This window comes from Cibotium barometz, chromosome 23, assembly GCF_041138505.1.
Source record: "Cibotium barometz isolate CiBa-2024 chromosome 23, ASM4113850v1, whole genome shotgun sequence".
NCBI lineage: Eukaryota > Viridiplantae > Streptophyta > Polypodiopsida > Cyatheales > Cibotiaceae > Cibotium > Cibotium barometz.
The window spans coordinates 13,915,069-13,987,157 of NC_141068.1; the positions used below are offsets into that span (position 1 = coordinate 13,915,069).

A 72,089-nucleotide genomic window follows, 5' to 3' on the forward strand; every position below is an offset into this window, starting at 1 on the left:
GGGATTGATTACAGGAGAAGATGCTGGACATTTTGAGAGGCTGGGGAGGAATCTTACATTCTCTCCCACTTGAAAAACGCGAGATGCCCTCATCTCGCAAACTGGGGGTAATTTCGCAAGATGCACAAGTATGAGACTGAGAGAAATTTTTTTAATTAAGATTAGCCACCAATTAAAAAAAGTCTCAAGAGAGCAAGATTCAAGATAAGAACAAGATTTAAACTTTATTCATTCTCGGAACTTATACAGTAAAGATAGAAGAACTCTTTACACTTCCATAAGCCCGTCCATCATATGATCACAAAAGCAGTCCTCACAAGCTGCACAAGTATAAGGTAACTCATCTATGGGAATGATTCTGTGGGTTATTGCTGCACCTATCTCAGTGGTATGAGGTGTTCTAACAAAAGGACCTCTGAGAGGCAAGCCAAAAACGGGGTAAAGGCATATCTTCTCATGAGGAAGAAAACACGCCAGTAAGAAGACCCGCTCAGAAAACCCAGGATGCCTTGATCTCATGACGCAGTAGTATCGGGGACCCAAACCCAAAGCTTCAATAACCATGGCCAAGCGGACATTGTTACGAAAGTGCTGCTGACCCCAGGGTGTTACCCTAGTTATGTCTTGATAGGTCCGCCATTTTGTCTGCGCTACAGAAGTTCCCAAGTGAGGGAAAAGTGAGCGCTCATACTGCTCTATAAAATCTTTCTTCACAGACTCCCTTGCGTCTTGAAGGTGAGAAATCATCATGGATAAAACTAATTCTTGTTGCCAAGCCATGAAGGAGATTAAGAAAGAAAGAAGATCGATGGAAGTAAGATTACTGTGAACGACAAGTAAAAGTTGCGACTTATATAAAGGAAGGAGCTAGCGTAACTTAGAAGCCAACGGTAACTTGCCACTGAAGTTTTACCGTCTTTCCATGATTTGGGTTTGGCACATTTTTCTATAGAAGGCATTCAGAACTTTGAGATGAGGAGATAAAAGAAGTTCGTAAGCTAAATCACCTACTTTCTTTGGTCCACAATATCTGGGAGATAACTTCTTATACTTCCCAAGAGATAAAGAACTTCTTTTGGGCCGTACTCGAGACCAAAACCTTGATATCCAAAACATCGATTCTCACTTCTGAACTCGTTGTTCTGAATCCTTAAAACAGGTGGGACTCTTGAGAAGTATTCAGGAAAAAGGTTCTTCCTTTTTTAAACAGAATCTTTCTTTTATTTTAGAGAGAGAATAATTATAAGATCATAAAGGGAGATTCTTACTCCTGTATACCTCTAAGGCTGGGGGAGGAATCTTACATTCTACCCCACTTAAAAGGTGCAAGATGTCCTCATCTCGCAAGTAGAGGACAACTTTTTTGCTTAAGATCTAATTTATTCTGGGGTTCCTTATATTCCGGTCAACCCAATAGAATATGGGGATAAATATCCCTTATATAGAATTCATCATTAAATAACAATTCATTCAAATCATATCATTCATATCTTTAACACGATAATGGTCCATTAGACCAAAAATTTCCTTCTGAACATTCCTCCACGGAATTTAAGTTAAGCAAGTTCTCAATTTGTCATCCATTAACTTGATCTACCATCTCAAGTATTAACAGTAGCAATTTGACAACATAATCCACTAATCTCATAGTGATTTGCTGAATCATTTTCATCATTTATCATTACAGGGACTCGTCCCAATCATCCACATTGTGGTTTCGCTCAGCTTATTACATTTCAACCCATTTTCAAGGATCATCATTTTTCAATCAGAATCCAAATCAATTCATCAGTTCCCAAATAGAATTAAAAATCATATCAACCACATTCAAAATCATCATCTGGATAGCATTAACGCATATAATTTCAAGTCTTAGATTTACTCGTATATACTGTCGGTAAAGAGCTGCAGTTATACCCTCGGTATATACGGATAGTCATGATACTCGCAACTATAAGGTAAATACCATCATGTCTAGGTCTCAAGCAAGTCAGGGTTCCATACAATTGCGGTACTTTCAATTGAAGACCCAATTACTAATTTACGAATTTCAATTTGAATTAACAATTTGTATGAATTATATCAAACAATTACAACCTTTTTGTGCGTCTTGATAAACTTTTGACATAATTTGCTCCTCAGTTGATCTTATTGGAGATCTATGACTTAAGTCTGATAAATAGATTTTCCTTTATCCGATCGTCCGTTTAAAAAAAAAAACATTTGTATATTTATATACAAGTTGCAATAATTACATAGAGTGGCTCGGCTCCAAAATTCAAAATCTCTTCGAGAGACGCATAAGACGACGGTACTGGGCCATAGTCATGCCCTGTTACATAAGTTCTCTAACTGCGAAAGGAGTTATTATTTTCTCCTTAGGGATAAATCGACTAAGGAGTCTATAAATTCGACATGAAAGTCTGAAATTTTGAGGTGTCGAATGATATAGAATGACACCACGCACCATTTTCAGCTTTAACAGGATCATAGTCAATGAGAGATTCTGCCACAGCATTGTACGGCGGTTGCAATGGGCGTGGACATATTGCCCTGCAAACCACTTATGTTGTATTCTCTCCGCTGGGGTAGGAAAATATAAATCCGCGAAATGGCGTGCGAGTCTTGCTCGGCTTGTTTGAGTTGAAGCGGAAGAGATGAGATGCTCGAAGGCAAATGCAATCATATCTTGAGACTGGGTGAGGTCGGGAATACCAGATAAATGTGGAACTTCCATCTATAAACACAATTTCTTTGATTAAAATTTCTTCATTAAAGAAGCTTACGGGATGAAAATACATTATGAAAATGCTGTTTCTGAATTCTTATTGCCAATTTAAGATAAGAATTTAATTATCTTTATTAGCTTTCAAAAGCTGCTTTGATACCAACTGTGAGATCCCAATCTCCACCACGCAACAGATTCAGGGTACTAGCAGCGGAAGTAGCACATCGTGCGCAGGTAGGGGTCTCACACTCGGGGCCTTGCCCACGAATATCCGGACAAGAGACTAATCCGTCGGTTTGTCCAAAATCAAAACCGAAAAAACTCCCTTTACCCGGAAAGCACGGGCGATTCCACCAGATAACTTTGTACTCTAACGTAGTCAAGATCATTACCGATCACGCTGATCCGACTGCACCTATAAAGATACTTGGTCGGATCAAGGAAGAAACTTGCACTTGGATCATTGGGATCAACGCTTTTTTCCCCATCAAGAGGCACAGCCGTTGATTCCTATCCATAGAACAATTACTATCCGGGATTTACTTTATCTATCGTAATAACAGAAATTAAAATCTCGATTTACGGATCCATCAGTCCAGCCTAACCCCATCCGATCCCATGGGTTAGCCAACCGCCCAACCACTGTAGTGATGGGATCCAATTTGGAATTTGGTTAGGTTTTGTCCCGGGTACCAAGGAAAAGAGTTCCAAGGCCCCCTAGCCGGAAGTTCATGCAAACATAAAACTAGTCATACCACTTACACACCCAATATGAAATTGCCTTTTTCTTAGCATCAACTAGCTTTAAAACAATCCTTTAATAAAACCATTATGTCACTGATGACAAACCTCAAAGTCTCTGGTTGAATCCTTATTTCCAGTCATTCTTTCATCAGTATACTTATGGCATCATTCGCAACCAGAACGCTCACCACCTGTTCTCTCAGGGGCCTTTTCCATAGTTCCTAGCTCATAGTAACCGGCAATATATTCATATAATAGAATGGAATCTCCGTGGAAGATCAGCAAGATCAACCCACAGATCCATATAAAAGAGCCATGGACTCATCTGTTGAGGACCAGCAAGGTCAATCAACCAGATCCATGCCCGGTTTCAGAAAACAACTCTTACTCCTTGTTCCAATATCTTCCACGACGCACGTGTGGGTATCTTCGGCGACCCAGAGCCCGAGCACCGTATGGTCAGCACCCTCTAGGATCCTTCGCAGGTGACCTAGCGCTTCACTCATAGGCCGCTTCCTTGGTCCCTCATCCACCGTACCGGAAGCTCACCATTTAAATCGAGCCGAGGCTGGTCAAGACCTCGATCGACCTTGCTACGCGAGACGTCCTCCATTGACTCTCCGTCAGCAGTTGCAACTTTATCAGTTCAGTCTTCATGACCTTAATCCTCAAGACGGTCAAAATGCTTCTCCAGCATTCTTGACATAAAACAGTCATTTACAAACAGTCACAAATACAGTTTCTATAACAAACTCTTGTCTTTCCATATTATCCACTCTCGGACCACATTACTTATTCCACATTCCATTCAGTGTGTACTCGTTCTCATCTATTCACTCATATAGACTACATTATCTCACATACATCTTCATATTCATTATTCTACATACATATCCATGTTCGTACGTCCACATCATACATCCAATTTCACATTCATACATACGCATCTACATGCATACATCCACATCTACATTCATACATCCATACCTCCATTTCACATCCACACATCCACATTCATATTCATACATCCACATTCACATGCATACATCCATTTTCACATCCTCATTCATACATCCACATTCACATACATACATCCACATCCGTATCTACATCCATACCTTCACATCCACCTCTTCATTCACAATCACATCCATACATCCACATCTACATACATACATCCACATCTATATACATACATCCATACATCCACATCTACATACATACATCCATTTTCACATCCTCATTCATACATACACATCCACATACATACATACACATCCGTATCTACATCCATACATCCACATCCACATCAACATTCACATTCATACATATACATCTACATGTATACATCCACATCACATTCATACAACCATATTACATCCATTCTCGTCCTAACACATCCCATATACATCTTAACACATCCTAACTCATCTTAACACATTCTATCACATCTCATACACATCTTATCACATCTTTTTACATCTCATACACCTCTTATCACATCCTATCACTTTCCATACGCATCTTATCAAATCTTATCACATCTCATACACATCTTATCACATCTTTTTACATCCCATACACCTCTTATCACATCCTATCACTTTCCATACGCATCTTATCAATTCTTATCACATCTCATACACCTCTTATCACATCCTATCACTTTCCATATGCATCTTATCAATTCTTATCACATCTCATACACCTCTTATCACATCCTATCACTTTCCATACGCATCTTATCAATTCTTATCACATCTCATACACCTCTTATCATATCTTATCACATTTCATATCTTTTTTTTTTAAAAGAGAATTCTTATACTTGATATAAGATTTCTCTACACATTTATTTATACATAAATTCCATTTAAGGAGACTAACACGTTCGAAATTAAAATCAATCTTTTATGCATCTTCTTATGCATAAATTAAATTTGGTAGAAAATTACACTTTTAGAATAAAAGAATTTCTCTTATGCATCTAAGTTAAGCATAAAATCCATTTATGAGGAAAATCACACTTTTAGTATAAAAAGATTATCTTTTATGCATACCAATATGCATGAAATCCAATATGATAAAAGTAACACTCTTACAATAAAATAATCAACTTTTATGCATACCTCTATGCATGAAATTCAATTATGATAAAAGTCACACTTTTATAATAAAATAATCAACTTTTATGCATACCTCTATGCATGAAATCCAATATGATAAAAGTAACACTTTTGATATAAAAAATTTTCCTTTATGCATACTTCTATGCATGAAAATTAAAAATGATAAAAGTAACACTTTTGATATAAAAATTTTCCTTTATGCATACTTCTATGCATGAAAATTAAAAATGATAAAAGTAACACTTTTGATATAAGAAATTTTCCTTTATGCATACTTCTATGCATGAAAATTAAAAATGATAAAAGTAACACTTTTGATATAAAAAAATTTCTTTTGTGCATACTTCTATGCATGAAAATTAAAAATGATAAAAGTAACACTTTTGATATAAAAAATTTTCCTTTATGCATACTTCTATGCATGAAAATTAAAAATGATAAAAGTAACACTTTTGATATAAAAAATTTTCCTTTATGCATACTTCTATGCATGAAAATTAAAAATGATAAAAATAACACTTTTGATATAAAAATTTATCCATTATGCATACTTCTATGCATGAAATAAAAATGGTAAAAATAACTCTTTTGATATAAAAATTTATCCATTATGCATACTTCTATGCATGAAATAAAAATGGTAAAAATAACACTTTTGATATAAAAATTTATCCATTATGCATACTTCTATGCATGAAATAAAAATGGTAAAAATAACACTTTTGATATAAAAACTTATCCTTTATGCATGATATTAAAATTCAATTTCTCCATGATTGTAATGAAATTCTTTCAATTAGTCTAGGATGATAATTCCTAGAATATGGTAGGAAGTCCTCTTTTTATGATTTGAATGAGATTATTTTATGCATAATTTTTATAAAAATTTTGCCATAGCTCCGCTGCTATGGCTGATAAATCTCAATTTTTCTAAGGGATAATGCTTATCATTAAGGAAATAATTAAAATAATCTCTAATTAGATTATTAATCCATAATGGATTGAATCATTAATATACATAAACTAAAAGCATAGAGAAAAGCCATTAATTTGGCCTCAAGCATAGCTTAATCTTGGGTTAAGGAAAAGCTTTATGAAAAGCTTGATTTGGATTGAGAATGGGTCATGAGTATGACCATTTCTTGAGTGAGAGAGAGAATTTACATAAAAATCATTAGAATTTAAACATAAATGAAAATTAACTTCAATAGCATTACGTAACTCTTCACTACTATTCAAACTTCAATAGCATTTAAAAAAAACCATACCAATTAAACTTCTCAAGCTTGAGAGGGGTTGAGAAGAGAGAAACATTGAGAAATTATAGAAAGATCAATATTCACTAATTACCTTACAACTTGCTTGATTCTTTGTTCACGGTAGAGGCCCCCAACCAATCAATTGGTTAAGTATGTTGATGGAGCCACTAATGGGGATTGAAGAAAGAGGGAAGCTCCAAAAACTAGTGAATTATTAAATGAATTCACAGTTCTTGGCTTAGGTGGAGTAGAGTAACGATGCATAAACACTATCTATTTTTCAACAAGGGGGAGGCTTCTATTTATAGGAAAAATTGAGCTCCTAACCAAACAAACTGATTCTAGAATTTTCTAAATCAGTTTGGTCAATATTTGACCATTTTTAGGTCAGTTAAGCTAACTTTTTGGAACTAGACTTGAATGAGGAGAGAGGAGAGATGAAATATCTCAATTTTTATGAGTTTAAAACTCATTCAAGCATGTGAAATATGAACCTCCTTTAAAGAACTCCCCTTCCTTACATATGTGTCATAATGGAATCATTTTAATACTGCTCATAGTTTTTTTACTAATAAACCTTGTACATTTTCAACTCTTCATCTTATGTGAAATATGCACATCCTTTAAAGAATTCCCCTTCCTTACATATGTGTCATAATGGAATCATTTTAATATTGCTCATAGTTTTTTACTAATAAACCTTGTACATTTTCAACTCTTCATCTTATGTGAAATATGCACCTCCTTTAAAGAATTCCCCTTCCTTACATATGTGTCATAATGGCATCATTTTAATATTGCTCATAGTTTTTTACTAATAAACCTTGTACATTTTCAACTCTTCATCTTATGTGAGCATTTACTCATTTTTGGATACCCAAAATATCTCATATTTTTAATATTGCTCATAGTTTTTTTACTAATAAACCTTGTACATTTTCAACTCTTCACCTTATGTGAGCATTTACTCATTTTTGGGTATCTTCTTTTTACAAATTTGGATTTATCTCTTCCCTACACATGGATTGATGCTATTGGCCCATAGGAACCTTAATTGGACCATAGTCTAAAGATTTCTGAAAATCTAGACCCTTAGACTAAGGTTCTTTATACCTATTTCCAATTAATTCCAATTGCACATTGGAAAATTCTTTTTTGAATTTCTGTTTCAGGGGAACTCATCGGAATTATAAGAGATATTTTTCTATCCAAAAATATTCAAAATCTGAATATTCTCTCTCTAGAATAATTTTTCTCTCTCTAGGCTAAAATAGTTAGCAACAGGGTCTTTATATTTCTGAAGAGGGATTGATTACAGGGGAAGATGCTGGACATTTTGAGAGGCTGGGGAGGAATCTTACAATTACAAGGGGGTCATGCAACTTTTTAGAGACAATTACTTCACTCCTTTGAACACACAAAAGCTATGGCAAGAAATAGTTGCTCATAAGCAAAAGGATCTAGAGGACTACTTGAGTTATAAGCAAGAATTCTTACGTCTTTGGACTCTTTGGTTGCGTAGTCTTCCTAACCCTGGAGATGGTGCTGAATTCTTGAAGAAGGAGAGATTTATTGCAGGGATGTACCCATCACTAAAACTGCAAGTAGAGTCAGGAGAGCCCACAACATTTGATGCTGCTGAGACTAGGGCTACCAAGAAACTCCGAAAGATGAGGTGTATGCTTGGGGGGGGCTTTATCTTTGATGACTCAAAGCCTAGGGAAGAGGTACAGTCTTGCACTCGTAGAGAATTACTTGAGGTCACAGTCGAGGTGATAGAAAAGTTAAATGAGTCTTTAAATAACTTGTCTATCCACTTTGCACAAGCTGTGGAACAGAAGGGCCAAGCTAAAAGGGTTGAAGAACGAGAGCAACGACCTAGGCGACTCTTGCAATGTTGGAATTGCGGAGAGTCAGGGCATGGGATGTATAATTGTCCTTGGCCTCGTGGGGAGCCAGGGAAGCCTAACATGAATTATCCAGTGATGAATGCAGGTGAAGGCACTAGTCAACAACAACCGATGATTTTGCAGAGGCCCAATGCAACAAGACCACCTCTACGAGGAGTGGAAGGAATGCCACCCTTGCCAGACCCAAATGTACATGTGGTAGAGGTAACAAAGGCCAAGGAGGTAGACATTGAAGCAAATGGTGTCAAACGAGGGCGTGGAAAAGAGAAGGAAAAGGAGGGTGTGGCATCACAAAGTGACCATGGAAGTGAAGGAAAACAAGGAAGTCAAGAGGAGACGACGTCGTATAAACCTCCAAGATTTCCCCCTTGGACATGGTATGGCTCCATACAACCTTTTGGAAGATATGAGAGGTAAGGGTCCTGATATCTCGTGGCCTCAATTTCTAGCCTTATGTCCACAAGTTAGGAGGGAATTAACAAAGGCCGTGAGCACTAGGAGAAAAACAAAAGAGAATGTGCCTGTTGTAAAAATTTCACAAGCCGAGATGGATGAGGACATTACACCTATATTAGATTGCTACATCAAGGGACGGCTAGTTAAGAAGGGTTTAGTAGATGGGGGTGCACAAATTTGCATCATGACAGAGGACCTTATGCAAAAACTAGGCATGCATATTCATGAAACACCTGAAATTAAGGTGAAAATGGCAAACAATAGCAAAGCAAAGTGTCTTGGGATTTGTAAGAATGTTTCTGTGGAAGTTTTTGGCATTAAGAAGGTTGTTGATTTTTATGTTATGTCTACCAAGGGAAGTGGTTATCCATTTATCCTAGGTAGACCATGGCTAATGAGAATGCGAGCTTTGCAGGATTGGGAAAATGGAAAGTTAATTTGCAGGAATGAAAATCGTAAGAAGATTATCTTTGACATGAAGGAGCAACGACAAGAGGAGATAAATGAAGAATCTTCTCAAGGCGAAACAGAGGAGTATTGGACCGATGATGCCTCAGAGGAAGAAAGCAGCAGTAGCACTACGGACGAGGGGTCTTCCATTGAAGTCATGGGGGTAAGATTTAGAGCAAAAGACAAAGAGACACCCTGTCAAGGTTTGGAGGAGGTAGGCTCTCAAGAAGACCAAATTGTGCATGATGAAGAAATGTTTGATGCTATGCTCTCAAAAATGCTTACATCGGAGGAAGGAGAGGAGTTTAAATGTGTACTAAGGAAATTTCCTAGGTTTTTTGCTAAAGATTACACAGATGTGCATGGCGTAGAGGCCATTCAACACAAGATCGAGCTAAAGCCAGAAGCCAAACCTAAGGCACAAAAGCTACGAAGACTAGGAGTCATCAAGGAGCAAGCACTACTCAAAGAGGTGAGGAAGCTTCTAGCAGCGGGGTTCATATATCCTGTAGAAAATTCAGAGTGGGTCTCTCCCGTCGTGGTCACTCCCAAGAAGAACGGCAAATGGAGGGTGTGTGTGGACTATCGTCCACTCAATGAGGCGACAAAAAGGGACCACTTTCCTCTTCCATTTCAAGATGAGATCCTAAATGAGGTAGCAGGTCATGAGAAGTATACAATATGTGATGGCTACTCGGGTTACTTTCAAATTGGGATTGCATTGGAGGATCAATTGAAAACAACCTTCATCACTCCTTGGGGTTGTTATGCTTTCAGAGTCATGCCATTTGGTTTAACCAATGCTCAAGCGACATTTCAACGTTTCATGAACATGGTGTTTCAAGCATTCTTTGAGAAATCCATTAGAGTGTTCATAGATGATTTTTGCATCTATAGCTCTAAGTCATTGCATGTGCAGAGGGTGGAAGAAGGCTTGAAGAAACTCTACGACATGGGGGGCCAACTCAATCCCGACCAAATGTCATATTGGTGAGGATGAAGTAATCTTGTTGGGTCATAAGGTTTCTTCCAAAGGCATTGAGGTGGATCCTACAAAGGCAAAGGCTCTTATCGACCTACCATCTCCAAAGAGTCTCAAGGAGGCCATCTCATTCATTCAAAAGGTGAAGTACATGTCACGCTTCATTCACTTAGCCTCAGAGTTACTTCACCCCTTGTAAAAATTGACTCAACAAGTAGAGTTTGCATGGTCTGATGAGCTTGAGGAGTACTTTTGTAACATTAAAGTCATTTTGTCAGAGCTACCAACACTCATGCCTCCTTGTTGGGAGTACACTTTCTTTGTTAGCTCTAGTGTTGGAAAGGAAACAGTGGGTGCAGTTTTGTTACAGCAAGATCTCCACAGTACCAGGATGCGGCCCATCTACTTTGTTAGTAGGGTCATGAATGTCATGGAGAAAGGCTACACGGAAGCGGAACTCATGATGCTTGCTCTCATCTTTGCGGTGAGAAAATTTAGCTCCTACTTGTTACCAAAACCTTTTGTAATTCTCACTACAGAAAATTTGTTTCCTTGGGTGTCTTCTCAAATGACTATCAGTGCTAGAATCACAAAGTGGGTTATGGAATTGCAAGAATTCCAATACTCTTTCAAGGTAGAAGATAGTGTGCGTGCACAATTGGCAGGGATTCTCACTTATAGAGTGCATGAAAAGGAGATTAAGGTGCCTGAAGTAAAGACCCTACCATTGCCACCACCCAAAACTATACCTAATGCATTCACCTTGTTCTTTGATGGAGCTTTTAGAAAAGCCACAGGTAAAGCAGGGGGAGGGCTGGTGCTGCTCAACTCAAATGGAGAGGTGGTTATGAAGGAGAAGGTCAACTTGCCAAGTTCTACTAGCAACAATGAAGCAGAGTACGACATACTACTTCATGGCTTGAAGGTGTGCATCAATCAAAGGATACAGCGTCTCCTGGTAAAAGGGGATGCACTTCTTATTGTAAGGCAAATTTTAGGCATTTGGGCATGCAAGAATGAAAGATTAAGGCAAAAGGTTCATGCTATCCGTAGGCTGTTTAATCAATTTGAGGAGGTGCAATTGTGTCATATTCCTAGGAAACAAAATGAGGATGCTGATCTACTTGCACAACAAGCTGTTGCATGTGTTAAGAAGGAAATGCAAGTAGTAGTCTTGGCTGCAGCGGCTATTAAGCAACCATGGTACCAAGGAATGGAGGCACTCGCTCCCATAGTGAGCTACATCTTGGAAGGTGAATTCCCACAAGACTTCACAAAGGCACACAAGAGGAGGCTCATGAAGAGGGCAAGTTCTTTCTTGTTCTTAGAAGGTGCCCTCTACCAAAAAGGAAAAGATCAAGTGTGCAGAATAGTACCAACAACCAAGGAGATTCCAGCCATTTTAGAGGGTTTGCATGAAGAAGCATGTGGTGGCCATTTTGCTCAAGAACTAACTGTGAAAAAGATTTTGCTTGCTGGGTATGTTTGGCCAAGCTTACATGTGGATGTCCAACATTGGTGTAGGAGCTATCATAACTGCCAAGTCAATGGTAATAAGAGGTTGCTACATGGTCCACGCCAATTAGTCATTGCAAGTGGTCCATTTGAAAAATGAGGCATTGATGCTATGGGTCCACTACCTAGAACTAAAAATGGAAAATTGTACATCTTAGTGGCCATAGACTACATGACTAGGTGGGTGGAGGCTCAAAGTGTGGCAAGGGTGAATGGAAAGACTGTAAGCAGATTTGTTTATACTCATATAGGTTGCAGATTTGGCACACCCTTGGAGATTGTTTGTGACAATGGTCCAGGTTTTAGGAAAGGTTTGCTCACCAAAGTTTGTGAAGAGCTTCATATTTCACATTGTCATAGCACACCCTACTATCCCCAATCAAATGGGTTAGTAGAGAAGGCTAATGGTGTCATTGCAGGAATCATAAGGAAGATGGTGGAGAACAAACGAAGCTTTGGGATGAGTTCCTTGATGGAGCACTATGGGCATACCGGACTACCTACCGAGAAGCAACGGGGTTTACGCCCTTTCACTTGGTTTATGGTCAAGAAGCATTGCAGCCTATTGAGCTCAACATTCCAACAATGCAGCTACATGAAAAAGGTGGACTAGGAGATCAAGATGCATGGGTAAATCAACTTCTCACTTTAGTTGAGCTAGAGTGGAAAAGAGAAGCTGCATACGAGTGTTATAGAAGAAAAGCCATGCAAGCAGCAGAGAAGTTCAATGCAACTCTGAAAGACAAGGGCATCAAAGAAGGAGATCTTGTGCTAAGGTATGACAATCGACTTGATAATCGGTTTGATGCCAAGTTTGAAACTAGATGGCAGGGACTATACATTGTCAAGAAGGTTTTCAACTCTGGCTATTATCAGCTCATGGATTTGGATGGCAAAGAACATTCTAAGAGGGTTAATGGCTACAGACTCAAGCCATACTTGAGTCGCATTCTACCGACAGACTTACAAAAGCAACCACAAAAAGGAGATAAAAGGGCATGTAAGTTATATGGTTTGAGTAATGGATGTGGTGCAAAACACAAGGAACAGAAGAAAGATGGACAAGAGAACCACATTACACCACTTGCTTTAGAAGGCCTACATTATGATGGTACATGAATATACCATCATCTAGGGGGAGGGCTAAATGATAGCCATTTTTTCAGCTATCCACATTACCATAAGGAGCTACCTCGGCCAAGGAAAATCACATAAACTCTTTGTCATAAATACCTTTTCACTCTGTAAATAGGCGTGTGTGCATTAGGGACTTTACCCATATCTTCTATATATTTTTTTTATTATATAAAAAAATTCACTAGCTACTCATCAAAAATAAATAAAATTATTACGGCCCATTTTGTGTAAATATTTCATTTCATATAAGGGCCTAAATATGGGGGTCTCTATTTTCTCAAATATGTAAATACTTCATTAGGTGTGTGTATTACAAAACCTAAGTATATTTTATTTATTATTATTATTATTATTATTTCTTCATAATACTTTTGGACCATCATTGTACATATGCTTCAACTTCACCATACATAAGTAAATCCTATGCCCTCACATTTCTATCCACACCATGTAGAAAGCCTACTACCCAAATCACTTTTTCCCTTAGACTATTTCATCTTTTATTCTCTCATCTACCCTAAAATAATGAGGGTCTCCCTCCCTTTTGACTTCCATAGTTTAGTATTTTTGTATATATTTTTTACTATTAAATATTTTATATATTTTTTCATATATCAATTATTTTTGTATATTTTATTCACAATTAGATCTCTTTATTTATTTTCCTATCATAATAACCATATTGTCATGATATGTTGACTAGTTAAATACTAGTTTGTTTTTTCTTATTATGTAAATCCTTTATAAAATGGAAAAAATCTCCTCCATGCAAGTGTCCACATACACTTGAGTCTCTAAGGTCAGGGTATGATGTATTGGGGGCTCACTCTTGGAGCTATCAAGAAATTCCACCAATGGGGACCCACACAAAGATTTTAAAAATTCAGAAAATACATGATTCTGCTGAATTTTTTGCGCCCGCCTCCACTCCGAATTTGGACTGGTCATCAAAAGACAAAAGTTATCTCGAGAGCTCAGAAATATGCTCAATTTGTTTGAGAGTTTTTGGAGCTAATGGCGGTGAGATATAAATTTTTTATTGGACCCCAGTCTGCCCACTTTTTGGCAAGGAACACCTAGTCTCTTCTCACCTCCCTTACACAATCATCACCTACATACTTACTCATTCCCTTCTCACTCCATCAAACCTGCAAACTTCATGTCCTCTCTCACCCTCTCCACCTTTGCCCTCTCCTTCCATCTCCATTTGCTCTCATATCTACTCTACACCCATACCTCATCTCCATTTCTCTCCCTACTACTCCCATATTACTAAATTATTTTCCCAATCTCAAAAAATACATAAAAATTTAGCATGAATGTATCATATTAACCTCTGCAAATATGGGGTTTTTCATCTACAAAAACCCCCATGTTCTTCACCTCAATCAACTTTTGTGGCGTTAAATGCAAGAAGGAGACCGGCGGTTAACTTAAAGATCTACACATGGGAGAATCCAAGCTTCTTCGAGATTTCAACCACACAAAGGATCTTTCCAAATCTTTACTCCTCACACTCATTTTGTACATTGTATTACTAACCTTTTATAGTGATTACTAACTACTAACCACTAACATTTGTAAATAAGCACCCACTCTACTACTTTTGGAGTAGGCATTACTACAAGTTATTTGCTCAAACCTCTACATCACACTCTCCTCTCATCTTCAATAATTCTCTCACCTTGAGCCCACATCCATGAGACTCAAGGGATAAGAAGAGGCCCACTCTTATTTCAAAATAAAAAATCCATAATCTATGATTTTTCATAATAAGATTGATTAGGCTTAATCCTAATTGGGGCTTTTCAAACCTATAAATAGAGCCCCCTCCATTCCTTGTAAGAGGGAGATTACACACATTGTACACCACTCCTAACTCTAGTGTGTAAGGAGATAGTGAAGCTTGAAGCTTGAAGCTAGTTATGTCTTTGTGAGGGCTTGAGTGATGCCATACTCCCTATCATAATTGTATCTTGCCTTTGTGCATAAATAAGATTAGTAGGTTGGGTGCAATTGTGTACGAATCTTGGACTCCTACATCTCCAAAGTTGATTTAGCAAAGCGGTCCGATGTTTGATTTAAGGTAAATTCAATCCTTGTATTTTGTGGCGTGGTTTTATGCTTGGAGGCTTGAGGGCTTGTTTTTGATTCGTTGCTTTTCAATTCATGGTAAGAAGGTTGTATGGTGAGAGGGCTCCCGTAACCTTAAGACCAAGTGCATAGCGACAACAAAATCAAGCTTATATTGTCTCCCTAAGTTCTTGTCCAAGTTTGGTGTGCATCTATTTGTGTTATGCTAGTCTCCTCCACACATAATACCATATGTTATGAGTGTTTGTTGAGAGTGTGTGTGTCTTTTGATTGATGTATATGGTTAGCATGTATTGATTGGCTACAAGGAAAGATCTTTGGTGTCCTAGTTCACACACATAACTAGGTGGTGCCCCTTTTCTTGTTGGGTGTGTGGTTTTGGGGTTCTTATGTTTGTGTTGCGTTGTGCCCCAATCCCATTGAGCAACACGAGAGCCTTGAGGAGTGCTAAGAGGCCGCTCTTCTTGTTGCCCGCCCCGGACTGTCTCACTGCTTGCCTTGGGCGATGTGGACAATCACGAGCCCAATGGGGTTCTCTGCACTCATAACAGGGGCCCATTAGTTTGGCTTCTACTTTCCTTTGCTGCCATTGACCTGAGGGGCCTGGAGTCCTAGGTTGGTAGCTGCCTAGCCAAATCAAAGAATTTTGTTCCCCTGGTTGAGGCTCCAGTGCTTGGCTTGGATATGCGGGACTTTCAAAGAGATTTTTCTTGGATGAATATGATGCATATTCCTCCTCCACATAGCTTGGGTTTACCAAGTCTCTACACATATTTGAATTGTCGTAGTCAACAAACCTCACAGGAGCAGTCCCAAGAGCAGGAGGTTGAGCTCCAAGTAGAGGTCGTGCTTGTCTTGTGCCATTGGTGGCTTACGTTCAAAATTAGTATACTGTTGATGCATTTGTGGAGCCACTGCACCCCTTTGCTACTCACGCTCCTGTCTCATTCTTGCAATGCGAGTACATTCTTGTGTGGTGTGGGTAAAATTCCAAGCACAGGCCTAGCACCACTTCTTTATGGGTTGGTTTGTGACTAGAGGAGAAAAGGTACAAAGATCTTGTTACCCGCATTTCAGGAGGTGCATTTATGGGAGGCCAAGTTGGCTCCCCTACCCTCCGGTTGTCATAGTGAGAGAAACGTTGTTGTGGTGTGATCTGTGGTCTCACTTTTGGTGTAGGATAATATCTTGGTGCTAGAGTTGGGCTACTTGCAGTGGTCCACTTTGATGTTGACGGTCCCTCTCTAGTGAACTCTCGTAGGGGAGGAGCAATAGTTTCTCCAAGAAAGGCTGTCTCTCCTTGTTTAGCTGTATTAGTTGAGAACACTTCCATGAATAATGGTTGTGCTCTCCACGTGAGCTCACGAATCTCCTTCCAATCTAAGGTTCGATATTCATTGGCCCATTTATCAATGATTTGGTTCTTGTATCCTGCAAGCTTCTCGACTACCACCACAAGTGCTAGAGGAAGATCTAGCTCTGGCAATCTAGTGGTGGCATAATATCCTTCTAAAGAGTCCTTATAGACCTCTTGAAGTGGGTCATTCTGAAAGACCTTTGTCACTGGAATTTGTCGTACAAACTCCCATTGGTTCTCGGCCCCTGATCCATTTTGCTCTTGCCTTTCCTGTCCCTTTCCAAATTTAGATCTACAAAAAGTAAATCATCTATGGATGGCTTTGAGGACTGGGCATTGGATGGTCCAGGCATGTCTGGCTCAATGAGCCAATCATCTCTAGACTCCCTTGCTCTGGAAGGCTTTGATAAGTCTAAGAACTCACTTTTAGAGAGCTCCCCTAATTTGTCTACATTCTCTGGATGATAGGTGACTTTGTAGCGAACACCATCTCCACCCATGTACATATTACCGTGGTCATTGACTAGAGGTGCTCTATCAAGCTCTGAGAAAAAGTCTGCGATCTTAACAAGATATCGTTGTTGTGGATCCCTAAAGATCTCAGCTCCTTGAGCATTCGTGTAGACATATTGAAGTCTCACATTGAGTGGTAACCCCATGGTGTCGGCTTCAAATGGATTAAAAGATATTGTGGGTGTCCTATTTGGGGCTAAGGGATGACTATTTGACGGCCCTAGATTGTCCATAAACAATGAGCTAATTGTCCTGGAAAGGGTATTAGATTGGGATTCGGAAAAGGTTTCAGCAATATCTGCCAAATTTCCTACCGATTGGGTCCCACTTTCCTGCATAGGTACTCTTAGAAGGTGCCCTAGGCCCTATGGCAGTGTCTATATGACGTCCCGACCGCAAGTGCATAAGGTCAAATTTTAAGGGTTAAAAAAAAAATCCAAAAAAATTCAAGTTGGCTCAAACTTTGCCAGAACCCATTTTGAACCCCCTCGAACACATAGGCCAACAAAATAGCGTATTTTTCAGGATCAAAAATCGCCTAAAATTTACCAGTTTCCCATACTGAGCTCACTATGGGAAAATGGTTCCGGGACCGAAATTTCGACGATGGGTGTTTTCTAACTCCTCTCGAAAAGTTAGATAACCTCCCAAATTTTTGCCGGCAGAAAATGAAAAATTTTCCAGACTTTCTTTTTCACCCCCTTATCCGGTGCGGTGGCGGTCTTTATGGTGCGGTGTGTGGGTCTCTCCGTGCGGTGCACTGTTCACGCACAACCGCCTTCTTTATTATTATTATTATTATTTTCTTTTTTGAAGTGCGTGTGCAGTGAACTCAATGCATGTGCAGTTGTGAGATTTACAGCAAATTCAATACATGTGCAGGAAACTCAATGCATGTGCAGCTGTGAGATTTGCAACAAATTCGAAATGTTCAATCTTCATGTGTGTGTACAGATTTTAGTTTCTCTACAGTAATAGAGAACTAAAATGCACAAAATTAACGATGCAGAAAACTAAACTAAGCTAAGAATAGAAAATAAAATGAACATGTAGAAAATTGAAACTGTAAAAAATAACCTCAGACAGCAAAAATTATACTCAAACAGAATGACAGAAATGCAAAAATAGGCCTCTCTCTTTCGCACACAAATTGAAATTTGCAGGTTTAGTGCCTACCTCCAATCTTTCCCGTGTGTTGAATCCTTGTCTTGACCTCGAGGGAGAAGCGTAGCTAGCCAATCGCACTCAAATTGCAAGACAAATAAAGAGAATTTAACAACAGATTAGTCTTAAATAAATACCAAAATTAGTTCCAAAGCCTGCTTTCCTATCCAACAGTTTTGTAACCGATTGGAGCTTAACAAGGAGTGGTAGTGTGTGTATGGTTCTCAACTAATGTAGGCACTCGCTCCCCGACAGTGGCGCCATTGTAGAGCAGTTCTTTCTAATGTGCAATATAGTGCTCATAGAGTACTACCGATCAACAAATGTGTTAAGAAACACAATGTCAATTCCAGGACTTGACCCGATTAGTGCATGAAGGCTTATCCCATGAGGGAGAGCTCACATACACAAACCACCACTTGACGATTCAACCATTCAACACCTCAATCAATCTCTCAATCCCTTAAATCCACTACACTAATCAAGAGAACAAGCAATGCATAGCAATCTCTTAATCCCATTCAAACATTGATTAAATCTTAGCTTTTCCTAATGCCAGCAAACCCATAAGCGTGCATCTACTAATCCACAAGCTTAAGCAAGCATAGAATGTAACATTCACAAACCCACAAGCTTATAGAGAGAGTCTATCCATGAATAACTCATTGTCAATGAAGTGGGCAAGAGCTTGCATCAATGGAGACTACACACACACTCACTACAAGCATGCAACATACACAAGAGAAAGAAAGAAGCATTCAACTAATCATAAATTAATCTACTTCAATGATGCTTAAACAGATTAAGAGAATGAAGTGGAGCTATACTCATTAGAGCTTGATGCTCATTAGAGTACAATAGAGAGAGAGTTAGAGAGTTGCCATAGCTTGAGAGCTCAAGAGCTTCACTCAATAGCTTATGAGAATGGCCAAAAAAAGTCCCTTTTCTTTAGCTAACATCTCTTTTGTAGAGATGTCACTAACCCTAACCCTAGGCCTCTTTCACACATGGGTGGACAACCCCATAAGTGAGCCTTGCTTAATACACTTAGAACTCTCATTTAGAACCCACATTGGCCTAAAACGATTTACATTGCACTTCGGCACAAAAATATGGAAAAATTATGTGTGTCTTTATGTTCCCATGGCTACAATCCCACTCTCTCGCATTAATTGCTTCCGGCCTCCTTCCATAATCCGTGTTCCCGTGAGTGTTCCCATGGAACATCAATCTTTCTACCTCTCATGATATATGCAGTATCTTCTTGCTACTCTTGAGAATAAATCTGTTACATAAATTCTTTATCTTTGTAATCTCTTGAACAATTTACATCAAAAAATCAGTACTCCTATGACTTCACATATTGAATCCTTGAAAGACATCCTCGATCAAATTGTTGCTGCTCCTATTGCACGAAATCAGTTGGTTACACATCTTCTTCATACGGTCAAGGATCATTCATATGATAATATTGTCACTATTTTGTCTAACAAGGATGGCATTGATTTAGACACTTTGTAGTGTACTCATATGTACATATTTTTAGATATATTTGATTCGGCAATAAATATAACCGCAACGAGGGCTCGAAACGGGGCTCGAACACCAATTTAACCCTTAATTTTCAGTAACGACCTCGCATGAGGGTGTATATAACTTTATTTGTCAGAGAGGCGAATTAAAGAAAGTTAGTTCATCACAGGATGAATAAAGTCTGTGTTCAGATAATTGGGAGATTCCACATGGGGTAGCCGGTATTCGCAAAACGTGTCTTCTCTAATTTGGTTCAAACGCATGTTTTTAGAAAAGATTTTTTATCTTTGATGATTTTGAGCATGAAAATCTACTAATTCTCGTAGGCTATTTTTTGGGGGGCTTCTTCCAGAGCCTTGAGGATTTTTTGTGTAGGATAGAGAGAGAGAGAGATTTTGAGATTCGGGCTGGCCGTCCTTAGACAACAAACGCTGGACATAGATTGTGATTTATGCCCTCTAGGAGCCATTTGGTAGAACCTAGAGTGGACGAGATTTACTAGAGGCATACCCAGGATAGCCGCAACGTCCAAAGTGATGGTTGGGTGGACGGGCGTCAGAGAAAGGCCCTATTGGGGCTAGATCTTTTGTTGGTGATTCTCTCTAGATTTTTATACTGAATAATATTACTGTTGCTTTGGATTTTACAAACGAATATGATTTATGAAAATCTCTTTGTTTTTCTGAAGTATGAGTGATTTTGTTTTCTGTATGATTTGGGAAATTTTTTGTTAGAATATAGAACATAATTTGGGTACGTTTTACATTGCTTGTATTTGTCTTGTTGAATATTCTCAACTACATTAACGTCCTAAAGAGAATTTTGACACTGTTTTGAATACACAAGAAGCTGTAGATTTGGAAACGACTAGTATTTCTCGTAAGTGTTCCTTTTCGTGTTTTACTCGTGGTGGTCGCTCTTAAGGTGGAAATTCTTTTCGAATTTCCTATCCCAATAAACATTGTTCCTTATGTGATAAGAATGGGCATACTACCTTTGATTGTTGGGCACGTCAATATGATGATGAACATGGTATTAGCACCAAGCAACCTCATTTAAATTCCTCCAAAACTCGTACTCCTTGTTGACTCTTGTAGTTGTACGGATCATCCATCTCATCGTTGTTTCAAAAGGCAATATGATCAAGATCCCAATCGTGCATATGCTGCTCAACATACAAGTAGTGTGATGAACATAATCATCAGGAGGTAAATTGTCTTCATCATGATATTTCTCCTACAAGAGTATTTCTTGTTCGAGATGGTTCTGTTTTTATTGTTCATTCTAGTACTACTAGTAATATGACTTACCAATCTCAATGTCTTCATAATTATCATGCTCTTCCAATTAAGAAATTGGTGTATCTTGCTAATAACACTACTTGTCAAGTCATGGGTGTTGGTGATCTATATCTTGGCACCCTTTCCTCTACCAGAATATTGCGAGGAGTTTTGCATGTTCCAAATCTTCAAAGGAATCTTATTTCTATTGGCCAACTTGTTGATCTTTCTTTTTGTTGGTTTTGATCAGACAAAGTGTCAAATTGAGAAGGATGGACATACTATCAGAGTAGCTCCTTGATGTGGTAATCTGTTTGAGCTCTCTTTGAATGATGATGTTGCAAATGTTGTTAGTGCTCCCCCACATGAGTTTCCAGCCTTAGGCTAAACCACTCACTATGACCCTCTTATATATTATCTAACATGGTTAAGTATAGAATAGAAATCTTATACAAATTACACCACAAAACGTGCATAAAAAGTCCCAAAATCGACATATCTAAATTACTAAATTTGTGACCAAACCTGCCAAAAATTTATATATTATTAAATTTTTATTTTGATATCATCCACGAGATCCTAAGACTTAAGAGGTTGGAAAAACAATTTCTTAAACAAGACAATGATCTTATTGGAGATCTATGACATATGTCCGTTAACAATTTTTTTCTTTATCAGATCGTCCATAAACAATCACTTATACAACAGGAAATTTTTCTGCAAAAAACATTTCTTTATTTATATAAAAGTTGCAATATGTACATAGAGCAGCTCGGCTCCAGAATTCAAAATCTCATGGGGAGATGCATAAGACGATAGTACTGGGCCATAGCCATACCTTGATAGAAATGTTCACTTACTGACAAGGGAGCTATTATCTTCTCCTTAGGAATAAAGCAACTATGGAGTCTGTAGACTTGGCATGAAAGTCTCTGCCTTAACATTGCACCCCGGTCATAAGAGGCGTGGACATACTACCCTACAAACCACTTAGGTTGTCGTCTCTCCACTGGGTCAGGACAATATAAATCCTTGAAATGGCTTGCGAGTCTTGCTCGGCTTGTTCGAGTCGAAGCGGAGGAGATGACATGCTCAAAGGCGAACGCAGTCATGTCTTGTGACTAGGTGAGGTCGGGAATACGGGATAAGTATGGAACTTCCATCTATAATTTCCAAATCAATTTATAAGTTTTTAAAATTTTTTGAGGTTTATTCAACATAATATTAACAAGCGAAAACATTATTTTCTAGACTTACTTTTAATTTAAGCAATTTCTGCTGCTGCTGTTACGTAAGTTTACAATAGCGCTCTGATACCAACTGTGAGATCCCACTGCCCCCTCTGCCCGGATGGTAGCAGGGGAAGTACCTTCCTCTTGCGCGGGGTAGGGTTTCTCACTCAGGGCCTAGCCCTCGAATGTCTGGGCATGAGACTAAGCTGGTGGTCCTTCCAAAAACAAAAATCGAGAAAATTTCCCATGCCCACAAAGCCGGGACAATTCTACCATTTTTATTTTCTTAACGGATTTTTCTAACAAGTTCAAGATACTGAACTAACCTTTATGTGAATAAATCAGATAGAAGGGAAACTAACCTTCATGTGAATAAATCAGATAGAAGGGAAACTATTACAGACTTAACTTGAAGGAATCAATGCTTTTTTTCTGATTGAGATAGGCACAACTGTTGATTTATTCTTTAGAGAAGTCTTCAGGATTCTAATTAACTACTCGGGTTCTAAGCGTATTCCTATTATTCCTTTTTTTTGTTTTAAAACTCTACTGATTCCAGCCTAACCCCATCCGGCCCATGGGTTAGCCACCGCCCAACCACTGGAATAGTAAAACCAGATAAGTACTCACCCACCCATAATTGAATGCCTTTCTTAACTTTTGCTTTAGAATACAGGTATGCACACACTCCTTTTTAATCTTTAACTTATAAAACAATCCATTGATTTTGGTTACACATGTCATAACTCAAAATTTCCATTGAGTCTTTGTTTCTCACAAAACAGGATCACTCTGGACTCTCCGTTAAGACCAACGGGTCAACAACGAGATCCAGTAATAGATTATAATAAACATTGGTCCATCATACAATATCTTCCTCGACATACGCATGGGTGTCCTCGACACCGCAAGCCCGTGCATCACCTGGTCAGAACCCTCCAGGATCCTCCTTAGGTGTCCTAGCACTTCACTCACGGGCCGCTTCGTCGGCCCTCATCCATCATACCGAAAGCGCACCATTTTAACCATACTGAGGTTGGTCAAGACCTAGGCAGGCTTTGCCACGTGAGCTGTCCTTTAAACACTCCCTGCCAGCTGTTGCAATCGAACTTTCCTTAGAAAACACATATACCAAATGCTCCCTCCAGCATTCTGGCGTAAGACAGTCTTTTAAGAAAACAAGGTTTCTATACAAGTTTTCAGTTTTGCTTTTCTTTTGAATACAATGAGTTTATCTTAATTTCGTATCCCAAGACTTCTAGATCACAGTCTGGACTCCCAAGCAGAATTCCTCGAATTCTGAATTCTTAGTCCTCAGATCAAAATCAAAGGTCTCAACTTAGTTTCAAATTCGGTGGGTGATTTGAGTGTAGATTATGGGACTGGTCACATCGTCATTTCTTGAAACTAACGAAGGAGTTAGGTCTTGGTTATAGTCTGATTCAGGTTTTGAGTCTAGAAAGGTTCTTCTTGAACTATCTTTATCAAAGGGAATTATTTCAATTACTACTTTACTGAATTTAAAACTAATCACGAATTCCTATGAGAAATCATTTATCTAAAATTCCAATTTCGATAGCTTCATCGAATTTTCTCATTGTCATCTTAGAGAATATGAGACGGTAGGATTTTCTTTCACGGAGTATTTACTTAATCATTTACCAATATTTAGGGAAATCAGACATAGGATTAAAGAGAACTATTATTTTGATATAAAAATAAAATTCTTTTATGCATCCTTATATGCATAAAAATCGATATTAGTGAAAGTAACACTTTTACAAAAAAGAAAAATTTCTTTTATGCATTATTTTATACATACAAATCAATAATGATGAAAGTAACACTTTTACAATTTTAAAAAAAAAATCTTTCATGCATACTATTATGCATAAAAATCAATAATGATAAAAGTAACACATTAATGATTAAAAAAACTTCTTTTATGCATCCCTCTATGCATAAAAAACAATAATGATGAAAGTGACGCTTTTATAATAAAGAAATATTCTTTCATGCATACTATTATGCATAAAAATCAATAATGATAAAAGTAACACTTTTATAATTAAAAAAATTTTCTTTTACGCATCCGTTTATGCATAAAAATCAATAATGATGAAAGTAATGCTTTTATAATAAAAAAAATATTCTTTTGTGCATAAAAATCCATTTGATGAAAGTAACACTTTCATAATTAAAAAAATATTCTTTTATACATAAATTCCATTTTGATGAAAGTAACACTTTCATAAGAAAAATAATTATTCTTTTATGCATAAAAATCCATTTTTCTGAAAGTAACACTTTCATAATTAAAACAATTATTCTTTTATGCATAAAAATTCATTTTGATGAAAGTAACACTTTCAAAATAATAAAAAATTATTCTTTTATGGATAAAAAAATAATCAATATGCATCTTCTATGCATGAAAATGACACTTTTAGAATATAGAAACGATAGGGATTACTCTTTTAGAATAATAAAAGATAATGCTTATTCCCAATTTTGTTGAAAAATTTTACCATAACCTCCTTTGTATGGCTGACCATTTTTTAATTTTCCCTACTTAATTTTTTCTTAAAAATTAACTCTAATTGGTTTAAAGTAATCTAGACTAATCAAAATTCACTTATAAAAGAGAAAACAATATAAAAAGTTTAATTCCAACTATTATCACTTAACTAGGATAAAGAAGGGCTGATTTTAAGAATGAGAGGGGGAAAGCCTTTCAACCAAGGCATAGCGTCCATTTATCATTTCAAACAACACAAAAATTAGAAAAGTATAAAAAGAATAAAGAAAAATATAAAATTTTTAACTTACATAAATTCTGGAATCTTTCCTTTGGCTTGATGGTTTGAGGGTTCTAGTCTTGTTTGTAACAAGAGTGGCCACCAATTCTTTGGAGGAGGGAAAGGTCAAAACTAGTGAATTATTAAGAAATTCATAGTTCTTGGCTGTTGGGAGGAGTAGAGTAACAGTGCTTAAGCACTATTATTTTTCAACAAAGGGTAAGGCTTCTATTTATAGGAAAAAGTGAGCTCCTAACCAAGCAAATTGATTCTAGAATTTTCCAAATCAGTTTGGTCAATTTTTGACCATTTTTAGGTCAGTTTAGCTTACTTTTTGGAACTAGACTTGAAGTAGGAGAGAGGAGAGATGAAATATCTCAATTTTTTAAGATTTAAAACTCCACCCCACATGTGATGTAGGCGCCTCATTCATGAGGGGGGAATCCCCATTGTGAGGTGTCAAAAATCCATTTTTTAAGCTTTTCCTTTGGTCCTTAGTCCACTCTTCATCTTATGTGAGTATTTACTCATTTTTGGGGGGATTTTTTTCATTTCTTCTATTTATCTTCTTCATCAATTTAGATGAGTTTTATTGGCCCTTCAAAACCTTAATTTGAAATTTTTTCAAAAATCTGGATCCCTACGATAAGGCCACTTGAACAGATTAGACTTGATTTCTAATGCACCTTCTGAAAATCTTTTTGAACTTCTATTTCAAGGGAACTTATTTTAATAAGAAGAGATATTTTTCCATCCAAAAATATTCAAAATCTGAATATTCTCTCTCTAGAATATTTTCTCTCTCTAGGTCAAAATAGTAGAAACAAGATCTTTTATATTTCTGAAGAGGGATTTGATTACAGGGAAAAGATGCTGGACATCTTGAGAGGCTGGGGAGGAATCTTACAGAGTGTGTTAATCCTTCTGGAATCAAGAGCACCTCATATAGTATATGGCCAGTGGTGGTAGTGGTGAATTACAAGATTCCTCCATCCATGACAATAAAGAAAGGACATGTCATGTTATCCCTTCTCATTCCTAGAAAACATAAGGTAAAGAATATGGATATATATCTTGTGCCCTTGATTGATGAGCTTGAGAACTTTGGAGAGGTATCCATGTGCATGACATATATCGGCCTCCATTTTCATGGACTTTCTCTTGAAGGCCATCTTGATGTGGACGATGCACGACTTTCCTGGTTATGGCGAGTGTTCAGGTGAGTCAAATGGGTTTCTATTCATGATGATTCTTTATTATCATTCTATTATTTTTTGACATGCTTGAATGTGTATGTTGTTTAGGTCTCTCCACATCTGGATACCATGCATGTCCTATTTGTGGTCCATCATTGGTGGCATCTAGGCCAGAGAGCTTGAAGAAAGAGATATATGAGAATCATCATCGATTTCTCCCTCATCATCATCCCAAATTTGTTCATTCTTGGATGGGAGTCCCTCCACATCCACTAAGCTGGGGAGATTGGAAGGCATTATGGAATGGAGTGGAAAGTCCTCATCCACCCGGCATGAATAGGTAATATATCTTTGACATAGAATTCCAATACAAGTTTTGATTTGAAAAGATAATCCTCTTAATATTTGTTGTTATTTGATAAGGTACTCTATCTTCTTTCACCTACCATATTGGACAAGCCTCAAAATCAACCATCTTCTTGATCCAATGCACATCCTCAAGAATGTCACCTCTAACATTTGGAAGCACTTGAGAGAAACACGGGACTCCTTGCTTGTAAGAGAGGATATACAAAGCATAGAGAGGATGCAAAGAGCTTGTCCATGAGAGGCACCAAATGGGACGACAATTCTACCTTGAGCACCTTGGATATTGACAAAGAAGGAGGAGAAGTTGGTGAAAGATGCCATTACTACATTCCGTACTCCAACAAGGTACATGAAGTGTTTAAAAGGTACCTTCACAAAGACAAAGAAGAGAGGTGTTGAGCAATTATATGGCTTGAAGTCACATGATTGGCACAAGATGCTTTGAGTAAGTGAAACATTGAAGTTGTACATATTTCCCTTGTTCTATCATGATGTATCTAATGATGGTGTATAAAAGTTTATAGTTTATTCTTCCTACAAGAATTTCCAATTGTGCATCCCAGGAAGTGCAAGAGATGATTTATAAGATGGGGGAGCTTGTGATGTTTGTACCCCAAACCCTCACCAATTTTCTGCACGTGTTTTTCTCAAAATTATTTGTTTATTGTTTCGCATTGTAGATATGTGAGCTCAAAGGAAATCAATCCATGTACACTTGACTATGCAAGGGTCATGGTGGTGGAGGTGGTTTGTTTGGTGGAGGAGGTGGTTTGTTTGGTGGAGGAGACATTCCCATGGTCAATTCTCACAAGCCAACTACATCTTATGGTTCATTTAATTTATTAGATTGCCATATGTGTCACTATGCATGCTCGATGGATGTTCTTTCTTGAGCGTTTCATGAAGACCTTGATGGATTTTGTAAGGCAAAATGCAAATCCAGAAGATGGTATGGTTGAGGGTTGGTTGGTACAAGAATCAATTGTTTATATCTCAGAATACCTTTCCAAAGTGGACCCCTCTCTCCCTCGCCTATAGAGCAATCAAGAAGACTTGAGGATGACCTCTCATGTTCCTCAAGGAAAGGGAAAGACCAAAGTCATGGATACAGAGATGCATAGTAAGCTTAATACCTTTTGTGTGCTTAATAGTGATGTGATCTAACAATCTCACTACAAGAGATGGGGAGCATAGTCCCATGAAGAGGAGAAAGAGTAGAGAGAGGGGGCGTGAGAACGGGTTGCTTGGATATTGTAGAAGGTTAAGCATGAGCGATGCATGGAGAGTCCAATTCTTCCACTATAAACACAAAGCTTACAAAGCACATGAGTAGTGCACAAAATGCACTACAAGATGCACAAAATAATATTATGGAGCTAGAGAAAAGAGACAAAGAGAAAGAGGCTCGCGTTATGAAGCTACAGGATATAATCTCTCGCATGAAGAGCACCCTCGTGGGAGAAAGAGAGTGAAAGAGAACAATAAATAACATTTAAAAACTCATAGTTGGTGGTGGTACTCGAAGAATTCATGTAGTAAGGTTTATTTTTTTATTTTTTTATTTTTTTATTAAGGAATTTTGGTTGTTGTGGTTGTTATAAGCAATAGATTAAGCTTTTTTTGGTAATCTTTATTGGTTTGTGATAGGAACTTTTTGAAAGAAGCATGTGGTAATATACTAGTTTTTGTCCCTTATATTCATGATGTCTTGTACAAGCTTCGATCCACCTTGAGTATGTTTTGATCAATTTTCATAGATGAATTATCATATCCAACAGCAATGAGCATTAAAACTCTCAAAGAAGATCTATTCATGATAATATTCTGGCTGCCCCATGACATTAAAGAAAAATGAAACTTGACTTTCATGTAGGAAACAATATGGATTCATAAAGGGGAGATCTATTTAGGACAATATTCTGGATGCACTACTACATGATAGTCTAATACCGGCGCTTATACCGACGTCATTAAACGGGGTCTAAAAAAGCCCCATCATCGGTATAAACGCCGGTATCAGCGTTGGAACGACAACGTCGGTATAAGCGTCGTGGATTAATATCGGCGTCTATACCGGTGTCTATACCGACGTTACACCGGCGAGCATATCGGCGTCTATACCGGCACATTTACCGGCAACTATACCGACGCCTGTACCGGTACCTATACCGGGGAATATACTGATGCTACAGCAAATTTTTTTTAAAGACAAAATGGTGTTGCTTGGCTATTGCCTGGCTGCCTGCAATGAACAGGATTCAACAGCAGTAAACAGATAGCACCATTCTATCTAAAATAGAGCACAAAAGACAACCGTGCTCGTTTTTTTATTTTTCAGATAAACAAGAAATTAAATTAAACATTAATACTCAAGAATCTTTTGATCATATACCAATAGTTTGAAGGTTGTCTTACATTATGGTAATGTCTCCCAATTGACGGTCTCTCCTTCTTCTTCAAGCGTCTCAAATAAGGCCACAAGGCCATGTTTGTGAGCGTACTTCTCTTCTCGCCTACTTGGTGGGCGATTCATGGCCAACTCCTACACAAACGATTAACAATTACAACTTTTAGAAATCAACATTTAGCCCACATACATACATTTAGATAAATAAAATTGCTACAAATACTTATGAATTCATGGCGCATGGTTTCGTAACCACCACTCCCAAGATGAGAAGCCCCTACTGTTTGGAGTCTTGCCCTTGCCGCCTCTCTTTGTTGTTGAAACCTCTCTCGTGTCTCTGTGAGCTCCTGAGCAATGGCTTCCCACTCCCTGTCATCTAGCCAAACATGTTTCTCTTTCCCCTCTCTAAATGCATCCCTCGCCTCTGACCTACGATGCCCCATCAAAATGCGAGCTGTATATTGTATCCACTCATTAGAGACGACATTCATAGGGTCAGATGGCTGAAACTCTTGCTTTATCTTTGTATTTATGTAATTTTTCTTCTCCTTATCTTGCTCATTCCATTTAGTCATGACAGAGTTGTGAAACTGTATAGTGTACAATTGTCGAATTCGTGTCTTCATTGCCTTCCCTGCACTATTCATTATTAGTGCCCCATCCCTAATTGTGTATATCTTGCTGTTGTCATGGTCATGTGCACCCCAGGGAGTGGAAGGTGAATCTATGGGTGTGCTATCAACAGATGAGAGCGAAGGACGATGCTAACGTGGTGGTGGTGTCACAGCATCTGTGGCACTACCACCACAACAACCTCCCCCTGAAGACCTACTACGTGAGCGACGTCTATGTGAAGAGGTGGTAGATCGAGCTGTAAGAGGAGTGGAAGGCTGTGTGGTATGAGGTGTCGGAGCTGCTGCTACTACGGGTGTGGGAACTGGCGTCGTGAAGCCAGATGGTGAGGCAGATGTCCCTGCTCCAGAACCCCAATAACTCTGAGCCATGGCTCTCTGCTCTAGAGTCATGGACGAGAGAAAACACTATAACTACTGGGGACTCATGCCCTCCGGTGTAGGGTTAAACGAGAAATCAGGACTGTAGTCGAGCGGCGGTGAGTCATCACCCATGGTCTGTTGGACAAAAAACCATATGACAAACTTGTGCGAAATGAAAATTACACGGTAAACAATGAAAGAACCATATGACAAACATTAACAATGATAAACAACAATGGTAAAACCATATCAATTTGCGCCTGCACTAGTGATTATGACGGTAAACATTAACAATGGTAAACAATGAAAGGACCATATGACAAACATTAACTTTCCTAAACAACAATGGTAAACCATATCACTTTGCACCTTCAATGTCATAAAATCATTACAAATATGTCATAAATATTTGCATAATCATTAAGATACATCATTTTAAAAATCATTATCTATTCTATCATCCTCATTAAGATCAGTAGCCCCAAAGAGATCTATGTCTATGTACATTTCAGCATCCTCATCATTAAAAGTCCCTTGATGAAGGATGTCCTCATCATCTATGTCTTCTTCCTCAACATGTTTTCCAGCTTCATTGGTTTTCACCTCTTCATTTGGATCTTGCTCTAGTTGCTCCTCTTCATTTGCTTGCTCCTCTTCATTGTTGATATCAGCTTGTTCTTGCTGCTCCCCACCACCCTGTGAATCCACATCACCCTGTTGTAGCTCAAATTCTTCAAAAATTTGCTTACTGCGGGGGGGCGACTTGAACCACAAATAGCTAGCGTGGATCTTTTGGATCTGCTTTAAAGACAACCTGCTCACAATGCTCTGGGCGCACAAAAGTATCTTGCTGATCGGTCCATACCTTTGTGGAGTCCACGTGGATGAGGCCACTCTTGTCTCCACGTACAGTTGCATGTGGCCCATTTGTGATTACCTTGAACCACTTCACATCAAAGATAAACAACTCAAAACTTCTGAAGCCAACCTTTAATATGTCTTAAATGGTTCCAAAGTAATCAAGCATTCCAGTAATTGTGTTATCATCACTGCACTTGCACAACTTTCTTGAACAAACTGTGCTGTGACACCACACTCAAAGGTTGCTCTTCTTTGGTCTATTCGTTCTACTCGAAAATGATGTCCATGTGACCAAAACGCCCCATATTTGTGATACTATAAATAGCACATAAAGATTATTGATGGACAAACAAAAACTGAGACATGTAGAGAAAAAACAAGAGAGACATGTAGAACTTAAACACTTACATGCCAATCGCATCCTTTTGTAAGCTCCTCCTCCTCCTCTGTTATAGTTAAACCATCATGTTTGGATTCTAAAATTGTAGCTTCTAGTAGCCATCTACCTGTGGGAAAGTCCGGAAGAGCTTGCATACCTTCTGGATATGGGAGATTTCTTATAGTGCGATTCCTTCTAAAACTTAAACGATCTTGTACTCGCTGTCGCTTGAGAGCTTCATATGTCTCAATCCACTTCTCCATTACATGAGAGTTCAAGATGCAAAATTTATTGATTTTTTTCCTCAAATTGTTATCCATCTTTCTCATAATGCCTTGGCCTTGAGGTTGCTCACCAATGACTCGCCTGTTAGACTCTTGAGACCAAAGTCGAGGTATCTCTGGATCTGAAGAACTTAAATATTCAGTGATGTAAACAAGGGACTCTTGTATCAGCCACCCTTCTGACATACTACCCTCCGGGCAAGCCATTTGGCAAACAAATCCCTTATTATCATAAACCTCTCCAAAAAGAACATCCATCTTGAATGGACTATTCCAGCAATTGCAACCTCATCTACGACATGAACTAGCAGATGCATCTGGATTGTTAATAAACTTGTAGGGAAAAACTTCTCTACCATGTAGACTGCCTCTATGGAGTTTAAACGCGCTGTCTCCAAAGTGTCTCTCTTTATCTCTTTTGAAGAAATCCAACACACCAATGTGCTAATCTTATAGATAGTAGCTCTAATGTCTTCAGTGAGGCAATCGTTTATTGCTATGAGTAACACAAATTGTAGAAACTTGTGCCAATCATGACTCTTGAGGCCACTAAGATCATCATCCTTTGTAAATGCACTTTTCAAGCAATGCATACAACCTGTAGGAGTCCGAAACTCTGAAATTGTCCTCTTCACTTGTTGTTTCTCCATCTTACTAAAAACCCATGGGGCTCTTGGAAGTAGCACCTTTCCATTGGGTCTAGTGCGAGCCCACAACTCTTGCATGCAACCTATCTCTTCCAAGTCGTCCCTTTGGCCTTTAGTCTCCTTTTTTCCTGTCATGGTCTTCCACAGAATGTCAGCTACATTCTTGAAAATATGCATCGGGTCAAGCAAATGGTTTATAAAGAGATCACCCCAATAGGGGAGTTGGTGAAAGATAGAGAGTCTCTTCATCCCAGGACATGCCAAGTTGCCACATTCCTCCCATTTGATCTTCCAATCGCTTGCCTTCAGTGCACTTGGAGGAGGTCTTCCTAGATTACCATCCCGTAATTCATGATTTTCTGGAAGATACCTAACATGTCCTTGGTAGACATTCTTTCGTAATGCTTTTGAGTATCTTGAATCAAGTCGAGGACCACATACAGGACATGCATTGTAACCCGATATAGACAAACTTGAGCATTCTCCATAGCCAGGCCAATCATGCATTGTCCACATGAGAATACCTTGCACAATTGCAAGTCTTTGGCCACTTTGCTGCTTTGACATGTCCTTCACTTCAATTCCGTTCCACAAGGTGCGTAACTCATCAATAAGTGGTGCCAAATATACATCCATGTTCTTCACCTTGTACTTTCCTCTCGGGGGGGTCACACAAAAAAATGTGAATATCACGTGCGTTCAACAGAAGCATAATTTTAATTTATGAAACTTACAGAAATATATTTACATAAGGGTATGATTTAAATTTTTTTCAAAAAAATTTACAGATTCATAAAGAAAAGGGATATTATATAGATTAAAAAATTCACAAATAAGGGATTTAAAATATAGGCCTTGAACGCACGCGATAGGGATATTTTACATATAGTGACCCCCCCGAGACTTTCCTGGAACTATTAATGAGAGCAACAAATGACCTTTCTTTATTGCTAACCATGGCGGAAGATTATAATTCACAAGGCAAACAGGCCATGTGATCCATGAAGAGCTCCTTAAACCAAAAGGGTTAACACCATCCCATTGCTAGGCCAGAGACGGAGGTTACGATGATCTTTCCTAAAAGCCGGCCATTTCTCTTCAATGTGTCTCCATGCGGGTGAATCAGCAGCAGGCACACGCATCACTTCATCTGTGGATCGAGTTGTGGCATGCCATGTCATCAAGCTTGCTATAGATTTGCACCTGAACATGCTTTTTATTCTTAGGATGATTAGAAAGTGCCTAAGAACCTTTACCGGGATAGCTTCCCCCTGAACATCTTCTCTGTATCTGTTAGAGCCACAATGGGGACATTCTTGCAAATGCTCATATTCATGGCGGAAGAGGCAACAATCATTGCAACAAGCATGAATATTATTGTAATCCATGCCTATGGATTTCAATAACTCTTTAGGCATCTGTACGAGATGGAGGCATCTCGTTGCCGGGGGACAATATCTGGTCTTTCAAAAGCCTGCATGTATGGCAATATCTGATCGTTACTATTAAGATTTAGTCAAATACAAGTTGAAAATTTATCATTTCAACATTAGGTGTAATCTCCAAAAAATCCTTACTTGAAGAGTTCAGTGACACTTGTATTAGACCATCCAAAAATTGACGGTAAATTTAGCATCGTAAGAGATGCATGCAATACAGATATCTTGGCACCATTGTATAGTGGAAGGCGTGCAAGTTTACGCATGGCCTCTTCCTCTGGTTCATAATTTGATCGTTGAGAATGTCGTGGTTGATGATCTTCATGTTCATGCTCCTCGAAGAGAGCTTCTTGTTGCTCGATGAAGGCATCCAACATTTCCTCCATTGGACCTTCTTCCATTTCCTGACCTTCTTCCATTCCCTCGGGTGCTGTTAATTGAGCTCCATCTGTCACTCCCTCCTTCGATATTCTCATCCTTTGTTGGGGACGAGAATTCATAGGCGCAATGTTATCAAGATGTGGCTGCACACTTGCTTGGTTGTACGATTAAAACCGTAAATTTTGCAAGCGCTCCATTGGAAATATGCCAGCGTCATGAACATGCTGGTTGCAAATCCTTCGTTTTCAAAAGATTTGGTACTTACATCGCATGCATGGACACGCTATTCTCTCTTCAAGATTGAGAGGCTCCATCTAGCAGGATAACACGTATATGCAGCTCATTAAATGCAAATCATTATGCATTACACAAAGCATTATGTAAACCATAAAATAGGGCTTCTTTTCCCCAGCCACCGTGAGGGAGATTTTAAAAATAACATTTAAAGCGTCAAACCGGCTTCTTTTCCCCAACCGTTGAGGGAAATTTTAAAGATATTAAAAAAAATGTCAAACGGGCTTCTTTTTCCCAGCCGTTGAGGGAGATTTTAAAAATAACTTGTACATTAGCTTATGGATATGTGCTTTAGGCAATTACATTAGAGTATATACATATAGACATAGCGTTCACATGCATGTCCTTTGATTTGGAAAGATGAAACTATGAGGTGGTTAGTAGAGACCAAATTATAAGGCACTTGGGGGTTGGGGAGGTCACCAATAATTATATGAGTGGGCTATAGAAAGATTTCTTTAGAAACTAAAGAAGTGGGAAGGTATGAGAGTTTCATTTATGCATAAAGTAACCATATGCAATACTTTGTTTTTAAATGCTTACATTATCTTTTTGTCTCTTGTCATCATCTTTGTTAAATCTCAATGGAACATAATCATAGGTCCTGTGAGGGAATTTTTATGGAGGATCAGGAGCAACAACAAGGTTAGCTTGTGACAAAGTAAGCCAGCCAAAAAAGGATCGAGGCATATGTATTTTATATCTTCCCACTCATGCCCTTGTTTGAACAGCTCTTCTTCTTCTCCGAAATGTTCTTTAAGAGGAATTTTGGTCTAGAATTTTCAAAGAAATGGTGGAAGACTTTCGTGTCCTCTAAAAATGTAGCTAGTTGGGATTGAAGTTGAAACAAGCTATTCTCTTCTTCATCTCTTAAGATCTCAAACTCCCCTTTTGTGGATTTTTAAGTGGTAAATGGAAGGCAAGGTTGAACGGAAGAAAAAAGCTATTCTCTTTTTCTCCTCTCAAGATTCCAACCTCCCCTTTTTCTCCTCTCAAGATTCCAACCTCCCCTTTTTGTAGCTTTTTAAGTGGTATATGGAAGGCAATGCTTAACCTATATTGTAGGGATGGCTACCCTAGAGCTACTGGCAATTCCTTTTCCATCTTGGGGATCAGGTGGTCCCATAACTTTGACCCTCCCATTTCCCTCCTTGATGTTCCTCTTGTTGCAAATAAGCTGAATAATAAATGTCTAAGAAGACTAACTGATTGTTGAGATTGGTGGCAAGTTGGAAAGAGTTGTATCAGTTAGTCAATAGCTATGGGTTGCTGCCCATCGAAAGGCACCTAGTTTGACAAATATTGATAGAATTACAAACATTTTGGGATCCCATTGCTTTTTATGATCCCTGCTAGATAAAGGACAGGATGTGGTTTAATGGTGTGAAATTGGACAAAGGGTCACCTGAGTTCCCTTATTTAGAACTGAACAATGAATACTACACTACAACATAAAGCAAGCATAGATGCGCTGCATTAACGCGCAAGCTACGTGGGTGTCTATACTCGTGTCTATAAATGCATCTATAAGAAGTGTGTCGAGTTCCTTTGAAATTAGTCGCTCTTATAGATGCGTAAGTTACAACTGCGTCTATACTAGTGTCTATAAGTGCATCTAGTTGCTTTGAAATTAAATGCTAGTATAGATGCAGCCGTAAACAATTAGCGTCTATAAGGGCATCTAGTATAGTTGCTTTGAAATTAAACGCTAGTATAGATGCAATCGTAAACAATTAGCGTCTATAAGCGCATCTAGTTTCTTTGAAATTAGACGCTTGTATAGATGCGCTTATAGACGCAGTCTGCAACAATTTCCTATGCAAATGCAATTGTGGACCTTGCAAAGAAAAATAGAATCTTCAATCCCCAAAAATATTATTTGCTGGACTATCTTACAAGATTTTGATAATATGCATGATTTTTTGGTGCATTTATATACAGTTGATCTCTAGAAAGCATATTTGCAAGGAAAAATATACTAAGGAAAGAGAAAAGAAATAGGTATAAATCGAGTAATGTGGTGAAAGGGATGGATACATGCAAAGGCTTAGGTATATCAAGTAATGCCATGAAAAACAATCCAAAGGACAATGATTCAATCCCCACATCTTTTCATCAAAGTGAAGCTTTTAAAAAAAATCTTGAACCTCTATGAAAGGTAATGCAAAGGTGAATGATTAAGTAATGCCACAAAAATCAACATATCACAATAAATAGCCATAATAAAACAACAATGAAAGAACAAGAGTTCAACCTCATCTTCAATGAGGTCAACCCTTGCTAAAGTATCTGTCTCAGTGTCCATGCATATATCCAAATGTACAAAGATATCCATCGCACTACTAGAATGATCACTATGAGAGGCAATATCATCATCTCCAATTGCACGATCATCATCTCCAATGGCACGATCATCATCAATGTATTCCAAGCTATCTCCCTGCATAGTTGAGTTGACATGCTCCTCCATATGCTAAATGTGGGTGAATGTACTATAAATGGCTCTTGAATGTGGTTAGACTGGGATTATATGCCACCATCTCTTATTGTCAATTATTGGTTGATACACAACCTATTCAAGCACAAAGGTACATCATACAAAAAAAAAAATCTCTACTATCTGTAAATGCATATATTAGAATTACCAATGAGTATATGTACATGTTCACAATGTTGTGGTAGCACTAGAGTCCCATCCTTTCCTTGCCAAAACTTTGTATAGTCAATGGTGACAAAGCCACTTGCATGACGCTTGATTGTTGCATTAGGTCCTCTTTCCACCGCATCCTTAAACCACTTGACGTCTAAAAGATATACAAAGAAGCTTCGAAAGTAAAGCTTAATGATATTTTGGATCAATCCACAATAATACTCCATGGCTCCATTGGCTCCCTCAAAGCTTGCAATTACCCCACAATCTTGGGTGTTCCTCTTCTCATCAATCCTTTGTGTGTGAAAATGTTTTCCCCCCGACCACAAAGCATTAAACATTGTGCAGTATACCAAGACAAGAAATTTTATAAATACCATCATTTCCATGGCTTTTTCATTTTCACTACGCTCATTGGCAAATAGAGCACATACCATATCTTCTAAAACCTCTTCCTCCACCATCTCATTCATGAGGAAACGGTGGTGGGCTTGTTTCTCCATCATTCCAATCCTCTACCACTTCTACGTTTTGTGAAGCCTCTCTCATTTCTCTATGACGCTTGGCCTCTTGATGCCGCCTATGAGTTAACATAGAAGGGTGCGGTGCATTATCCTACACGAGTATTTCAATGTGAGTCTCCGTTCAATACTAATTCTTAATTAATTTTTTACAATATAAGCAAAGTAAACTTACCATTGACCTCATCGATTCCCATTTTTCATACATTGAAATGTGATTCATTCGTAATGTTACATTGTCGATGCATACATTCTCGACAATGATCACACATACATTTTATTTTTTGTTCACGACCAACGATCTCAATTTTGAACACGAAGGGACTCATCATCACTAGAAGAACTAATTGATGAAGACATCCTACATATTCAAAAAAAGAATAAATAATTTTCATCATTAAATGTGTGTAAAAACTTTTTTGTTTCATGTTTATTTGTGCATCTATAAGCGCATCTCTACACGTATCTAAAAGTGCGTCTTCTCTACAGAATAGATGCATTTATAGATGCGCTTAGATTCGTATACAAACGTGCTTCTAGACATGCAAATAGATGCGATTTGTGGCGAAGAAGATCGAAAATTAAACCCAAGAGTGTTTTGCCAGAATTTTGGCAAAACATAGTTCTTCCAAAAAACATCCCGCCCTATTTCTAATCCTCTCTCACATTCTCAAGATTCTAACCCTCTCTCACCCTCTCAAGTTTTATCACCAGGCTGCAAATCTGCTTTACAAAGGACTGTGGAGTAAGAGTTTACTGTTGAAATGTAGAGAGAAAGAGACGAGACAAGAGACACATCATGTACGCTCCCAAAGACTGATTCATATTGAGGACAAGATACATATATATAGGTGAGACCAAGTTTGGTAGAGTGAGCCATATATAGAGCTCCAACACCCCCACTCAAACAAGGGTCTCTAGCTATGGATGAAAAAAACAAGCCCCTATACAAATGTGAAAATATGAACCAGAAGTAATGATGTGAAAGTGCATTGAGCATCTATGTACAAATATACAAAAGGACCAAGAGGTCATAGTGTGCAATCGTGAAATGTGCAAAGTGCATGGTGTCTAGAAGATTACAACGATATATGTACAAAGCTACCATACGAGTAAAGAGCCTAATCTAGAAAGAGTGAGCCCGAGGCAACTCCAAGCTCTGAGCGCAAGAGAATGAAGCGTGACTCATTGAGACCTTTCGTAAGAATATCTGCAATCATCTGGTCACTTGGACAATGTTCAATCATGATAGTGCCTTTGCGTACTTCGTATCAAACATAATGGTAATGCACAGCCATATGTTTTGACTTGTTATGTTGGACATAGTCTTTTGCAAGACTAATAGCACTCTGATTATCACACCGCAAGGGTGTACTAGAAAGAGGAGAATGGCCAATGTCTGTCAACACTTGTCGAAGCCAAATGAGTTCACGAGCTGCAAGTGATGCCACAACATATTCAGATTCGATTGTAGAAACTGCAACACAATGTTGTTTCTTGCTGGTCCAAGAAATAAGACAACCATTAATGAAGAAACAATTGCCACTAGTAGATCGCATAGGAGCTGGCCCAATCCGCATCTGTGTAACCCAAAAGAGAAAGAGATGGAATGGAGTTGGATGTGAATTGTCGTTGATAAACCAAACCATAATCTGCAGTGCCTTTCAAGTATTTCAACACGCGCTTTGCTGAAGACCAATGCTTGAGAGAAGGACATGCAAGATGTTGCCCGAGATGTCAGGACGAGTGTTCGAACCAACAACTTGAAGACATCCAACCAAATTAGCATATGGTTGATTTGTAACAAGCTGGCCACCACCATCAGAAGTGCTTTTCATGGAACTCGCAAGACAAGGAGTAGTTGCTGAATGTGCAGATTCCAAACCAAACTTCTTAATAGTATCTTCAATAAACTTTGACTGTCGAAGTAATAAAATACCTTTGCTGCGATCCCTTTGAATCTAAATGCCAAGACATGAGTGAAGCTCTCCAAGATCCACCATATCAAATGCCGAAGATAACAACTGCTTATTTTGGTGTAAAAATCCCAAATCATTGGAAACAAGGATTGTATCATCCACATAAAGGGCAAGGATTACAAAACTACCATTTTGGTGTTTGGTAAATAAGTTGGGATCAGAAGAGGAAGAGAGAAATCCATGGGAGGTAAGAAAAAGATCAAACTTCATGTACCAGGCCCGTGAAGCTTGTTTAAGACCATATAAAGCCCTATGAAGACGAGCAACAAGATCTTCCTTACCTGCAATAACAAATCCTTCTGGATTCTCCACGTAAATTTCTTCATTCAAATCTCCATTCAAGAAAGCTGTGCGCAAGTCCATCTGATGAATTTCTAAGTCAAATTGAACAGCAAATGCCAATAAAACCCGAATACTAGTAATGCGAACAACTGGTGAAAAGGTTTCATGATAATCAACGCCAGCAACTTGAGAATAACCTTTGGCAACTAAACGTGCCTTGAATTTGTCAAAGGATCCATCTACTTTAAATTTTATCTTATATACCCACTTACACTTAATGGCAGTACGGCCAGGAGGCAGCTCAGTGAGTATCCATGTACCTTTAGAGATAAGAGAATCGTACTCTGCTTCCATAGCCTCTTGCCATTGATCCTTTTGTGGAGAACATATAGCATCACTGTATGTGGCAGGATCTTCAGAAGTAGAGAAAACATTAGCATCAAAATCTTCATCTCATAAACATGACAAGAACCATGCTCAAAATCAATAGGCAGATCAATAAAAATGTCAACATCATCAATGAGACAGCATTCGGAATCAATGGTTGTGAAGAGGAAAGTTGCTCTTTAGATGGTTGTGAAGGGGAAAGTTGCTCTATAGAAGAAGATTCATCATCACACAAGAATGGAAAAGCTTGAAGCAAAGATTTAGTATCATCAGAATCATCCATGGACCATGTACCGCCCATAAGCTGTTCATTGAAATAGCATCACGATTCACAAGCACTTTCTTGGAGGACGGGTCATAGAATTTGTAGCCTTTGGAAGTGTCAGAATACCCAATAAAAATAACTTTAGCCCAGGAGCATCAAGCTTTGCTCGTGTTTCTTTAGGAACATGAATATAAGCAATACATCCAAAGGTTCAAAAATGAGATACAGAAGGAATTTCACCTGTCCATGCTGTGATGGGTATCTTACCAGAAGGAGCAGTAGTAGGAGGATGATTCTGAACAAAGACTACTGTCAAGAGAGCTTCACTCCAGAAAACATGAGATAACCCAGAATGAATCAGCATACATCGTATAGCATTGATAATAGTGCGATTCTTACGTTCAGCAATAGCGTTTTGTTGAGGTGAATATGGAATAGTATGTTCATGATGAATACCATGGTCCGTACAATAACTCTGAAACTCATGAGACACATATTCTCCACCATTATCGCTGCGAAGTTTCTTGAGGCGACGACCAGTTTGAAGTTCGGTAGCCTTGTGAAATTGCTTAAAAACAGATAACGCCTCAGATTTTTGTCGAAGCAAGAAAACAACTGTATACCATGAGTAATCATCAATAAATGTAATGAAATAACGATGTTGTGTTCTTGATGGAGGTAAAGGTCCACAAATGTCGGTATGAACAAGATCAAATAAATCATGAGAATGAACTGAATTCGAGAGAGGAAAGGGTTTACGATTGTGTTTGCCAAGAGCACAAAACTCACAGATTCCCATATGAGGATGAGCTTTAAGATCCATGCCACGTACAAGACCTCGATGAAGATCAAGAAGCTTTGAGAAATCAGCATGAACAAAGCGATGATGCCATATCTTGCAATCATGATCACCTGGAGCAGTGACAACATTTGCTACAGCATCATTGAGAGAGAGCTCAAACAAATTACCATTACGAGAAGCAGTTGCAATAATCTGTCGATCTTTCTCAATGCGGCATTTGGTGTGGTCGAATCCAACAAACAAACCAAGATCAACAAGTCTTGCAACTGAAAGAAGATTACGTTGAAGTTCTGGGACATGTAAAACCCCTCGTAAAACTCGAGTTGAAGAAGATAAGGTGCCAAGATATAAATCTCCAATGCCCTTGACTTGACAAGTTGTATCATCAGCAAGATAAACAACACGCTTAACAGGTAAAGAATGATAGTTATGTAGCCATTTAGATTCATATGTCATATTTCCTGTAGCACCAGAATCAATAATGAAAAGTGAACCATCACGTACATGAAGTATTCTGTCTGGGGGAACTGAACATAAAACACAACTTGTTTCAGGAACATCATTATCATGATGCTCGGGCTGCATATGCTCGATTTCGATCTACATCAAATCGACAGTTAAAGCACATGGAAGAGGGATGATCAGATTCTCCACAATAATCACAAGAAGAAGAATCTCTAGATAAACGTGGTTGTTTTGTGGTAATGTTGTGTTCTTCATCATATTGACGTGCCCAACAGTCATCTTCAGTATGACCATTCCTATTGCAGTAAGAACAATGCTCGTTAGGAAATTTTAGACGAGAGAACCTACCACCACGACGACCACCTCTGCGGTTGCCTCATTGAAAAGGACGCTTTCGCACATAAAAGGCCCGTTCCAACTGTTGGGACTCAGGCTCCTCTTGTTGTGAAAACATAGCTGCATCATGACCAATGCTACGTCGTTGTTGACGTTGAGAATACTCAATCAAAGATATGCAAGTTTGGTCAAAATCAAGACCGTCCTTGTTAGAAAGAATGGTAACAATGTTGTCATAAGACGGATCCTTTATCGTATCAAGAAGAATTGTAATAAGTTATTTCCGTGGAACAGGATCACATGCAGGAGCAAGTTGATTAATAATAGATTTGAAAGAATCAATATGCCCCATCATAGCAGTACCAACTTCATACTGTAACTTTGAAAGCAAACCTCTCAAATAAAGTGTTTCTGTAAAACAGACTTTTTCTGGAAAATTTGCTATAAGATACTCCCATACGTCATGGAAAGTAGGAAAGTCATACACATCAAGCATGAGAGAATCACTAAGAGCAGAAAGAATGTACCGACGAGCTGCTTTTTCACGCCTCTGCCAATCCATATAAGCAAGATGCCATGCATCAAAAACAGGGCCTTCCGTGATAAGAACGTTGTCAGAATCTGGAATAGTAGGTTGAGACGGACATAGAGAATCGCCAATAACAACATTTGAAAGCTCATCGCCTTCAAGAATTAACAGCATCTTTGCTTTCCAACCGGGAAACCCTTGGCCTTGAAAAGAAGGAATAGAACGTTGGCCGAAAGGAAAACCATTGACAAGAACAGTCATAGCCATATCTATCTGCGAGAAGACGTATAAGATAAAATCACAAAATCTGCACACCATAGACAAGGATGATCGCAAGAGATAAGAGACGTCAATAAGAAAAGAGTCCTCAAAATAGAGAGATGTGGAACGCAAGATTCATTGATAGACGCTTGATGAAAAAGCTAGATTGGTCGTTTTGCTAAAAATAGCAAAATAATAAGAGACGCTTGACGAAAAAGCTAGATTTGGCGGTTTGCTAAAAAAATAGCAAAATAATAAAAGACGCTTGACGAAGACGAAACTTGTGTGCTCACAAAGACGCTTGACGAAGACGAAACCTGTGTGCTCACAGAAAGAACCTGTGTGCTCACACAAAGAACCTGTTTGCTTATTCAAAGAACCTGTTTTGCTGTATTACAGATGCGGTTTTGCTGTTACCTGTGAGCTCACACAAAGAACTTGTTTGCTTATTCAAAGAACCTGTTTTGCTGTTACAGATGCGGTTTTGGTTTTAAGGAGGCGATTAAGAAACAACTCTAATTACAACAAGTTAAGCTATAAAATCATGTAGACAACACATAATCAAAGAACAATCTTGTAAGACATGAAATTATAATCATGAATTTAACAAGAAGACATAGATGCTTCCCTTATAGATGCTCTGATACCATGTTGAAATGTAGAGAGAAAGAGACGAGACAAGAGACACATCATGTACGCTCCCAAAGACTGATTCATATTGAGGACAAGATACATATATATAGGTGAGACCAAGTTAGATAGAGTGAGCCAGATATAGAGCTCCAACATTTACCTTGTACATACCTTGGTTGTGGGTGGTGAGTCTCTTTCTCTTCTTCTTCTTGTTCTTGCTCTTGCTCTTGCTCTTGCTCTTGCTCTTCTTCTTGAACCCTATTTTTCTTTTGTAAAAGACAATCAAGTGTTTATATAGCTCACTTTTTTTTTTGGCTATTTTACACATTTTTTCCTTAAAAATCACAAATAACCAAGGTAGGCCTCTTGGGTTTGTTTATTATATTTTCTTAATATTTGATTACTAATTTCTTAATATTTTCATAGTTTGTATGTATGTATTACTAATCTTGTGCTCACCCTTTTGTTGGTTTTGTAGGTCCTCTAGTCCTCTCTTTCAACATCACAAAAAGAGGTAAGTGCTTTCATATCTTTCCTCTATTATTGTAATGAGACATATACGAAGCTTGAGATAGACCAAATAACATGTATAGATTTGATGGAAGAAATGACAGATGTTGAAGAGAGCTTAACCCATTTAATTAAGCAAATTTCACAATTTACCAATCTTGATTTAAACCATATTTGATTAGATTACAATACATTTGGTGCTTCTTTTATGATATCGGAATCACATTTTATGCTTCTTATATGATATTGTAATATTTTGAGATCTCTAGAATGCTCTCTTGAATGTCAATTTTTTTTTCCAGTACGCGACTATGCACAAGGCTATAGCCGCAAATTAGCCACATGACTGTAGTTGTGTACATAACCACACATTGGAACTATGCACGTCTTGTGCACCTATTTAGGTTCCCTCTCTCTACTCTCTCTTCTTTTCATGTGACTATGCTCCTTATCTCTTGTAGTGAGGTTATTAGATGTAAACATATTTTCCAAGTGAGACACAAGGCTCATAGATCAATTGGTAAGTATAAGACAAGATTAGTTACTAAGAAATATACATAACTATGACAAGAAATACAATTGAGTTCTAAAGATTTCAATTGTAAGGTTATGCTATGGCTATAACTAAGTAATTATATTTTTACTTTAAGTGAATGTAAAGAATAAATTCTACATAATGATTTACAAGAAAATATTTACACAAAGTTGTCTCGCAATCTTATGAGGGCCATGCACACCTTGACTTTATGTGCAAATTATGCAAAGCCTTAAATATCTTGAAGCAGACACATAGAGCATGATAAGAAAAATATAAGAGTCTATTACATTTTATATATCCAAATAAGGAGAAAGAGTAACAAAGGAGTTATAATAGTAATTATGATAGAAGTCATCTATGTTATTAACTTAATTACAATAAATGTCTGATTATTTTTTAAGAAAAAATTTAAAATAAAAGATTCGAGTAAGTGATCATACTTTTTGAATATATAAGTAATAAGATCGCTAGATGGAATTAAATTTTAAATAAAAGATTGGAATAAGCTATAATGCTTTCTAGATATATACATAATTAAATCACTAGATGAGATTAAACGTTTAAAAGGACAATCTCCATTGGATGACAAGGTGTAACTAATCTTACTAACAATAGAGCAAAACGTAAAATTATCTATAAATATTAATAATTCTTTATGCAAACCCCAAAGAAAACCATACTTAGATGTGACTATAAGAATACTTTTGTAAATAAAGACGATAATACATATTATGCATTTAAGAGATGATTATAATCAACTCCATATTACATTATATATATTTTTTGAGACTGCAATACAAGTATGGATACAACGATGCCAAATAAGTTAGCAATGCCTCACTTAAAGTCCAAGGCAAACTGAAGCTTGAAAGATATTAAGCTCAACTAGTCCAAATATGGATAAGGATAACATGCTAGAATGATAACTCCACATGACTTACTCTACTAGCATGCACGTTAATGAAATTACGATTAATATATTGTCAGTTATTCACATAAACTATAACAACCACTTTGATTTGCTAGAGTTACACTCTAGACTTACCTTGTATGTTTTAATAGAGTACTTTTAAAAAAAATTTCTACTCTTATCTTTATGTAATGATTGTAGAGAAGTAAAATAAAAAGAAATTCAAGTAGCCATCTCTCTTATCTTATGCTCTTATTTTTATGTTATGGTTGTAGAGAAGTGAAATTAATAAAAAGAAAATCATGCATTATATAACTTGTGTACTTCTCTATTCTCGTGTGTGTGTCACGGTGTGCACGAAGAAGATTGCTTGCAAACAAAGAACTCAAACTCACCATCTTCCCTACATTCTTTTCAAGGAATTTTATATGTGGTCCACATTGGCCAACTAGGTCCTCAAATAAACTAGGATCATATGGACCACAACAAAATTGGTTGGCCTTAAATCCTTCCACACGATGATGACGATCCACCAATTAACTCATGATTCCCACAATCTCAAGTCAATTTCACCCTACTTAGCTTATCCACCCACCCTACAATCCTTGCAATTTTTAGCTACTACCAAGTGATCGACATATACTTAACAAGAAGACGTGGTTCTTTGATAGACGAGCCACTCATCACATGACTCGCCGTCATGAGTGGCTCTCCAATCATGTGGTTCTTTAGAAGAGTACCTTGGAACTTTGAGGCTGCCGCCATCATGTTTCTTCAAAACCTCTCCCAAGTCCTCCTAAGGCGTCTAGATAGCTTCTCTAGAGCTTGGACGAGTATGCTTTGGAAAGGCGTCTAGACACCTGTTCTGGAGCTTGGACACATACGCTCTAGACGGTGAGCCGTAATCCTCATTACTCATTGGGGCTAAGGGCAAACATACTCAGTTCTCATTCTCGAACACCATGTGCATTGTAACTCAACGTTTCAAAAGAAGATAATGCAAGCTAAAGTCACACCATACAATTAGTAGTGTCATCATTCATGACAACAATGACGCTAAAGAAAAATGTATCTTGACATTCATGCAATGAGCTTTAAAACTCTCAAAGAAGATCTATTCATGACAATATTCTTGCTGCCATGACACTAAAGAAAAAATGAATCTTGACTTTCATGTAGGAAACAATATGGACTCATAAAGGGGAGATCTATTTATGACAATATTCTGGCTGCTATGATAAGAAGGGATGTAGCCAAAAGTACTAATAAAAAATGCATCATACTCCAGTTGGGACCTGGAGAAGGCTTATGATAGGATACTTTGGTCCTTTGTTTCAAGGGTTATCGAAAAATTGGGATTTGGTTTAAGAATAGCTTCTTGCATCTATACTCTCTGCCTTGAAGGTTTTTCTAATCTTTTGTTGAATGGTAGACTAGTAGGGAGATTTGAAATCATAAGGTCAGTGTAAGAGAGGGATACCCTCTTGTCCATTTTCTCTTTACAATTGCTTTACATCCCCTTATTATGGCCCTTCAAGAAGCAAGTGAAAAAGGGAGGATTGTTGGACTGAAGTTGAAAGATCCCTATCCCCACCGTGCAACGAATTCAGGGGTGCTAGCAGCCGAAGTAGCACTTCTTGGGTGGGGTAGGGTCCCTCACTCAGGGCCTCACCCACCGATATCCGGACAAGAGACTAATCCCTCGGTTCTTCCAAAACCAAACCCGAAAAAGCTTCCCTCACCTAGAAAGCATGGGCGATTCCTCCAGGATAATTTTACCCTAACGTAACTAACTGAATTGATCTGACCGAACCTGTAAGTCACATAGTCAAATTAAGAAAAAGATTCCACTTGAATCATAGAGATCAATGCTTTTTTCCTCATTGAGAGGCACAACCGTTGATTCTTTTCCATAGAACAATTTTTATCCGGGATTTACTTCATCTATCGTACCATAACAGAATTGAGTCTCATTTTAGGGACCCATCAATCCAGCCTAACCCCATCCAGTCCTGTGGGTTAGCCAACCACCCAACCACTATAGTGATGGGATCCATTTAGGAATTTGGTTAGGTTTTGTCCCTAGTACTAGGGAAAAGAGTTTCCAGGCCCCCTAACCTAATATTCATGCAAACTTAAAACTAGTCACACCACTTACACACCTAATATGAAATTGCCTTTTTCACAGAATCAGTTGTCTTTAAAATAATCATTTCTGATTCACATCACATCTATTCACCTCACATCTCGTCACCTCTATTCACATCACATCCATCCATCCATTCATTCACATCTATCTGATTCACATCACATCTTTTCACCTCACATCTCATCACCTTTATTCACATCACATCCATCCATCCATCCATTCACATCTATCTGATTCACATCACATCTCATCACATCTCATCACCTCTATTCACATCACATCCATCCATTCATTCACATCTATCTGATTCTCATCACATCTATTCACCTCACATCTCATCACCTCTATTCACATCACATCCATCCATTCATTCACATCTATCTGATTCATATCACATCTCATCACATCTATTCATAGAATTAAAACATAGAATTTAGGAGAATTCTAGTTTTGATATAAAAATTCTTTATGCATCTATCTATGCATAAAAATCAATTTTAATGGGAATAACACTTTTGAAATAAAAATAGTTCCTTGATGCATCTTTCTATGCATAAAAATCAGTTTTAATGGAAATAACACTTTTGAAATAAAAATAATTCCTTTATGCATCTTTCCATGCATAAAAATCAATTTTAATGGGAATAACACTTTTGAAATAAAAAAAATTCCTTTATGCATCTTTCTATGCATAAAATCAATTTTAATGGGAATAACACTTTTGAAATAAAAAGAATTCCTTTATGCATCTTTCTATGCATAAAAATCAATTTTAATGAGAATAACACTTTTGAAATAAAAATAATTTCTTTATGCATCTTTCTATGCATAAAATCAATTTTAATGAGAATAACACTTTTGAAATAAAAACTAATTCTTGTATGCATCTTTCTATGCATAAAAATCAATTTTAATGAGAATAACACTTTTGAAATAAAAAGAATTCCTTTATGCATCTTTCTAAGCATAAAAATAAATTTTAATAATTAATATCAGTGATATCCATGCATATTCATAGGTGAATATGTACATGGAGTAATCAGAATATTTCTTTTAGATGCAAAATGGTGGAAAAAATAAACTTTCTTTTCCATAAAACTCTCAAAAATTTTACCATAACCTCCTTTGTATGGCTGACCATTTCTCATTTTTATCATTCTTTAATTGACTTAAATTAACCCAAATTAGATTCATAGAACTCTAATCTACACAATTTTCTAAATTTAAGAGAGTAAACAATAAGAAGAGTTTAATTAATCCTTTAGTTAATCTTTATAGGATTAAGAAAGGTTGGAATGTAAAGAAGAGAAGGGGGGTGGCCTTTTCATCAAGGCATAGCATTTGAATTTAATTCAATTTACAGCAAAACATAAAAATCATAAAAATCAAGATAACCATAGATTTAAAATTAAACAAGTAAGAAAATTAACTTACATAGAGCTTGTAATCTCTCCTTGGGCTTGAGGGATTGAGGGTTCTACTCTTGCTTGAAGCAAGAGTGGCCACCAATTCACTTTGGAGAGGATTAGGCCAAAAACAATTGAATTATTAAAAAAACTCAATGTAAATGGCTCAGGACAGGAGTAGAGTAACAGTGCATAAATACCATTAAGCTTTTACAAAGGGGGAGGCTTCTATTTATAGGAAAAAGTGAGCCTCTAACCAAGCAAACTGATTCTAGAATTTTCTAGATCAGCTTGGTCAATTTTTGACCATTTTTGGGTCAGTTTAGCTTACTTTTTGGATCTAGTTAAAACAGGAGAGAGGAGAGATAAAAATATCTCATTATTTTTGAGTTTAAAACTCCTCCACACATGTGAAATAGGCACCTCCTTCATGAGGGAAGATCCCCACATAGAGGTGACAAAAATGCATCATTTCCTCTAAATATCTCTTAATTTTTTACTAATAAACCTTGTACTCAATCAACTCTTCATCTTATGTGAACAATTACTCATTTTTGGAGGTTTTTCCTTTATTCTTCAATTTATCTCCTCCCTACATTTGGATTAATCTTATTGGTACAAAGAAACCTTAATTGGACCATAATCCAAAAATTTCTAAAAATCTGGACCCTTAGGCTAAGGTCCTTTTACATATTTTCAATTAGTTCCAATTGCACATTGGAAAGTTCTTTTTGAATTTCTATTTTAGGGAAAACCATTTTAGACACTAGGAGGATTTTTATATCTAAAAATATCTCAATTTTGAACTACCTCCCCTCTAGATATTTTCTCTCTCTAGGCCAAAACAGGGTAAAACAGGATCTTTCTTTTATTTCTTCAGAGAGGGGAATAATTATAAGATCAGAAGGGGAGGTTCTTATACCTGCACACCTCAAAAGTTGGAGGGAGGAATCTTACAAGTGGGGAGCAACTCATAATTCAATGTTTTGCTTATAATTCTTTATTGTACTTAAGAGCAGATAGTGATAATGTGAGACATGACTAATCCTTAATCCAAGAATTTGCTGATGCCTCAAGCTCCAAATGTAACATTTTGCAATCTAGATTAGTTGTCTTAACTAAAGACAATGTCTTTGATCTGGAAACTGTGAGGTGGTCAGTAGAGGCCAAATTATAAGGCACTTGGGGGTTTCTTTTGGGTTGGAGGTCACCAATAATTATATGAGTGGTCTATAGAAAGATTTCTTTAGAAACTAAAGAAGCGGAAAGGTATGAGAGTTTCATTTAAGGATAGAGTAACCATATGCAATACTTTGTTTAATGCCTACATTATCTTTTTGTCTCTTGTCATCATCTTTGTTAAAGCTAAATGGAACATAATCATAGGTCGTGTGAGGGAATTCTTATGGAGGAATAGGAGAAACAACAAGGTTAGCTTGTGACAAAGTAAGCCAGCCAAAAAAGGATCGAGATGGCCTAAGGATTTTATATCTTCCCACTCATGCCCTTGCTTGAACAGCTCTTCTTCTTCTCTGAAATGTTTACTTTAAGAGGAATTTCGGTCTAGAATGTTCAAAGAAATGGTGGAAGACTTTCCTGTCCTCCAGAAACGTAGCTAGTTGGGATTGAAGTTGAGACAAGCTATTCTCTTCTTCACCTCTTAAGATCTCAAACTCCCCTTTTGTGGATTTTTAAGTGGTAAATGGAAGGCAATGTGGAACGGAAGAAATAAGCTATTCTCTTTTTCTCCTCTCAAGATCTCAAACTCCCCTTTTGTGGATTTTTAAGTGGTAAATAGAAGCAATGTTGAACACAGAAGAAACAAGCTATTCTCTTTTTCTCCTCTCAAGATCTCAAACTCCCCTTTTTGTAGCTTTTTAAGTGGTAAATAGAAGGCAATGTTGAACCAATATTGTTGGGATGGCTGCCCTGGAACTACTCGAAATTCCTTTTTCATCTTGGGGATCTGGTGGTCCCATAACTTTGACCCTCCCATTTCCCTCCTTGATGTTCCTCTTGCAAATAAAAAGAATAATAAATGTCTAAGAAGACTAACTTGTGAGGTCCCCCGCCAGCTCCGGGGCTCCTACCGGGCACCGATAGAAGCGGCGTCCACCTCCCATGCAGGGCAGGGTCCACACACTCGGGGCCTCGCCCGCGGATGTCCGAGAGAGACGAGAGGCTAGCCTAGGCGGCCCCTCCGAGACCAGACCCGGAAGACTCCCCTCACCTGAAAGGCACGGGCGATTCCGCCGATTGGGAAAAGTCTTCTAACGGGAAAATTACTCTAACGAGTCAAGCTTTAACTAGAAAAAATGATCTGACCAAACCTGAAGTCACATGGTCTGATCAAGAAGAGACTTGCACTTGGTCCATGGAATCACTGCTTTTTTCCTCATTTACGAGGCACAACTGATGATCCCCTCCCATAGAACAAGATCTTCTCAGGAATTAAAACTAAATAACGTAACTAATCGTATCTAGTTGTTTCTCATAAATCCTCCAATCCAACCTAACCCCATCCGGCCCATGGGTGGAATCTTACATCCTCTGCCACTTGAAAAATGCGAGATGTCCTCATCTCGCAAAGTGGGGGTAATCCTTGCTGACTCTTCTTCTTTCTCCCAGGGGGCATCTTCTATAGGGAAGAACTTCCACTTTACGAAGAATTCTTTGAGGACTCCTCTCCTGAGAATCTTCTCCCGAATGTTAAGGATTTCCTCAGGTTGGAGTACCATCTGGCCTTGAGTCGAAGAGATCAATTGCTCATCATCAAGCACGTGACTCGGGCTAGGTACATATTTCTTAAGCAAGCTGACATGGAATACATCATGTACCTTGAGATGGGGAGGCATAAGAAGTTTGTAGGCTAGATTGGCCACTTTCTTAATGATAGCATATGGCCCACAATATCTGGGAGAGAGCTTCTTGTACTTTTATAAGGATAAGAAACTTCTTTTTGGTCGTACTACTTGAATGAAAACCATATCTGATCCTTCGAATTCTCTCTCAGATCTCTTTTTATCTACATATTGCTTTTGCTTGTCTTGGGTTGCTTTTATATCTTTATGGATTGATTGCATCTACTGGTCCATGTCGTCAAGCATTTGTCTAGACATCTCGACTCTGATCAATGGATCAAACCAAGTCAATGGTGTAATTCAATCTTGTCCATACAAAGCTTTGAAAGGACTCATCCCAATGCTCTGATGATAAGAAGCATTGTAAGCGAAATCGACCAAATGCAGATGACATAACCACTTCTTGGGTTTCCTCTTGCAGTATGACCAAAGGATATCTTCAATTACTTGATTCACCCTTTCCGTCTGGCCATCAGATTTTCGAGGTGATAGGCTATGTTGAGATCCAAGAAAGTTCAACTTGCTTCAAAGAACGCACTCTAGAATTTCGATGTGAATTTGGGATCTCGGTCACTTACTATCCTCCTCCCGGGGTAAACCATGCAATCTAAAGATCTCCTTAAGGAAAACTCTGGCAACATCCACTGCAGAGTATGTTTCTTTCATTGGAATTAGATGGGCAACTTTGGTTAGCCTGTAAACTACCACAAAAATGGAGTTGTAATTTGATTACACTGAAGGTAATCCAGTGACAAAGTCCATACTAATGCATTCCCACTTCATCTGTGGAATGTCTAGAGGCTGCACTTTCCCTAGCATCTTGACTCTCTTTGCCTTTACTCTTTGGCACATCAAGCATTTTAGCACATGATCAAGTACATCCTTTTTGAGTCCTAGCCAGAAGAAGATTTTCTTCACAGATATATAGGTTTTTATAAACCCTGTCGAGCTATCAGGCTATCATGGGATTCTCTCAGAATTCTTCCCTTTACTCCCACATCGTTGGGGATAAACGTGCTAGTTTAACTATAACAGAGGAGGAGGAGGAGCTTACAAAAGGATGCGATTGGCATGTAAGTGTTTAAGTTCTACATGTCTCTCTTTTTTTTCTCTACATGTCTCAGTTATTATTTGTCCATCAACAATCTTTATGTGCTATTTGTAGTATCACAAAAATGGGACGTTTTGGTCACATGGACGTCATTTTCGAGTAGAACGAATAGACCAAAGAAGAGAAACATTTGATTGTGGTGTCACAGCACAATTTGTTCAAGAAAGTTGAGCAAGTGCAAGTGATGATAACGTAATTAGTGGAATGCTTGATTACTTTGGAACCATTCAAGACATATTAAAGGTTGGCTTTAGAAGTTTTGAGTTGTTTATCTTTGATGTGAAGTGGTCCAAGGTAATCACAAATGGGCCACATGCAACTGTACGTAGAGACAAGAGTGGCCTCATCCAAGTGGACTCCACAAAGGTATGGACCGATCAGCAAGATACTTTTGTGCGCCCAAAGCATTGTGAGCAGGTTGTCTTTAAAGCGGATCCAAAAGATCCATGCTGGCTATTTGTGGTTCAAGTCGCCCCCCGTAGTAAGCAAATTTGTGAAGAATTAGAGCTACAACAGGGTGATGTGGATTCACAAGGTGGTGGGGAGCAACAAGAACAAGCCGATATCAACAATGAAGAGGAACAAGCAAATGAAGAGGAGCAACTAGAGCAAGATCCAAATGAAAAGGTGCAAACCAATGAAGCTGGGAAATCTATTTAGGAAGAAGAGGTGCAAACCAATGAAGCTAGAAAACCTGTTGTTGAGGAACAAGACATAGATGATGAGGATAGCCTTCATCAAGGGACTTTTAATGATGAGGACGCTAAAATGTACATAAAAATAGATCTTTTTGGGGCTACTGATCTTAATGAGGATGATGATAGAATAGATAATGATTTTTAAAATGATGTATCTTAATGATTATGCAAATAGTTATGACATATTTGTAATGATTTTATGACATTGAAGGTGCAAAGTGATATGGTTTACCATTGTTGTTCAGGAAAGTTAATGTTTGTCATATGGTCCTTTCATTGTTTACCATTGTTAATGTTTACCGTCATAATCACTAGTGCAAGTGCAAAGTGATATGGTTTACCATTGTTGTTTATCATTGTTAATGTTTGTCATATGGTTCTTTCATTGTTTACCATGTAATTTTCATTTCGCACAAGTTTGTCATATGGTTTTTTGTCCAACAGGCCATGGGTGATGACTCACCGCCGCTCAACTATAGTCCTAATTTCTCATTTAACCCTACATGTCAGGGCATGAGTCCCGACCAGTTATATGGTTTTTTCTCGTCCATGACTCCAGAGCAGAGAGCCATGGCTCAGACTTATTAGGGTTCTGGAGCAGGGACATTTACCTCACCATCTGGCTTCACGACGGCAAATCCCACACTTGTAGGTACGACAGCAGTTCCCACACCTCATACCACACAGCCTTCCACTCCTCTTACAGCTCGATCTACCACCTCTTCACATAGACGTCGCTCACGTAGTATGTCTTCTCAGGGGAAGGATGTTTGTGGTGATAGTGCGACGGATGTTGTGATACCACCACCACGTGAGCATCGTCCTTCGCTCTCATCTGTTGATAGCACACCCATGGGTTCACCTTCCACTCCTTGGGGTGCACATGACCATGACAACAACAAGATATACACAATTAGGGATGGGGCACCTATAATGAATAGTGCAGGGAAGGCAATGAAGACACGAATTCGACAATTGTGCACTATACAGTTTCACAACTCTGTTACGACTTTATGGGATCAGCAAGCTAAGGAGAAAAAAAATTACATAAATACAAAGATAAAGCAAGAGTTTCAGCCATCTGACCCCAGGAATCTCGTCTCTAATATACAGCTCGCATTTTGATGGGGCATCGTAGGTTAGAGGCGAGGGATGCATTTAGACAGGGGAAAGAGAAACTTGTTTGGCTAGATGACAGGGAGTGGGAAGCCATAGCTCAGCAGCTCACAGAGACACCAGAGAGGTTTCAACAACAAAGAGAGGCGGCAAGGACCAGACTCCAAACAGTAGGGGCTTCTCATCTTGGGAGTGGTGGTTACGAAACCATGCGCCATGAATTTGTAAGTATTTGTATTTATCTAAATGTATGTATGTGGGCTAAATGTTGATTTCTAAAAGCTGTAATTGTTAATCGTTTATGTAGGAGTTGACCATGAATCGCCTACCAAGTAGGCGAGAAGAGAAGTACGCTCACAAATATGGCCTTGTGGCCTTATTTGAGATGCTTGAAGCATAAGGAGAGACCATCAATCGGGAGGCATTACCATAATGTAAGCTCTCTAAACTATTAGTATATGATCAAAATATTTATGAGTAATGTTTCTTATTTCTTTATCTAAAAAATACAAAAACGAGCACGGTTGTCTTTTGTGCTCTATTTTGGACAGAATGGTACTGTCTGTTTACTGCTATTGAGTCCTGTTGACTGCAAACAGCCAGCAGGTAACACCATTCTGTCCAAAAAAAATTTACTTCTATGGTCGTAGGTATGTGCGCTAGTATGCATGCTGGTATGAGCGCCGGTATGAGCATCGGTATGAGCGCCGATATGCATGCTGGTATGAGCGTCGGTATGAGCATCGATATGTGTGCTGGTATGAACACCCGTATGAGCACTGATATGAGCGCTAGTATGCGTGCTGGCATGAGAGCCGGTATGAGCGTCGGTATGTGCGCTGGTATGCGCGCCGATATGTGTGTTGTTATGAGCACCGGTATGAGCGCCGATATATATATCAGGTATTACCGATGCAAATACCGACGTTGTGGTTCCGACGCAGATACCGGGGTTTATACTGATGATAGGGCTTTTTTAGACCCCATTTAATGACGTCGGTATAAGCACCGGTATTAGGCTATCATGTAGTAGTGACTTAGAATCTTTACTGCTGAAAAACTACTAAAAACTTGTTGGAAATCATTACTGAAATTTGTAATATTCAAAACTTAGGATTATGTTTAATCATACTTGGTTAATCTACATTCTCTCCCCGTTAAGAAATCGACGTGCTCAACGATAAAAACATATTATCCTTAATCATTTAGGCCTTGAGAAATAGTTTTTTCTTGTTCAACTATTATACTTGATATAGTACTTGAGAAGTTGTATACCTTTTACTTTCAAGAAAACTATAAATATCCATATGTATTCATCTTGATATTTCTTCAAGAAAAGTCGCATGCTTTTGACTTTGAAGAAGACTATAAATATCCATATGTCTTTGTCTAGATATTTCAGCAAGTAGCCCTGGAAAGAACAACTTGACAACTTGCTTGTCTAAGATTTTAACTTGATATAATAAGCTCTTAACTTAATTCTTCATTTCTTACCTATCTCTTGGATAAAATTAACATACTCAATATGCACTGCATTTATTAGACTCTCAATACTATATCATTCATTTCTTTTAGTATTGTTCTCTCCTTCATTAATATCTCCGATAGATCTTATCTTGGATAAACGATTTTATATGATCAGCTAGTCATGTATACTAAACTCTAGCATAAGAGCCTACTAGTCTTAATTCTATAAAATTTAACTCCAAATAAGAAACTAGTAAAATCTTGATCCATTACACAACGTAACTTGATCTTGTAAATCAGGCACTATCCATGTCATAAATAAGCTCTCTTGGAGTGACAACTTAATAATAATAAATCTAATGAAAAACATTATTGCCGTATTATATTAAACTTCAAGGTAATCAATCAATTTGCAAACTCTTATTTTCACTTTGCTTGCAGCTTTAGACTTAGTCAAATTTTTTGAGACATCGATGGGATAATGCATGATAAGATAATACTTTTTTTTGGTTGGATATAGACATATACATATTTGGTGAGTCTATAATGTTTGTGGTTGAAAATGTATGGAAAAAAACTATGGCCCTAGAATAGTAGTGTACCTTTCTTGTATGTAGACATTTATTATAATTAAGTTAGTAACATGGATGACTTCTATCATAATTACTATCATAACTCCTTTGTTACGCTTTCTCCTAATTTGGATATTTAAAATGTAATAGATTCTTATATGTTTTTATCATGCTCTATGTGTGTGCGCCTCAAGATATTTAAGGCTTTGCATAATTTGCAAATAAAGTCAACGTGTACATGGTCCTCATAAGCTTGGGACAAGTCTATGTAAATATTGTCTAATGTAGAAATGTATTCTTTACATTCACTTGAAGTAAATATAATTACTTAGTTACAATCTTAGCATAATCTTACAATTGATATCCTTAGAACTCAATTGTATTTCTTGTCATAGTTATGTATATTTCTTAGTAAACTAATCTTGTCTTATACTTACTAATTGATCCATGACCTTTGTGTTTCACTTGGAAAATATGTTTACATCTAATAACCTCACTACCCCTACAAGAGATAGGGAGCATATTCACATGAAGAGAAGAGAGTAGAGAGAGGGAACCTAGATACGTGCACAATTCTAATGTGCAGTTATTTACACGACTACAGTCATTTGGCTAATATGCGGCTATAGCCTCGTGTATAGTTGCATACTCGAAAAAAAAAATAGGACATTCAAGAGAGCATTCTAGAGATCTCAAAATATCACAATATCATAAAAGAAGCATAAAATGTGATTCTAATATCATAAAAGAAGAACCAGATGTATTGTAATATAATCAAATATGAACTAAATAAAGATTGGTAAATTGAGAAATTGTTTAATTAAATAGGTTGAAAACAAGGCAAAGTGTACAAGAGAATGTACATGGATTTTCAAGTAATGACAACGCTCATGGAGCAAGAGGAAAAGTAGCTACAACTGTGGTTGAGGAGATTGAAGAATATGCACATGTCAATGCTGTTGTTAATATAGGTAAGGTCGAAAAACAAGATTGCATAAATATAGTAACTAGGGATAATCTTACTAGTTAGACCATGATAATTAATTATATTAAAAATAAAGATTCATGTATGACTTGAAATAATTAAAAGACAAAGAGAAGTTAAGGACTATTTGAATTAAAAGCTTGTTTCTATACTTGAGAGACTAGTGTAAGCTCCAATCATGCAAACCCTTTTCTCATGACACAATATCTTGGCCTTTTTAGGCACTAACCAATCTATTCCTAATATGGCATCATATCTTCCCAAAGCCAACACATGGAAAATGATATTTTGACTTGAGGTCGCCTATGAATGACGAAAAGCATATTCTTGACATACTCCTTACATGTTTATTTATTTCTCAAGCAAGCTCTGCCATAAGATTCTTTTGGTAAAATTCAGTTATTCTTAACTGTTTTACCACGTTGGGTGCTTACAAGCTATGTGTGTTTCCTGAGTTAATCAACACTTGAAATACATTATTCGTAATCTTGATAGGAATTTTAATAATTGAATCTTGGTTTTCGACCTTACCTTCTTGAACAACGGCATTGACATGTGCATATTCTTCAATCTCTTCAACCACAATTTGTTGCAACTTTTCCTCTTTCTCCACTAGCGTTGTCATTACTTGAAATCCGCGTACATTCTCGTGCATTGCCTGTGATTTCCTATGTTAATTCCTCAAACACCTCATGTAATATTGGCTTCTTTTTGCACTCAAAAGTGTATGACCCTTTTGTAGACAACGAAAACATAGGCCTTCATACCACGTGTTTTCTATCATCTCGAGATGAACAAATACGTGACCCATCTGCATTCTCTTATTCTGCATAAAATTTCCCTTCTCATCATAAAATGGATTTGTGAGCCATCTTGTGACTATACAACAAAACTACAAAATCTTTTTCAAAGAAAATAAACTTCTGGCTGTATGATAGAAAAAAAAACCAGTTACCCAAGACCTACAACATCCACAAAGTGCAGACTGCCCAACTATGACGGTCCCAAATTCTAGCCATATCTTAGATGTACAACTTAATCTAAGAAAATATTACTCACTTAATCATGCTCCATACTAGATATGGATTTTCCAACCTACACTTATTTACTTCACGATGATAATAAGAAAGTAGTATACTACATGGAATAAGAAAATAGTATACTACATGGAATACTTTTCTTGCTCTACTGCTGCAAAGCAAATATCATTCTAAATTCTAGATCACATCTTAGACCCTGTAAGTAATACTCTACTATCATATGATAAGAATGACTTGTGATTGATTTGTTTTGAAATGAATGATTGAATGATTGATATGCATGTGTATGATGAGACTCGACATGAGATTTTGAGATTCGGGGGGGCCTCCATCCTTAGACAGAAAACACCAAACATAGAACGAGATCTCTAGATCACATTTTTGACCCTGTAAGTAATACTCTTTACTATCATATGACAAGAATGACTTGTGATTGCTTTGTTTTGAAATGAATGATTGATATGCATGTGTATGATGAGACTCGACATGAGATTTTGAGATTCGGGGGGGGCTCCATCCTTAGACAAGAAACACCAAACATAGAACGAGATCTCTGCCCTATCGGAGCCATGTGGTAGAACCCATAGAGAACGATATTCAGAAAGAGTCATACCTTGGATAGCCGTGATGTTCTGTGTGTAGGTTGGGTGGATAGGCATCAGAGAAAACCCTAGATTGGCTAGATTTTAGTCATTATGACTAACCATGTTGTCGAGCATGATGATAATGAGAGAATCTTTGAGCTAGGCACATACATGGAGATTGATTGAGATGCTATGTCCTAATTGATAGAGATTTGTTTATGTGAATGTTTGTTTGAGTTTACATGATTCTTTGCTTATATGATAACAATCTTGGATATGGCATGCATGCTTGTTTGCTATTGGAGAATGGTTGATTCAATTATATTGCTATCATTTGCTTGTAAAAAGCCTAAAGTGCCTACCAACCATAGTTTAAGTGAGTGTGAGCACTTATGGCCATATATATAAGTGAATTTCTCTCATAATACAACATACTCTCCCATTGTGCAATTGAGTCTTGCTCTTGCTAATTCTCTTGCTAATCTATCTCCCTAATGCATGCTAGTGAGTGTGTGTGAGTGAAGTGAGGTGAGAGGAGGGAAGAGGACCCATAGTGTAACACGGTGGTGTGACAATGCTCACAGGAGACGCGTGGTGGAATTGATTCTCAAGGAGATGTAGAGCTTGGAGACCTCAAGGATTACGAGCTCGGCCATTGGTGGAAAGATCCTCAACGACAATTACAGTTCACCAGGTAACCTCTTTTTGGATGTGTTTCAAGGAGGGTTAGGGTGAGCCATAAGACTAGTCCACAATCCTTCAAGATAAGCATAGTCAAATCAATCAAAATCAACTCAAGTATAGAAACAATCTTTTAATTCAAACAGTCCTTAACTTCTCTTAGTCTTTTAATTCTTTATAGTCATACAATGAATCTTGATTTTTAACAAATTTATATATGTAAAAAACTCAAAAAGAGCATTTACATGTTCTATTCTCATTCCTTAAGCTTCATTAGTTGAAGACTTTAATCGATGAATTGGGTTTTTAGATGGAAGTACCGCAAATGTGTGGAATCCCTGACTTGCTTGAGGCCTAGACATGATGGTATTTATTTTATAGCTCCAACGACCGTGATTACCCGTATATACGATGGGTATAAATGCAGCTCTTTACTGACAATATATACGAGTGAATCTAAGACCTTGAAGTTATAAGCAAATAAGCTATCACCCAAATGATGAATTCAAATTCTGGTTGATATGTGTTTAGAATTCTGGTTGAGAATTGATGAATTGATTTGGATTCTGATTGAAAGATGATGATTTCTGAATTCTCGATGATGAGCTGAATAAGTCATGATGATGATGAATGGAGAGAATTCTAGTAATGATGTTGGTAACTGGGAAGACAATTAAGTCTTTCAGTAGATCACTATGAGATTAGTGGATTGTACTGACAGATTGTTCGCAGCTTGACCTTTGGCCCAGTAGACCTATTTGTGGAATGACAAATTAAGAACCTGTATAACTAAAATTCCCGTGGGGAATGTTTAGATGATAATTGAAAATTATTGGTCTAATGGACCATTTTTGTGTTAAGGATATGAATGAATTATTTTATGATGATGAGTTATGTATGTTTCTTCTTGTAGAGGGGATCTTTATCCGAGGATTTTATGAGGGTTGACCAAACTATAAGGAACCCTAGAATCAGTTAGATCTAAAGTTTAATTCCTTTCAAATTTGAAGTGATCTTTTCACGTGAGCGTCTTGGTTAAGTTAGAAAAAGGGACTTAACAGGAATTTTCATATTGATAGGATCATGGATGTATGAGATTTGAGGTCCATACATCTCACAAGATCATGACGATGAATATCAAGAAGCTTTGATAATCCAGATCTCCTAGAGCTGTAACAACATTTGCAACATCCTCATTCAATGAAAGTTCAAAGAGATTACCATGTTGAGGAGCAACTGCAATAGTGGTGTCATCCTTTTCGATGCGACAGCTTGTATTATCAAATCTAACAAATAGACCAAGATCCACAAGCCGCGCAATAGAAAGTAAGTTTCTTTGTAAATCAGGAACATATAAAACTCCTCGTCAGAAGTACCCAAATACAAGTCGCCACCAATACCCATTACTTGGCAATTTGTATTATCAGCAACAAGAAAAAACACTTTCTTGATATGAATCGGATGATAATTGTGTAACCATTGCAATTGATATGTCACGTTGCCGTAGCACTAGAATCAACAATAAAGAGAGAACCATCACGAACATGTAGTATCTTTTCTAGAGAGACATTATAATGAACCAAATTAGCCTCTTGGTGAACATTGTCTTCATCACGAGGATTTTGTTGAGTAGCATAAGCTTGATTTTGAGCTACATCTCATAAGGCCTCTTGAAGCATCGACTAGATGAATGCCTTGTGCTCCCACAATATTCACAGGTTGCAGAAGAGGACGAACCCCTTGATAAACGAGGTTGCAGAAGAACCCCTTGATAAACGAGGTTGCTTATTTGTAATATCGTGTTCTTCATCGTACTCTCGTGCCTAACATTCAAATACCAAGTGAGCAGTTTTGGCACAATAAGAACAACGCTTTTGAGAAAATCTCAAACGAGAAGAATTACCTCCTCTTTGGAAGCCACCACGAGTTGTAAATTGGGAGGAGGAAGAAGGGCGTTGCTGAAATGGACGTCTCCAGACAGCAAAGGCTGTCTATTTTGTGTACTCTTGGGCAATCATGACCGTTTCATGAGTTATCGATGTTTGACGATCATGACGTTAAGAATATTCAATCAAAGAAATACATGTATGCTCAAAGTCAATTCCATCCTTGTTAGATAATATAGTGACAATATTATCATACAAAGGATCCTTCACCATATCAAGAAGATGTGTAACCAATTGAGTTGAGGAATAGGATCCCCTGTAGCAGAAAATTGATTCATAATACCCTTGAATGATTCAATGTGACTAGACATGGATGTACCTTACGAAGATACAAAATCTCTGTAATAGTTTTCTCTCAAACATAGTGATAAGATAGTCCCATATAGCATATGACGTGGATAACGGATAAACATCTAGCATGAGTGAATCATTAAGGGCAGAAAGTATATACCGATGAGCAGCCTTATCACGACAAATCCAGTGTGCATGATCAATTTTTCACTGTTAAAAAATAAGACCTTTGGTAATAATAACATCATTCTGAAGTGGATCAATAAGTTGAGGAGGGCATGCAAGAATACCAAGAACAATATTTGCCAATTCATCTTCTTTAATCGCATCTTGTATTTCCAACCAGGAAATCCTTGGCCTTGGAAAAGAGAAACAGAACGCTGCCCAGAAGGAAATCCATTAACAAGTATGGTGTTTGCTATGTCGGGTTGTGAGAACACGTACAAGATAAGATCGCAAAACGTGTAGACCATGTACGAGATATGAGAAACGTAGCCAAAAAGAGGCATGCACCACACGAAGACCATAAAGTGATCGTGTAAAGAATAGAACGTGAACCGAAATTAGAACTCTAAAAGTGGAGACCCGTGTCTCATGCACGTAAGCAAACTTAAAGGTCCATAAAAGACAAAAATAATAATAAGAAAAAGCACCGTGTTAAGAAAAAGCACCGCGTTATGATGCAACTTGCACGGCAAGTTTTGTATCTAATTGTAGCTTGTACAACAAGCATCCATTTGAAGCTTTCACGGCGGAAAGCTTTGACGATCAAATCCTCCTTACGACTCAGAGACAACTACCTATTTGCTCTCACAAAGAACTTGTTTTACTATTTTAGATGCAGTTTGCCTGAACTGTCCTAACTTTTGACTTAGAACTCCGATGGACAAACCATTTTGATAGGATTCACTAGCACTATACCATCTACGCACCAACACTGATTAAGGACGCGATTAAGAAACAATTCTAATTACAACAAGTGGAGGTATAAAATCGTGTAGGTAACATATAATCAAAGAACCAATTAACCCTACACAAGACTGTTACCAAAGATCAATCTTGTAAGACATGAAATCATAATAATAAATTGAACAAGAAGACGTAGATGCTTCCCTTATGATGACTAGAATCGCTTTGATACCATGTTGAGAGAGGGAGACAAACGAGACAAGAGACGCTCCATAAGAATGAATCATATTAGTCACAAGTCACATATATATAGGCAAGACCTAGAGTGAGTTAGGGCTAGCTATATATAGCTCCAACATTTTTAACATCTCTAAGGACAAATATGTGAAATACTGGTTACCATTCTTCTTCTTGCCCATCTGCATTATCATATTCTACATAAAATTTTCCTTTCTCGTTGGCCCTGTCTATCATCAAATTTTAGATGATCTTGCATCTCTTCATCGTCTCAACCACCCTCTTCTTCTTCATTTAAATCCATGGAAGTTCGAACACGCATGGCTCTCATTATTTCCCCCAATCCTTCATGCCTATCAATAACTTTGATAAATTTCTCAAGAGTTACACCCACACAAAATAATCTCTGTAAAAGCTCCTCTTCTTGCCTTAGGTTGACTTCTAAATCTGTTTGATCTGCAACCGTCTTATGATTGAACAACAAAGTTACAAAACATTTTAAAATGAAAAGAATCTCCTCATTGTATCACAAAAATAAAAAAAATATGAGTCACCCAAGACCTACAACATCTGCAATTAAGTCAGACTGCCCAACCTATGCTCTAATACCAACTATGACAGTATCAAATCTTACCATATCTTAATCTTACAACTTAATCTAAGAAAACATTAAAACTCACTTAATTGTGCTATTTCTACATAGTAATACAATCAAATCAATCTTCTCAAAATAGCAAAATAAGCATGCATGCCATATCCAAGATTCTTATCACATAAGCAAAGAATCATGTAATCTCAAACAAACATTCACAGAATATTAATCTCTATGAATTAAAGTATAGCATCTCAATCAATCACAATGTACGTGTCTATTTCAAGATTTTGTCATCATCACCATGATTGACAACATGGTTAGTCATAATGACCAAAATCGAGCCAATCTAGACCATGATTGACAACATGGTTAGTCATAATGACTAACCATGATTGACAACATGGTTAGTCATAATGACCAAAATCGAGCCAATCTAGACCCTTTCTTTGATGCTCATCCACCTAACCTCCACAGGACATCGCGGCTATCCCAGGTATACCTCTTTCTAAATCTCGTCCTCTCTGGGTTCTACCACATGGCTCCCAAAGAGGGCATCAATCTCGTTCTCTATTCGGCATTCCTTCTCTAAGGATGGCCGGCCCGAATGTCAAAATCTCATGTCAAGCCTCATCATACACATGCATATCAATCATTCATATAAATGCATATCAATCATTCTTTTCAAAACAAAGCAATCACAAGTCATACTTATCATCTTACGCTATCTCTAGTCCATAATCTTTCAAGACAGGTGTGAGGTGAAACAAGGAAGCAAACACCAGGCCTCTATAGTCTTCCACCTCGCCACTTTGGAATACAACAACAATATGGGGGCACCAGAGACGATATCACACACGTCTCACTACACTTAACTCACTCTCAACCTATGGGAATGGCCAGGTCATCAAGGCCGGAGCTCGGCGGCTCAACATATCCTCTCCTGCAGCCGAAACCATAGACAATGGGGCACCACAATCCCCAACACAACACACTCTTTCTTCACACTTCACCCTTCCCAAACCACCCACAAAATCACTCCTTCCATTAAACACATAAACAAGAGCCCACACAGGTTGCCATCCAAAATTGAACTCACACACATACCCACTCTTTTGATTCACCACTCCACTCTCTTCACTGCACTCTTCTACAGACTTTCTCGAGTACACATCAATGCACACACCCGGCTCACTGATTGTCCAGCTCTCGACTCTTTGCTTTTAAAGGCGGCCTTCCTGTAATCACCTACTGCTCTGCAGTGCTCTGTGGCCTTCTCTTCAGCAGCATCCAGTCAGAAAGGCGGCCTCCTCAACAGCAAAAACACCTCTCTTGCACATCCTCTCTTGCACACCGGTTGCGCCACCTACACCATAAGTGCACCAACCATTGCCTGTCGCGCCAGCCGCCAACTCGTCCAAGTCTGTCCTCTGCAGTATCACCAGAGAGCGACCATCTCTACAAGGCGGCTGCCTTCGCTCCTCCAGAGACCACCTGGTTCATTACACGGCGGCCACTCCTTTGCACGACCAAGGTGGCTTCCTGCTAACCCAAGGCACTCTCTCCTCGCCGTTCGCTCTGCTCCCTCACACAAGAAAAACCCAGCAGTCTCTTAGCTCTGCACTCTCCCCTCTCCTCTGCGCCAGCCTCTACAGTCCGGCATCGTTCCCAACAGCTGCACCAACAGCACACACCTCTGAGGCGGCACCCCAGCAGCTCTCCTGGCGACTGTCCCTCTGGTCGCTAACCACCGTGGCTCCCTCCAGCATGTACAGACAGCCCGTCTCTCTGTAGAGCCACCCACCTCACTTTTTTGACGACCTCCCAGCAAGAGCACCTCTCTTTCCTTTTCTCTTGGCCGCTCTCTCTGTCTTTTTCACCGGCCACTTCTCGCCCGCTCCCATGCTTCTACGCTCACCATTGCGCCTGCAACTTTGCGCCATCTTTGAAGAAGCCTCTCCCTCCAGATTGGGCTCCCCAGCCTGTCTCTCCAACCAGAGGCCGTAGTGACCTTTCCCTGCAGGCCATCTTCTCTGCACGTTCCACCCCCCCGGTCTTCTTTTCCATCCGCCAGCTTGCCAACCTTCTAGGCGGCTCTTCTTTCACGCTGGCAGCAATGTTGGCTGCAGGGCAAACAGCCATGTGGCTATTCTCATTAGTGGCCACGTTGTTATCATTTTTTTTATTTTTTTCTAAGGCCTAGAAGATGGCCACAATCAATGCTTTTCACAATGCTCTTGAATATGTCCCTCACTTTCCTTTCCTACCATGGTTCAAGGCAACATTGGCCCTTTCCACTATTAATTGCCCATGCTTCCATACCTTCGAATACAGCTTTGAGTGCCCATTTATTTCTTGGACGCGCACACATATTCAGGCGACCGAACAGCTGATACCACATCCAGCAAAGCACACTTCGAACAAACGTGTAACAAGCCTACAGCAAAACCATCCACCCTGTATATTTGCCAAGGCATTCCAAAGCAAAGCTCTACACACGCCATGCATTCCATATGTACACAAGCCCAAAACACCTTTTAGAAAAACTCCTAACATACTTTGCCAACCACCTAGCCTGCAGGACATTCATGTCCTAGCAGTTAGTATCCATAAACTGTCAGCCTCCAGGGTCAAAAGACCACTGTTGCATGTCTCTTCCAATTATACACGCCTGCCCATCTAGTTCATCTAGGTGATATACCAATTGGGAGTTCCTTTCATTCAAAACTAATGGCATTTCACCATTATGACTATCCTCTTCATGCACACTCTTAGCATCACCAAAAATTGGGTCTGCATAACCCTCATCCACATCTTCTTCTTGGGTCAATTTCAAACATACTTGGGTCTCACTTGCCCACTGCACAGCCACAGTTAAAAGCATATGCATTAACATTTTGCAACCCAAATCCTTGGGCCTTTGATTACCTGGCTCATAAGCATTCACTGTTGTGGAAAAATTTCCGTTTTTTTCTAGCATAGCATTCCCAAACCTCTTAACCCCAAATTCAACTGACTCTGGATCCCTCATGCCGAGTTTGTCAAGCATTAGTTCTTCTTCAATCAGTTCAATAAGAAAATTCCCAGAATCTAGCTGATAAGCATTGCTCTCACTCACAGGATCATCCATGATCGGCTTTCCACTTCCACTGTCCTCTTCGGAAGAGAGACTCATTTCTAAAGATGCTTCAAGCATCATCTTGTCCTTTACTTCCTCATTGCCAACCACCTTTGGTTCTTCCTCAGGCTCAAGATTTTCCCTTGTCTCACCCCTCATGTCAAATCGTGCTAGATCCTCCATTTGCAGTCCATCCCCTTCAATCTCTTCGTCTACTTGCTCTTCCACTCCATCAGGCTCTTCTTGTAGACTATCTTCTGTCTCTCCCCTCCTCCCCTTAGGTTTCTGAACTGGCTCTTTAAGCCAAGAAACACTATATTCGTGAGTTTGGGAATTTCCCAACTCCCATTTTTTGAATACTAAAAAGGTGGGACCTAGATAACATGCCTATAAGTTTCTCAAAACCATATCATGTGACCTATTGTTGGAAAGCGCTTGGAAAATGGAATCTAGTGAGCTATAGAGTGCTCAATTTGGAGTAACGGTGTTCAAGTTATGATTAATCCAAAAATTTGACTACATGTCCCAAACTACTGGGAAATTTCTATATTCTCCAATATGGTGTTAAGAGAAGCATCTGTCGACATCTAAATCCCTGCCTATGATTGGCAAAACCTTATTCTCTGCAAGAATTTTCTCTGCTTGAACTTTAGAAGCATAAATAACATCACTTAACACACCATGACTAGTGGAAACATTATCAGAAATCTGGTAATTCTCATAACCATAAGCTGGCATAACGTCCACCGCTATGCTCTCATTAAACACCCAAAATCCTTCGCGACTACCTTAGGATTTGTCTGGTACATTCCCCTACCAATTTTTTGGTACATAGTAGGTGTTTGTTGCACAAAATCAACCTGGATCATATTCACATCAAGACAACCATTCTTGACCACTTCGTCTTCCTTGATCATCCCATAATCTGCCATTTTCTTCAGCTTCCATTCTTTCTCTTTCGCAATCCTCACCGCCTCTTCATAAGTAGAAGGTTGCTTCAAGTCCACTTTTACCAACAAACCTTGCTTCAAACTTGCTATGAATTGCTTCTTCTTCACAAACATTGGGGGAACTTCTGTTTCAAGAGCTAAACACCATCTTGTCCATAGCTCACTGAAAATTGTAACATAACTTGCCACACTCTAGCTTTCACCTTGCTTCAGCTGCTGGAGCTCCTGCCAAACGTCATTGGGATCTTCTCTTCTTTGAAACTCCTTTGTAAGGGCTTCTCTCAGGTTTTCCACCATCGTCATTTGAGATGGGCTACCAATCGTTCTTTTTGCTTCAAACCCTCGAAGCCGTGTACCCGCTGTGCCCTTCAAAAATATCTGGAAGAGCCTTAAAATTTGATCCGGATTATCCACATGGTTGGTAATACATGCCACCTCCATTTTCTCCAAGAAATCCTCTACATCCTCATTCTTATCACCGTGAAATTCAGGATAAGCAAACGCCATGGTTGCAACCTGTAAACTGAAGGGACCTGAAGAAATATCCTCAGTGGGGGCACCAAAAAGAATGTGAGGTGAAAAAAAGAAACAAACACCAGGCCTCTATAGCCTTCCACCTCGCCACTTTGGAATACAACAACAATATGGGGGCACCAGAGACGATATCACACACGTCTCACTACACTCACCTCACTCTAAACCTATGGGAACGGCCAGGTCATCGAGGTCAGAGCTCGGTGGCTCAATGTTGTCATGACGTGGGTGGTATCGCTGGGCAAGTGCGAGACTTGTGGCTGTGAGAGTAGCTTCAAATCCTAGCAAGGAAACAAAACATATAACTCTTCAAGGGGTTTATGACATCTCAATTTTGGTCGACATGTAAATGTGCCAATTCACTTCAAAGCATCCCCAAATTCAGCTTGATGAATGCATATACGTTACGAGTCAAGAGCATGACCCGCTTCAAGCATAGATCTCCTGACCCTTTATCCAAGTTCCTCATACATAACACATGTAGGCATAGCACAATCTTGAAAAGATTCCCATATACATGTAACCATTCACATAGCATGTTTCACATAATGTCAACATCACCATTTCAAGATGACTCTTGATCTCATGAAAACCAATGAACCTCCCATGGCTTGATGGCTTGAAAATTGTTGAAGAATCTCTTGTTGAAGAAAAATGTGGATGCTTGTGACAGAAATTTCAGCTTGAATGTGGAGCCTTTGAGCAAGGAGAATGGTCCAAAATAAGCATCATAAACTTGTCCAAACATGAGAGAAAGCTTACTCAAGGTCTAGTATGGCATTTGGCTCCAAAACGTTGCCCTTCCATGAAGAAAAAATGGCAAAAACTGCTCGTGGGCTGCAGAATTCTCCCCCCCTGGTGCTTCACTCACACAAGGCGGCTCCAGTCGTGAGATCCTCTTCGTCTGCACACTCCCTTTGCACGATCACCCGGGCACCTTTTTGCACAAGTCTCCAACCAGCTTGAGTTTGCCTATTACTTCGATCAGCTTCATCTACAGTTACTTGACATGTTCACCATCTTCTTATAGCAACATCATGGTGAAGTTTCAACAGCATCACCTAACAAGCTTGAGTAAGATCTTCAAAATGAGCAGCATGAAAATAGGATCACACCCCTCGTATCTCTCCACTATGAGCCACTCAGTTCTTCTACTCAACAATCCATCAGCATCTCCTCCTCTCAACGGCCAAAGGCTCACTCAGTAGAGAACACGGCAACAAACAAACAAAACAACACACAAACACTAGCTCTACGACAGCTATACAAACAAGCAACAAAACTCGTGCTTCGAGGTGGCAACCCAACAAGAACACATATCCCTCAGCCACCGGCGGCGGCAGCAGATACAAAACAACGCACAAAAAAAAATTTGGCATCGCCAGGCTCACAGAATCGATGGCAGCAAACAAAGCAATACACATTCTCTGGCTATGAGCTGCACCCTAACAAAACAACCATGTGAAGGATAAGGGGATACGATGACATCTCCTGGACGAAGAAGTTCTGGTCATCTTTCACATCCCCTATAGTTACCCTTACATTTGGACAGGCTGCATAGAGCTCTCCAGATGAGTTATTAGCCGCTTTAATCATCCACCCGTGATCTACATCCATTGGCCACTTACATTTATTGTAGAGGTTTTTAGCCATTAGATTTATTTCAGACCCATGATCGATTAAGGCAACATACGGCTCTTCCAAGTCTCCTATCTTGACAAGGGTTTCAGTAGTGGCCCTTGCCCAATGGTTCTTGGAGTAATGACTTTTTGCAAGAACTTCTTTTTCATCACCCTCATCCACAAAGCGCACTTGTCGTGCCCCTCCAGTAGAGTGACTACATTCCACCACATTCTCTCTCTCTTCCTTTTGCTGTACCTGTATTCCATGAGTCTTGGAAGTGCTTGTCTCCCCCTGTGATGGAATAGATTCAATTATGGAGTGCCTTTTCCTTCATATAATATCAATTATCTCATCACATGGAATTATTTCTTTGCAAACCCCAAGACTTCCCCTAATGTAAATTCCACCCTACTGTTTAGAATCCTTTCTTCTAGCACCTTTTTGACTTCAATATCAGATTGGAGCTTGTAGAGCGGACTTTTCCCTTTACCCTTCTCCTTCTCATGCTTCATCTTTGCTGGCGCTTCTCCCATTGATACTTCCTGTGGAGGCTGGTTATGTGGCGGAGGCACATGTGATGGCCTAGGGTCCTTCTTTCCACTACCACGAGTGACCCTTTTTGATGACCCTCCTTCCTCATTTTCCCTCTTATGCTTTTCCTCTACCTGTGCCTCATTATTCTGGCATTTTGCAATGTAGGCATGAACAGATAAAGAATCCACAGGTTCTTCCCAGCCAGTCTCAAGACATATACAGTCTCCTGCCTCATGCAAAGCCTGCTTAGACACCTTCTTTGATGCAATTAGCTCCATTGTTGATGGCCAAAAATCTTCATTCTCATAGTCTTCATCCTTCTCAGATTCCTGCTTTGATTGACCGGCCTTTAACCCATAGGTTGCTGCCTCAACCATTGAGATGGCATGGCTGGCAGCCATATCTTCAACCAACTTTTTCATCCCTCCTTTCCCAAAGTTTGTGCTTAACGGAAGACCAGTCTCTGTAAGGTGGATTTTTCCATCTTTGAAAAATACAAGTTGGTTTCTGAGAGCTTCCTTATAACTGGCACAGTCTTTCTTCGCATGTTTTGGGTCATCACACCATATACATCTAAATGTAAACCCTTCTTTGCTTTGAGGCCTTTGCATAGAAGCCTGCCCTAATGGTAGCCCTTTTTCCTCAATCCTAGACATCTTCAGTTTTAGGTCTCGCATGCCCTTAATAAGCTCATCCATCGGCCCTTCTACCTTTGGGATTGCAGCAGTAGGTTTTGGTAGATTCTCAGGGGTAACAGTTATAGGAGTTGCCGAGCTCATCACCATTTTATCCCTCCTTCACTGCCGCTTTGCTAGCATGGTGACCGCATCCTCGACATCATTCCAATCATTCTTTAGCCCCTGCTCTGTATTCTTATCCTCAAGGAGAATTTCCAGTTTTTCTTGGAGATCTTTCCCAGCTGCTTGTAAGAAGAGCTCTGTTTTTTCCCTGTCTAAGGTTGTGCGCTCTATCCTTGACAGCTGGGCATAGCGCTTCTCAAACTCTCTTAGCAACTCTGTGGCACAAATTCCAATTTTGGGTTTTGTAACCCACTCCAAGAAAGTTTGCTTGGTCACCCGCTCGG

The 72,089-nt window shown here is 38.5% G+C and overlaps 1 pseudogene; it reads left to right on the forward strand.

Annotated features, from left to right (window-relative positions):
- The first annotated feature begins 11,259 nt into the window (after positions 1–11,259).
- Positions 11,260–55,933, forward strand: LOC147625659 (uncharacterized; annotated as a pseudogene).
- Positions 55,934–72,089: the final 16,156 nt, after the last annotated feature.